Source organism: Gossypium arboreum, chromosome 12, assembly GCF_025698485.1.
Source record: "Gossypium arboreum isolate Shixiya-1 chromosome 12, ASM2569848v2, whole genome shotgun sequence".
In the NCBI taxonomy this organism is placed as follows: Eukaryota; Viridiplantae; Streptophyta; class Magnoliopsida; order Malvales; family Malvaceae; genus Gossypium; species Gossypium arboreum.
The window spans coordinates 95,138,644-95,210,732 of NC_069081.1; the positions used below are offsets into that span (position 1 = coordinate 95,138,644).

At 34.5% G+C, this 72,089-nt stretch overlaps 1 long non-coding RNA gene and 1 other non-coding gene across 2 annotated transcripts; both read right to left on the minus strand.

Annotated features, from left to right (window-relative positions):
• Positions 1–16,627: 16,627 nt before the first annotated feature.
• On the minus strand, positions 16,628–16,734 carry LOC128286065 (small nucleolar RNA R71). The gene has a single exon (XR_008276610.1). It is a non-coding gene; the product is annotated as a small nucleolar RNA R71 (small nucleolar RNA).
• Positions 16,735–36,606: 19,872 nt separating this feature from the next.
• Positions 36,607–37,630, minus strand: LOC128285294 (uncharacterized). Its single transcript, XR_008275769.1, has 2 exons — positions 37,461–37,630; positions 36,607–36,806 (listed from the first exon to the last, which is right to left on the minus strand). It is a non-coding gene; the product is annotated as an uncharacterized LOC128285294 (long non-coding RNA).
• Between the last annotated feature and the right edge of the window lie 34,459 nt (positions 37,631–72,089).

Here is a 72,089-nt window from a genome sequence, read left to right on the forward strand (position 1 = left end):
ACTAAAATTGTCGAGTTCTATCTTAAGCTTGGCTTTCTAGAGGCCCACTAACATAATTAAACCTATGCCAACATTCACAGGATTCCCGAAAATTGGGGCGTTACAACTCTACCCTCCTTAAAGAAATTTTGTCCTCGAAATTTACCTAATCCAAACAGATGAGGGTATTGCTGTTGCATCGTCTCTTCTGGCTCCCAAACTCAGAAGTTTCCCCTTCCTTAACTTGTTGAAAACGAGCGACCAAAGACTCAATGTTCAACTGTTTTCCTTAATCGATCCACCCAGGTTGGCCTCACTTGCAACTCACCAGCAGACTTCCATCATCATCTGAGACTCGAGACGAGCAAACATTGCTCTCGGATCGATAAAGCTCTCGACTTAGAGCATCGGCTACCACATTAGCCTTGCTTGGGTGATACTCGATCGAACAGTCATAATCCTTAAGCAACTCAATCCATCTCCTTTGCCTAAGGTTCAGCTCCTTCTGAGTCAACAAATACTTAAGACTTTTATGGTCAGTGTATATAATACACCTTTCTCCGTACAAGTAATGTCTCCAAATCTTAAGTGCAAATATCACTGCTGCCAACTCTAAATCATGAGTCAAATAGTTTCCCTCATGAGGCTTAAGCTATCGTGATGCATATGCAACCACCTTACCCTCTTGCATTAACACGCAGTCCAAACCCACGTGTGATGCGTCACTGTACACAGTAAAATCCTTCCCAGACTCCGACTGAATTAACACAAGTGCTTCAGTCAGAACTTTCTTCAACTTCTCAAAAGCTTCCTGCTGCTTCTCAGTCTATACAAACGGTACTCCTTTCCTTATGAGTTTTGTCAGAGGTGCTGCCATCATAGAAAAACCTTCCACAAACCTTCTGTAGTATCCTGCCAACCCTAGGAAACTTCAAATTTTCGACACCGTCCTAGGTGGCTTCCACTCTAAAATCGCTTCAATTTTCTGAGGGTTTACCTTAATCCCCTCAGCAGAGACCACATGTCCTAAGAAGGTTACCTCCCTCAACCAGAATTCACACTTCTTGAACTTCGCAAAGAGTTCCTTATCCCTTAACACTTGCAAGCACTATACGGAGATGCTCATCATGTTTCGCTTCAATTTGAATATACGGGATATCGTCAATAAAGACGACTACTGACTGATCCAAACATGGTTGGAACACACGATTCATCATATCCATAAACGCTACAGGAGCATTCGCCATTCCAAATGGCATAACCAGAAACTCGTAATGACCATACCGAGTCCTGAATGTCGTCTTATGGATATCGCCTCCTTGACCCTTAGCGATGATATCCGGATCGAGGTCGATCTTGGAAAATATAGAAGCTCCTCTAAGCTGGTCGAACAGATCGTCAATCCTTGGCAGTGGATACTTATTCTTAATCGTCAGATTGTTCAACTGGAGATAATCAATGCACATCCGCATCGTACCATCCTTCTTTTTCACGAATAGCACCGGTGCTCCCCATGGAGACACGCTTGGCCTAATGAAGCCCCTATCCAACAACTCTTGAATTTGAGCCTTTAACTCCACTTACTCCTTCGGTGCCATCCTATACGGTGCGATGGACACGGGCGCCGTTCCAGGCAACAAATCTATTCCAAACTCAACTTCTCAATTCGGAGGCAATCTTGGAAGCTCCTCCAGAAAAACATCTTAGAACTCCCTTACGGTCCTAACTTTATCCACTGTCAGTCCCTCCTCTTCCGACTGACTTATAAATGCCAAATAGGCCTCACAACCTTTCCAAATCCACTTCTCGGCTCTTAATGCCGATACCATATTGGACAAATAATCCCTTCGCTCACCTATCACCATAACCTCCTCATCCTTTGTGGTCCTTAACACCATTCGTTTATCAGCACAATCCAGAGTCGCTTTATGCTTAACAAGCCAGTCCATTCCCAAAATGAGATCAAACTCTCCGAACGGTAACTCCATCAGATCTCCAAGGAAAATCTTACCTTGAGTTTCTAAGGGTACATCCCTATACAGTTTGTCTACCCTAACCGAGTGACTCAAATGACTTAGTACAGATACCCCACTCAAAATCTCCTCGGAAGCGGTCCAAGTTGTCCATAATGCTTACGTGGCCTCTAACCAATATTCCGCCACATTCGGGGCTATATCGACGCACTTAAAGATCTCCGCTCCGTTGGCGGAGTCGTTCGAAATCAATCCTCGAATTTCGTTGCCGAACTTGTCCCGCAACCTTTCCGAACACGAAGCATTGCACGTGAGGGCATCATCCTCGGCACCGCATGATCATGAGACTCTACCTCTGTTGTCGGTGGTACGGTGCATCCACCGCGCATATGTCTCAAGACGAAGATCTCGCTCGAGCACTTCCTCGGCTCGTCCACGCCTCTTGTACTCATATCGTATTATCTTGATTACGAATTTTTATGCATCAATTAATATTCCGGTGTTTATTACGGATGTTTTATGAATCGAATGATGAGTTGATTTTGTTTTCGCAGAATCGAAGTCTAGCTTCTGATTTGATCTCTTATCAGATTTTCCTATGGTTTCAGTATCATCCTATCTAGAGTATCCTAATAGGGTTTCAGTATAGACAGATAATTCAGGAAAATATTCAGAAAAGTTCAGAGTAATACATACAGGCTTGGGCCGGAGATTCGGAATGCCACCTTCTAAAGATCTAAATATTGAAAATTGAGTTTTTCGCATTCTTTATAAAATTTTCGCTTTCGAAAATCTTTGTTTTTGTAAACCCATTCCACAGCCGAGTTGTTGCAACCTAGGCTCTGATACCACTAAATGTAGCACCCCAAACCCGGCCTAGAAATTATGGCCGGATCCGGCATGCCACATCAAAAACGTAAAAAAAAATTCCATTCTAAGTCCAAAAAATCATACTTGATGTTCAAAAGATTAATTCATTAAGGATTAAAGTGAATGGAAGCTGTGCACCAGGTAGGAAACCGGAAAATAGGTGGTGAGTCCATCGGACTGCTTAAGTACCAAGCTCCCTTCGGATCCAATCCTAGACATGCATACCACCATTGCCACACCTTAACGCCATAGATATTTCTAGGAAACCGATTTGATTAAGTCATTTTTAGGAAAAGTGATTAATTTTGGAAAATACTTTCATTGCGGAAGCTTTGCTTGTTGTCGTGTTATATTGAAATCAATTGTTGTTTTTGAAAACGCGCCCTAAAGCTATCCAACTTCAACAGTTAAAATAAGTAATACCTATCTTAGTAATACATATTAAAACCATCAAAAATAATTAAGCGGCCTTATTACATTTAGAAACCCAAAACCTCAAACGTAATTAAAAGGATGTCCAGTTCACCAGAAGAAAATCAAACTTTGAGCGGGTGGCCACTCAAATTCCCTCACGACTCCAAGCCTACTATGGTTGGGGATTACTGCGTGGATAAAATAAAAGGGTGAGTTTGGGGAAACTCGGTGTGTAAAGAAAACCCATTCAAAGCCCAAGTCACTCAAGCCCATTGGGCCTAAGCCCATTCAGTAACAGATGGTGCTGAGCGAGCCCTTTTGATTACAATAAACGGGCCTTAGCCCTTATTCAGATAATGATATGGCCCATAGGCCCATTTCAAAATACATGCAACATCGATAAACATATGCAAGCCCATTTGGGAGACTACTCAACCCACCAACCACTACACTCCACCGTACCAGCCATACACTCCATGTCGGGAATAGCTCAACCCACCCAAATTAACACTCCACGATTGCGACCTTGCTGCTCGATTATCGATAAATTGAGGCAAAGCCTCCAAGATCGTGGACAAGTCACTTTCAGTACTTCCTCGTCAATATCCGGTCCCATGCATCGATAATAACAACATGGCATGCGATAAATAACAACGATCAAACATGCATTTAGGTCAATTTAACCTAGGGGTATTTTGGTAATTTATCTACTAGGGGTAAAGCGTAAATTTTCCACTTTTAAAGGTATTTTAGTAATTTATCTATTTTAGGGTTTTTCATGCATATTCCTACCTTTCACGTACTAACGAATCACGCATCGAGGGTTCTTACGAATTGGGCCGTTGGCCCATCATTTCAATTTTGGCCCATTAAGCCCAAAAATATCGAGGGCATAGAAATCATGCACTTTGCGTCCAAATTTTGCAACTTACCAAAAACATTAATCGATTTACCTCACGAGCATTCGCTTTTCATAAATCTACAAAATACCGGTTTTCGGCATTTCGACTTTTCGGCTTTTGCCGATCTAGACTAAGAAAGAGGGTGTTAGTTACACACCTATTTGCGACGATATGCTGACGAGATCCACACACGAACTGCCTACAATTGGATTACTAACACGTTAATGTAACTATTCAAATACGAACTACGTATTAACCCCTTACAATATTCGGCCAACCACACCTACAGATCATAGTAAGCTTATAAGAAATCAATAAGCAACTCATTAACAAGTTTTTGTCAATGTTTACCACATAATCATAATTTCACTGCAAGCTATCTCCCTGAGCAACAGTTACTAAATCATTTATAACTGGAGTTACGAAACTCCAAATCAAGTGTCGTTAATTTTCCCTGAAAATAGACTCATATATCTTCTATCCATAAAATTTTCAGAATTTTTGGTTTAGCCAATCAATACCAGATTTTTCTTAAAGTTTCCCATGTTTCACTGTTTGACTAATCTGACCACTCTTCATTACGAATCAAATTTATCATTGTACAGAATTCAAAATATGTTCTTGTTTATTTCAATAGAAACTAGACTCAATAAGCTTTAATTACATAATTTATTCAGCTTCTAATTCTTCTCCCAAAATTTATGGTGATTTTCCAAAGTCACGTTACTGCTGCTGTCCCAAGTAGATTTATTACCAAATCACTCTTTCACACATACCTTCCATGCATGTTATTTAAACATGTATATCACCAATCAATCATCACATATCTATGATTTTACTTAAGTATAATCTCCATTTCATCATTTCAAAGCACAACATGTTAGCTGATTTTTCCCTTTAACATCTAAGGCACATGCATGCTCATTTGTTTGGCTCAACTTCACCTATCTTCCATTTTTCATCAAAAGAACATGAAACAACGACCATTTCCTTCATTTTAATTCATGACTAAATGCTCACAACACAACTAAAAATCAAAATATACTTCAAGAGTTAAGGTAGAATCAAGAAGAACTCATGAACCTCAAAATAGAAGCAAGGTACCAAGAACTTACCTTCAATTTTCCTCCCCCTAATGACTGAATACTCAAAAGCTTTCTCCTCTCCTTTCTCTTCTCTAACTTTCAGCTATGATGAACAAAGATGGACAAAACTTTGTTCTTTTCACCCCTTTTTCTTTTAATAAAACTTCATATTTCATCCATTTAATTCTTTAATATAAAAGACATGAAATTCTTATCATGAAACATTTACCTAACCCATTATCATGAAACATTTACCTAACCCATCATGGAACATTTACCTAACCTATTATCATGGAACATTTACCTAACCTATTATCAATTTGTATCAATTTGTACCATAAATTATGGATATTAAGTGTACATTTTGTCTACAACAACATGATGACTAGCCACTACATGTAAAATGGGAGGTTTGTCATGCAAATCCTCCTATTTTGCACTCCTATTTATTTGGCCACTTCAATTTAGCCTATAGCATTTTCAAATATTTTCACATAGGTTCTATTTCATAATTTCACCCCCTTTTTGTTATGGAACAAAAAAATTAACTAAAATTGTCGAGTTCTATCTTAAGCTTGGCTTTCTAGAGGCCCACTAACATAATTAAACCTATGCCAACATTCACAGGATTCCCGAAAATTGGGGCGTTACAGTGCGGGTCAATATAGTGTAAATTATATCAATGTAGGGATTGTAGTAAACCTATTCTAATGGAATTTTTTTTGTGTATGTGATTGCTCTAGTGGCTGTGGTAGCACCCTGTAAGTCTGGCCCGGCGATCAGACTGGGTAAGGGGTGTTACATGTGGCATTAATAACGAAAAAGTTCAATATCATTCATGAATTTGTTTTTTCCTTGTTGGAAAGATGGAAGTTGGAAACACATACATTTCATTTTTCATGCAGGGAAACAAATATTGCACTAGAAGAGGTTGTTTTTATTAATAGACCTTTCAATAGACAAAGAGACAACAATTTAACTTAGTAACTTTGATGTAGAGTACGAGTGTCATCGATTCTTAGTGTCGTGTCGTCAAAGGAAAACCATAGAAAGGTTTATGGTAGAACCTGATGTACAATGGAGATGGATCAATATGCTATCTCTGAATATAGTGCACATAGTTGGAAAAGCTTGTCACATTCCGCTCAATGCATACAACTACTGAGGAGATGGATCAATATATTATAAAAGTAGCATTAAGTGAGAATTGTGCATAATGAATTCCTTAGTAAAGTAAAATAAGGAATATAGTTGTTAAAAAATGAGGTTTATGAATGCCAAAGAAAGTTTAATTAAGAAGTGTGTTCTGATATATTAATAAAGTAGGGACTAAATTGTAGAGAAGTGAAAAGTTTTGTGACAAGTGTAAATATTCAAAATTTGAAGTGTTGAAATGTAAATATGAGAATTTGATAGACAAAAAGTGAAAATAACCCAATTTCTTGTAACAAAAATGTTAATCATGGACCAAATTGAATAAGTGGAGAAATGTGAGGGACTAAATCACAATTTTACCAAAAGTGAATAGTGATTCAAGGATGGAATTGTAGAGAATCATGAAGGACAAAATGGTTATTTCTCAAATTAGAAAATTATCAAGTGTAATAATTATGGATGAAAAGTGTTGAGAAATGATTAGTTAGATTATAAATAATATTATTTTAGTATTATATTATATTATATTATATTATTTAAATGAATAGATATTTTAGAAGAACCTTGTAGAGAATTCTTCATTCTCTTTTTCTCCATCTCGTGTCCACCTTGGATGAATGAAAGAAAGAAAGTTTGATTTCTTTGGAATTTGGTCCTTTCTATCAAAATTCATCATTTTCACCGAGAAATTAAAAGAATTTCCATAGCCATCAAGATGAAAAAAATGATAAGAAGAATATGGTGAATATAAATATCAACTTGGATTAAAGAAAAATAGAAGTTTTAGGAGAGAGGATCAAGTTAAGGTTTAAAATCAAGAGAACAATGTATGAATATCAATGTTTTATTATGTTTTCATGTTTAATCTTGTTAGATAAGTATGGAAGTGATGATAAAGTATAGATTTCTCATGAAAAGTTTAATGTTTTTGACATGATATTGAAAAGAGAGATAGAGGAAATGATTCATGTAACGACTTGAAAGTCAATAGAGTCGAAAAATGTGGTTTAGAAGATCATTTTCGTAAATCGGGTCCTTGAATATTAAATTAAAATATTTGAAAATTTTTTAGAAAAGAATATTAAAGTTTGTTAATTCAATTTTTCTATTAATTGCTTAATTAAGGTTCAAGGATTAAATTGTAAAGTACAATCGCTATAGATTTTGAATTAGAAAATGTATTGAAGACTTAAATTGCAATTAACCAAAGGTCTAAAATTGCAATTAGACCATTCCAATATATGTGTTGATGGACGGTTTAATTAAGGGACATCAAATTAATTAAATTAAGTTTAATTAGGTAATTAAGGTTAAAATTAAAAGTATATGTGGCTTATAAGTGGAAAATGAGAGAATGTTAACACTTTTTCATCTTCTGAACACCAAAACACCATAGGAATAAAGGAGAAAAACCATTTTTGGAAGTTACACATTTGACCCTTAATCAAGTGAGATTCCTAAGTCCTTTTCTTGTAATTTTATGTTTTTTAGGTTGTGGGAGATTGATTTAGCTAGCCCTTGTATCAATTTATAAAAATTTTAAAGTTTTTTAAACTTTCCATTGTTTATTTCTTGAATAAATTGGTGTTAAATTGATAGGTTTTAAGCTTAGATGTAAAAATGGGCTAGATTGTAAATTTTAATTTTTAGTTTTCTTCATAAGAACTAAATTGAATAAAATGTAAAATTGACAGTAGTAATAATAAATAGGAGGTCTCTAATGGGTATTAATGACATCATATTTCAATTTGGAGCTTTAAATTGAAAATTAGGTTAGTCCCCATTTTAAGGACTAAATTGAATAAATTAAAAAATATGTGTGTAACACCCCTCACCCGTATCCAGCGTCAAGACAGGGTTTGAGGCGTTACGGGACTTAAACATTCACAACATGCAAAACTGGGCCACAAAATTTTACCAAAAATTAAAACATCTCGAACACATGCATATCGTCCCTTATATAGGTCTTCGAAACCTATAACATACATTGGGGTGGTTCGGGACTAAATCAAGAACTTTGAAAATATTTGGACAAAAGAACTTTGAAAATATTTGGACAACTTAACTAATTTTCTTGCTTCAGAGAGTCACACGCCCGTGTGGATTGGGCCGTGTGGTCAATTTCAAGGCTATTTTCCAAGCCAATTGTCACCCTTAATTACCTACATACACTTATACATTTTCATAGCAATTGACATGGCATATTTGAGTAATTGTATATTCACAATCAAGACACAAGCATGGTATTCTTACAACAACACATAACATATTACCAACCATGCATGGCAAACAAGCATATGCACTCACCAATATCAGACATAACATGAATAACTAGATTTATAAGTCAGAATCATTAGCTCACTAAAGACCAATATATTTGGCCAAATTATAATAACACATGTTATAAAAATAGGTCCCTATACATGCCACTCACTTCATAATTCTAGCATATGTGTTATACTGTCAAGGTGTTGGCTTGATAGTGTGATGCTGCCTCCGATGATCTCCAACCCCGAGTTAACCTGACAACACTAAAAGAAATGGAAAGGAGGGGGTAAGCTTTACGCTTAGTAAGCTCACATGAAAATAATAAGCAATTTAGTAACATGCTTTCCATAGTAAAACTATCTCAATTGTACATTTACACATGTTCTGGTTAAGCTATTTTCTTGAGTCACAGTCACTAAATCATTTATATCTGGAGATGAAGAACTCTAAATTAAGATCTGTAAATTTTTCCAAAAACTAGACTCATATATCTTTCCACCATAAGTTTTTCAGAATTTTTTGTCCAGCCAATAAGTACAGTTTATTATTTAAACTCTCCCCTGTTTTTCTGTTTGACAGCTTCGACCACTCTTCACTAAAATTTAATTATCTTTTGTTACCAAATTCAAATGAGGTTTTAGTTTCTTTCTTCTAAAAAAAAATTCAATAAGGAATCCAACCATATAAATTATGTTCCTTAAATATTTTTTTAAAATTTTTAATGATTTTTACAATTCAGAATAGGGGATCACAAAATCAGTTTGAACCAGTCTTACAAAAATATAAATATCTCAAAATAAAGAATTCCTTTGTTTTCTCTGTTTCTTTTATATGAAAATATATTCAATAATCTTTAATTACATATCTCATTCCACTTCTAGTTAAACTTATACTATTTTTTGTGATTTTTCAAAATCACTCCCTTGCTGCTGTTTTAGACTGTTTATCCCAAATTTCATTCCTTCACTAAAATTTCTTATTATCAACTTTCAAGATAATACTTGTCCATATTCATCTTATAAAAAATTCAATCACATATCTAACTCATAATTTAAAACTCATATATTTATATTCCGGTATTATCCCACACTTTTTTTCACGTTAAATTTCATTTAGCAAACTTGTTTCTCCCGGTGAACACTTCAAACCGGTAGTTTTAGCTCATAGCTCCACACTATTGGGCTAACATGTGATTGTGGCATACGCACTTAGCGCCACTTTTTAAATTAACATGTATAACTGTGGCATATCTACTTAGCACCATGTTACATGTTTAACCGTGGTATATCCACTTAGCACCACGTTAATGAATCAATATATGTAACTGTGGCATCCACTTAGCACCACGTTACATGTATCAATATGTGTAATCGTGGTATATCCACTTAGCACCACGTTACACGTATAACCGTGGTATATCCACTTAGCACCAAGTTTTTCATTCCGAAGGTTCAACCGAGATTTCCTCATTTAATCTCAATTCATCAACCACAAATCACCGTTTGTGTCCATCAATTGAACAATACTAAAACTTATTTCATTTGCACTCTCTTCACAAGTCCATTTCATTTCACATGTCAACACATGTACTCATGAGTTTCGAGTACGTACTTGTGCTATCTCTTAGCACAACCACTCATGCAAACAAGACAATCATATGCAAGATCTCATATTCTCGGTAATCACCCATTTCTTTTAAATATCATATTCCATCAAATTTCTATTAACATCAAATTCAATACAATTATAACAATTTATATTTCATGTATATCAATAATAATATGAATAATAGGCTTATTAAATCACGCGAACTTACCTCGGATCCAGAAATGGCAATTTACCATTCTAGTCCACAACCTTGTATTTTCCTGATTTAAGCCCAAATCTCGATTTCCTTGATCTATAATATCACATTTAGCCTACTAATTACTCACACTATTCATATGGGTCTAAAAATCATATTTTTACAAATTTGCATTTTGACCCCTAAAATTTTGCATATTTTCACTTTTTCCCCAAGGTTTGGAAATTAAAATTCTTCCTATTTTCTTATGTTTTATGACATTCTAATCGTTTTTCCCTTCTATAGCAACATCAAATTCTCACTCTAACATGTACTTATGAACATTAGGTATTTTTACCAATTATGTCGTTTTACTCGTTTTCATGTAAAATTGCTTAGCAAAAGTTGTTTAACACAATTTTAAGCTTCATATTCTACCATTAAACATCAAAATACATGCATATCATTCATGGGTAAATTTTTAAACATAAATCCTAGCTCAAAATAATGGTAGAAATGAGCGAGATCATGTTACCGAGTTTCAAAATAAATAGAACATTAAAAGCAGACTCGAAATCACTTACTATTAAGCTTGGAAGCTTGGCCAAACCCTAACCATGGCTGCTCTTGGTACATTCTGCTGTAGCAAGAAGAAAGGGACACAATTGGGGTTTAAAATTTGTCTTTTAATTCATTTTACCCCTAAATGACCAAAATGCCCTTTTTACTATTCTTTCAAATTTTACCCAACCAAGGCCATTTTTTTCCAACAAGTTATACAATGGTTTAATTATCATTTGAGGACCTCCCATTTAAAATTTTATGACAATTAGACACCTCTAACATGTAAAACTCAACTTTTGTACTTTTTACAATTTAGTCCTTTTTACTAATTGAGTGCCCAAACGTCAAAATTTTCGAACAAAATTTTCATGAAATCATTCTGTGAAATCGTAGATGATAAAAATATAATAAAAATGAAAATTTTCTCATCGGATTTGTGGTCTCGAAACCACTGTTTCGACTAAGCCCAAAATCGGGATGTTACAATGTGTGACTTTGTAATTGTTTGTGATTTGAGCTGCAATTTAATATTATGCATTGTCTATAATAGCCTAAAATTTTAGTGGTGTCAAAACAGTGATTCGAGATCACTAAATTCGACGACTGGGATTAGGAAATTAAAATAAAATAATATTTAGAAGTGAGAGAGATGTTAGAAATATTTTAAATATGTGAAATTAAAATTTAAAGAGAAATTATTAAATAAATTAAGTTAAAAACGAGGTATCGACACCTCAATCTCGTAAAACCGAGCTGAAAATATTTTTATAAATATTTATGGAGTGTTAGTAATATGATGTTAAAATTTTGTTAGAAAATTTTATCGTTTGGGTGGTTAATTAAATATAAAGGACTAAATTGTAAAGGTGTAAAACTTGTGAAAGTGATTAAATAGCTTAAGTGTCTAATGAGGAAGGGCATAAAGATAAAATTTTCCTAAAGAAGATATTTTGGACGAAAATAGCTGAGAAAAAGTCAGGAAATTAGTGAAATAAGGGCAAAATTGGAATATTGCCAAGATTAACTAAATAAAGTTAGGACTAAATTGGAATTATCTAGGTTTTTCTTCATTTTTCTTCTTTCTCATCAGATAAAAACGCCATAGGAGGCCTGGAACAAGCTGGTTTTTCATATTTTGCATCATGTGAATTTAATTCTTGCTTTCTCTTTGTAATTTGTGTTTTTAAGACTTTTACAACTAGGTCCTACTATTAAATTCATTTGTTTTTTATTCTATGAGTGAAATTGAAAGTTTCCATGAATAATTTATGAAATTTTATGATGATTTAGCATGGATTTGAAGTTTTAATCTTATTATATAATGATTTTATTAAGCAATTTTAGTGGAAAATGATTTTTACGACCTAATTGTGAAAAATTTTGGAATTAAGGTCTAATGCTGAAATTTTGATTTAAAAAGGTTATGAAGTAGTTTAAAGTAATAGAATAAAGTGTTAATTGAGAAACATTAGTTCAATTGGAGGGTTAATTGAGTAGGGACTAAATTGTAAAAATTGTAAAATTTAGGGTAAAAGTGAAATTTTGAAAATTAAAGTGCATAAGCTGTAAATTAGAGTATAATTTGAATAAATATTAATGAATAAATGGAAAAATTTTATATTATAGATCAAGAAATCGAGGATAAACGAGGAAAGAAAAATTTTAATAGTTAGGAAATATCTCTGACTCTCGCAAATTGTTCCGGGTGAGTTTGTACGGTTAAATTATTAAATTTCAATATTATTTTATGAATGGTTATTAATATTTGTGTATGGTAATTGTTGAAAATAAGTAAATTATGTACAAAAGTTACGAAATTGAATTGAGTATTTCGAAGGAACGGAACACAAAAAATGAGTACGATCGTTCAGTGAAAAAGATGAATTGACGGTAAATTACCCAAGTAAATCGAGATTCATCATTTGTTGTGAATTCTCGTGTTTGGTTTTCGTTTAGCTCTTACGAGCTTCCGTTAACTCATATGAGTTTTGAATTTCAGTTAACCCTTTTGGGGTTTCAATTCAGCTCTGATGAGCTTCAGTTAGCCTTCGGGCTTCCATTTAGCACTTGTGTGCTTCAGTTAGCCTTCGGGCTTTTGTTTAACACTTGTGTGCTTCAGTTAGCCTTTGGGTTCTATTTAGCACTTATGTGCTTCAGCTAGACTTCGGGCTTCAAATCACGATGTACTCAAATCTGTAAGCCGTTCCTCGAATGGACAAGTTGGTAAGTCGGTAAATGTAATGTGTGGAAAAATAAATGTAAGTAATGTTATTATCATTATTATTGAGCTCAATTAAGTAAATTTTTTTAAAATTAGATTATGACTTACAGGATGAAAGTAACTTACTTGAAATGTCCATATGATTTGAATTTTGGAAAACTAATATTTGGTAAGATTTATAGTTAAAGCCGACGAACTTACTAAGCTATAGTCAGCTTACTTGTAATGTTTATTGCTCTTTGTAGATTAACGGGAGGGTCAGAGAATTGGATCATCACACTCAAGTCACACAATCTCGATTTTCCTGTAGATTTTGTTATAAATATTTTAAATGGTTTATATGGCATGTATTGGAGCTTATATGACTATATTTTGTATTAAATCATGAATATATTAGTGAAGTTAATATAAGTTGATATATGATATGAATGGAAATTAACTAAGATGTTTAAATACTACTTGAAAGTATGAATGGATATAATGTTAGATAAAATAAGACTAGTGATATTGTTATGAAACGAATGTGATTTGGATGAAGATTGTATTTATTGAGTTGTTGTTTGTGTTGAATTGGTTGTAAATTTGTAATTGCAGGAAGGTTAGATGTTTATAAAGGGGTTATATTGAGTTTTTTTTTAAATAATAATAATAAAATAAATAAACAAAAAAAAGTAATTATATAACAAAAAAGAAATTCCGAAGTACTTGAATAAGTCCTTATTCATTTATAATACATGATTTAGGCTTTAAGGGTTCATAAAAGAGACTTAATGATTTAATTTTAATATGTTTGTTGTTTATTCATGAATTGTCTGTAAATTAATCAATATGTTCGATAATGCCTCGTAACCCTATTCCGGCGATGATTTGGGGTTAGGGGGTGTTACATTGTCAAATTATTATTAGTAGCTAAAAACAATGCAGAACCATCAAAAGGGAAATGAAAGGCGAAAGCTAACGACGAGTGACGCGAGCTTTCGATTTGTATTTCTATTACCCTCTTCAATTTAATTATTGCTTATTCATGTTAAATTACATGATTTAGTTATGAGGTAAGTATATAATGTTTGTATGAGTTAAGATGAGATGTTTGATATGGTATATCGAGATAGAGGACTAAATTGAATAGAATAGAAAGTTGCATGACTTATCTAATATATGAAGTTGATATAAAATTTGGTTGAGATATGTTATATACATTAGTGGAATAGGGAACTGATGATGAATTGAGATTGACAAAATGTGAATTGAACGTATAATGAAATTGGAATTTGGTTGCCTATTAAATATACAGGTCATATTTCGGTTCATTCGATGATGCATTGTGTGTGCCAATATAATTGTTTTGGCTTGTTGATAAGTCATAATTTATACATATTTTTATTCCATGCTTAGCATATTTTTGGATGAATTATCATCAGATTTGTGGAATTCGATGCTCCTAATCCTTTAATTTCATGTTTTATACTTAGGTGAGCATAGGAGAGTAAAAAGAGCGAGAAACGGGCCAAAAATGGAGAAAATGGGTCAACGTGGGAAATCAACACGGCTTGGACTTCTTCACACGGGTAGACCACACATCCATGTCTATTTAACAGATTATAACACGGCCTAAGCCACACCACATGGCTGTGTCACACGGGCGTGTCCCTGTCGAGCCAAAGTCTAGTCCTATTCGGAAAAAGTCACTCTTGAGGGTTTTGAAGCATTCTAAAGCCTATATAAACACCCCAAGAGGTACCTAAAAAAGACACACAGAGTAGGAGGCATGGAATTACTCGAAGAAAGCCGATTGATCCATCTCAGAAGCCGGATTCTCCTTCAAGATTGAAGATCTCCCTTCAATTTCCTTCAGGGGTTTTTGGGTTTTCTTTATGTCTTGTTATCATTATTCTTCTGAGATGTTCTCTTTTACACATATGAACTAAATCCCCAAAATACCTAAGGGGGATGAAACCTAAGACGGATCTTGTTAATTTCTGAATTATATGATAAATACTTGATTTGTTCTTAATTATGTGTTCTTAATTCTTGCTTTAATATTTCAGGATATTGATTCAAGTATCGATGTGCTTATTCAGAGGAGCAAAAGTCCCTGTCTAAGAGTAGATCTAGCATAATTAAGCGGAGTTGATTGCACCCCTAGACATAGGGCGACATAAATCTACCAGATTAGGGTCAAACCTAATAAGGGAATCCATAGATCGAATTAATGCAACACTAGGGGTTTTAATTAGAAAGAGATTTCAATTAATCAACCTAGGGTTAGACGTTGTTAGTCTCGAGAGAGATAATAATATAAATTAGGGATTTCTACGGATCAAGTCAAGTGAATAAATCGTCTAATTCAGAGTCAAATAACAAGTGAAGTCTAGGTGGATTCTTCCTTGGGTATTGTCTAAATCAATTAGTTTTCCCAAAAGTATTTCCCCAATTTACTTCCTGTGCATTCTTAGTTTAGTTAATTAGTTTAGATAAAGCAAATCCCCTTATTTTTAGGCTAGATAATAAAAAGAAGGTTAATACTAGTACTTTTAGTTCCTGTGAGTTCGACATTCCGGTCTTGCTATAAGCTATACTATTGTTCGATAGGTGCGCTTGCCTTTATCGTGATAATAGTTAGTTTTCAAGTACGATCAATCATAAATATAAAACTTATCACTCATACACCAAGTTTTTGGCGCCGTTGCCGGGGAACTAAGATATTGGGAACGCTTAATTTTTATTACTTTAGCCATTTATTTTATTGTAATTTAATTTTTATTTTTATTTTTATTTTGTTTATATTACTAAATTTTCTTTTATTTACTTCTGGTAGGTTTTTATAGTTTATGACTAGAAGAAACTTGTCAGGACCATTACTTTTTGATAGTGAGATCGAAAGCATAGCTTGCAGAAATAGAAAAGAAGTAAGGCGAAGCCTACAATACATAGAGAAAGGGCAGGAGGACGATAGTCAAACCACAACCGAGGGGATTGCTGAAAATCATAATAATCAGCTACCTCATGTGGTTGCCACAGATCCAATAAATCAGAATCTTGCTCCTCATACTATGTATGATTATGCTAAACCTAATTTAACAGGAGCTGAATCGAGTATAGTTAGGCCTGCTATTGCTGCAAATAATTTTGAACTGAAACTTAACAAGATTCAAATGATACAACAGTTTGTTCAGTTTGATGGTTTGCAGGATAATGATCCAAACACTCATTTAGCGAATATTCTGGAGTTCTGCGACACTTTTAAAATCAATGGCGTTTTTTATGATGCCATTCACCTTCGGTTATTTCCCTTTTCATTAAGGAATAAGGCTAAACAGTGGTTGAACTCATTACCACGAGGGTCAATCACTACTTGGAAACAAATGACCAAAAATTTTTTACTTAAATATTTTTCGCCGGCTAAAACTGCTAAATTGAGGAATGATATCTCTTCTTTTGTGCAGATGGATCTAGAAACACTCTATGATGCATGGGAGAGATACAATGATCTATTGAGAATTTTCCTTCACCATGGGTTACCTCTATGGTTGCAGGTTCAGACTTTTTACAACGGTGTGAACCCCTCAACATGGCAACTTATTGACGCAGCCGCCGGTGGTACCTTAAACAACAAAACACCTGAAGAGGCTCACGAATTTATTGAAGAGATGTCACCAAATAACTATCAGTGGCAAGTCATGAGAACAAAGCCGGCAAAAGCAGTCGGTGTTTTCAACCTCGACGCAGTCACTATGCTATCTAACCAGATAGAACTTTTAAATAAAAAGATTGAGGGTTTATATGGTTCTATTCAGGTACATCCAGTGATGTGGTACGATGCAAATGAAAGAGGAGTGCACACAGAATATCAATCTTTCAACCCTAGCATCGAGGAGGAACAAGTTCAATATATGGGTAATAATAATTCTAGACCTCAAAATAACCCATACAGTAACAATTATAATGTAGGTTGGAGGAACCATCCCAATTTCTCGTGGGATGGTCAAGGAAATCAAAGGCCACAACATCCCCCAGGTTTTCAACAACCACTTTACCAGCAGGAAAAGAAGCTGAACCTTGAAGAGATGCTAACAAAATTTATCTCGATGTCAGAAACTCATTTTGAGAATACCGAGATAGCACTTAAAAATCAACAAGTGTCGATCCAAGGGCTCGAAACCCAGATAGGCCAACTTGCCAAACTAATCTCTGAACGGCCACAAGGTAGCTTGCCGAGTAATACTGAATCAAACCCAAGGGACTAACTCAATGCGATTACCGTTTGAGATAAGGAAGGGTTAGTTGAACCTAAACCAGAACCGAGGCAAGAAATTGTGGTAAGTAAAGGTAAAGGTAAGGTGGACCACAATGAGCAAAAATTGGTAAGTAGAGAGTACAAACCTCGTGTGCCATACCCCAGTGCGACAAGGAAAGACCACACGGATGAACAATTTGGTAAATTCCTTAAATTATTAAAGAAATTACATATTAATTTACCGTTTATTGAAGCTCTTTCGCAGATGTCGAATGCAGTTAAATTTTTAAAGGAGCTTTCAGCGAATAAGAGGAAGTTGGATGAGGCACCGCATGTAGAGTTGAACGCAGTTTGCTTAGCCATTCTACAAAATAAGCTACCCAACAAGTTGAAAGATCTAAGGAGTTTTACGATTCCTTGTTTAATTGGTAGTTTAAATGTTAACAATGCTTTGGCTGATTTAGGGGCTAGTATTAATGTCATGCCCTATAAAATGTTTAAACAACTAAGTCTTGGGAAACCCAAACAAACTAGGATGAGCATTCAATTGGCTGATAAAATCATTAGATTTCCTAGGGGTATCATTGAAGATGTTCTTGTTAAAATCGATAAATTTATATACCCAGTAGACTTTGTTGTTCTAGATATGGAAGAGGATAGTAACATACCTTTGATTTTAGGACGACCCTTTTTAGCAACTGCTAGAACTATTATTGACGTTGGTACAGGAGAATTGACACTTCATGTAGGCGATGACACGATCACTCTCCAAGCTCGTGATTCTGCTAAAATATCTAGCAATTGAGATGATTCTTTAAGCTTGGTAAATTTAAATAACGTTACAACTCAAACTTCTTTGCAGGAGCCCCTTAGGAAGAACGTGATGGAGCCTAATCTATGCCACGAAAACAGGCCGACTCATTAAGAACGAAGACTTCAGATGAATGGCGAACACCTGTCAAGGAGAAACCAAAAGCACACAAAAAATCGAAGCGACACCACGATGAGTATAGGGATGAAACAAAGCAAATTAAAGTTGGAGACAAAGTATTGTTACATGAAAATGAGCCCCGAATTGCTACTTTAGAGCATAATACGAATAGAGTGACTCCCTTCACGGTAATGAACATCTTCTCACATGTTATAGTCGAGGTAACACATACTGTATTCGAAACTTTTAAGGTAATTAATACTCGACTCAAACCTTATTTTGATAAAATTGATAGCAGAGGTGAGGAGTTTCAACTCCTCAATCCACTGTAATCACACGAAAGTGAGGTAAGTCAAGCTTAGACTATAAATAATTACTTCTCGAGAGGCAACCCGAGCACTAACAGTGTTGATTTTGTTAAAATTTTAGTTTTTTAACATCTAAATTATTAACTGAGTCCTTGAACGTAACAGCTCGATTTAGGGCCTAGTCGGAACAATGGTCTTGAGGCTACAAATTCGAGGATAGAAGAATTATTTTTATTATTTTTATAAGGTTATAGTACGATTATATTAGTGCATGAAAAATTTGGTGAGTTAATTTTAATATTTTCAAGCCCGATTGCGAAAAAGGACTAAATCGCATAAAAGACAAAAGTTACATTTTAGTACCCAAAGGTGCCAAGTAGATAGAAAATTAAAATTAGGAGTATTTAAAGGGCATTTAGACCCTATTGGAATAGGTTGGCCGGCCATAAGACAAGAAAATAGATGGTCAACATGTTAGGTATTTTGATGACCTCATATGTAATAAATTAATGCCTAGAAGCCTAGTTTTTATTTTTCCCTCACTCATTCTTCCTTGTTGACCGAAAATATCATCAAATATTGAGGTTTGAAAGTTCAAAAATTTTCAGCAACTTAAAGCACTCATAAGTAAGTGATTTTAATTAGTTTTCTTCAAATTTTTTACACTTTTGAGACCCTTGAAGCATGAGCTTTCAAATGAGGGTGATATCTTACAAAATGGTCAAGAGTTTAAGATTTTACCATGGATTTATTTGTGGTATATTCTGAGTTTTTATGGAGGAATATGAGTCCTAGTTGTGTTATAAACAACTTTTATGAAGGGTGTTAGCATGAAAACACCTAAAAGAACTATTTTGCATAAGTCGCAAATTAAGTAATAAGTGTGTGAAATAGTGAGAATTTAGGGTTGCTCTAGTAGTAAAAAGAGTTTATCTAGGCTTTAAATACAAAGAAATTCGATAAAAATCAAATTTTGAGCATGGGGGTAAAATTGTCATTTTGCTAAAGTCTAGGGGCAAAATGGTCATTTCACCAAAGATGTAAATTTTAGATAGCCTAATTGTGTTTAATGACTGAATGAGTGCATTTTGTTATTATAGATCAAGATTTCCCAAAACTGAGCCTAGACTAGGGCCAAGCCAAGCAATCTGATTAAGCCGACTAGTCAAGTACTTTTTGTAAGCCGAGGTAAGTTGTATGTAAATAATACAACTATATCGTTAAATGCATGTATTCGATTGTTATTGATTTGATATAGCATGAGTTTCTAGAATTTGAACTAAGTATATGTATTTATGATCGAGAAAGTCGAAAGATCCAATAAGAACCCCAGGAAACAAACCAGATATTCATGCCATGACATTGGGTTATGTGAGAACCAGTATAAGACCATGTCTGGGACATGGAACCGGCATTGAGACTAGGGCTAGTGTAAGACGTGTCTGGGACATGCATCAGCCACATTATGATAGCCAGTGTAAGACCATGTTTGGGACATGGCATCGGCGTAGAGATGAATGCTAGTGTAAGACATGTCTGGGACATGCATCAGCCTCGATGATGATAGCCAGTGTAAGACGTGTCTGGGACATGCATCGGCTAAGTTTCGTGCTAGTGTAAGACATGTTTGGGATATACATCAGCACATATACACGAGAACTAGTGTAAGACCATGTCTGGGACATGGCATTGGCCTCGATGGAGATAGCCAGCGTAAGACCATGTCTGGGACATGGCAGCGGCAACTTAACCCATGTTTGAGGCTTATAGAATATCTAGTAGTATTCCAAAAGGTTCAAATTTAAGAGTTAAGAAAGAGATTTAATAAGGAAAGTATGATAATGTTGTAAGTGTTACAAGTACCTATTTGGTAGGCATGGGTAATGTGCTCGATTAGAAAATATGATTGAGTTAATGGTAATGAGTAAGTCCAGTTTATACTTACCTTTGAGCTATGAGCATAATTGATAAATGGTGAAGTTGTTGTTGTGTATATATTTATATGCAACTTACTAAGCTTTATGCTTACTCTTTTTCCTTCCCTTTTCTTTCAGTACTGCCATTTTTCTCAAGGATCCCTTGAAGTCAGAGATATCGATCACACTATCAGCTGTAATACTCAGTATAGTTGGATTTATATTTTTGATTATGGCATGTATAAGGTTAGACTAAGGAGTTCCATTATTGAGAATTGTTTATGTATATTGGCTTAAGATAAAAGCCCTTCATTTTGTATTAAGCCTAGATAATGGCTATTATTCATTTTGGAAAATGTATATGATGTTCTTTCTATGGATGAATTGATGTTTTTTGGGATGGAATTAGCATATTGAAAAGATCTTGTGTAGGTTGTGCAAATTGGGTAACAAAATGGCTTGGAAGATAGCTTTGTTTGTCCACACGGGCAAGACACACGGGCGTGTGATTAGACCGTGTGTGACACACGGCTCACACCCATAGGTGTGTGTTATGGCCGTGTGTCTCCCTGCACTTAAACTTTTAAATCAGTATTGTCCACAGTTAGGCTACACGGGCGTGTGCCATAGCCGTGTCTATAAGTCAGTATTGCCTACGGGTAGGCCACAAGGGCGTGTGTCATGGCCATGCCCTAAAGTCAATGTCAGACATAGGCTGAGGACGTGGGCGCGTCCCGAGTCACACAGGCGTGTGGAACCCTAAAGCATGAATTTCACCAAGTTTTTCTTAAATTCTTAGTTAAGTCTAAATCGTCTCGAATGTATGTTTTGGGCCTCATAAGCCTATTCAAGGAACTAATTGCTTATGAAAGTAAAAGTTTTAAAATTTATCAAAATTTTACCGCTCGATTTTGTATAGTTGATTGAGTTAAGTCAGGTAACACCTCGAACCATGTCTCGACGTCAGATATGGGCGAGGGGTGTTACATTGAACACAGGTTTTCCAAATCCACACGGCCAAGCACAAAGGCGTGCTTTAGGCCGTGCTCATACCACGGGCGGTGACACTACCATGCTATACGACCTTGTGAAAACAGAGTAAAATTTTTCCCCAAAATGGAATTGATACGTTGCCACGATCGGGTGACATGGCCGTGGGCAATCCTGCCAAATCAACACGGGCGTGTGACACGATCGTGTCTATAAGCCGTGGTATAAACTGAAAAATTAACACGGGCACACGACACGCCCTTGCCCAACACCCGTGATGAAAATTGTCAACATAACACGGGCGTGCACATATATACACGGGCGTGGGAGAAGCGAACAAAGCAGGACGTGTGCCGTGCGACACGGTCGTGTGCACCAATACGCCCAAGGAACACGGGCGTTTGCGGAATTCTAGACATGCCTAAATTTGAAAATCACGAAACACACGGGCTAAAATAAGGGCACATGGGCATGCCCCACGACCGTGTGCCCCAAAATTTATATAAACCCCCACTATTCATCATCCTCTTTCCCCAAAAACCCTAACCCTAGCTGCCGCAATCTTTCCCCCCATCGACTGGCCACCCCTAACTCTCTTTTCTTCTGCCATTTTCTCCCTTCTCTTGCCTCTCTTTCCCCTCTTCTCACCCTTGCGCTCCATCACTGTGAATCACACGGCTTCACTACCCATGCTCGTAGCCGTCGCACCTGCACCACCACCGCTGCCATCCACCGCTCATTGATGCTGCACTCTTCTTCTGTCAAGCACCACCGTCGTTCATTAGTCTTATACCATGTTAAATCCATATGGTAAGAAAACTGCCATCCTCACCTCGAAGAAGCGAAAAGGAGCAGCATCCTCCTCGGGTCCTACCATCGAGATTCGACACCCATTCCTCCAATTTCCACCAGGACCACAAGAGGAACTCTTTCAGATACTACGGGTCTGACCCCTAGGTGTGGGCCGTTGCATTGATTGGACCATCCTAGAGCAGATCCAACTCGTTGACGCAGTCCGAGCTCTCCTAAATACTGACCTGTGGGGGCTCTTCTTCGAGATCATCGAGCCGACGTGCCTCGAGCTCACACTCGAACTTTGTTTGACCTTTCACCTTCAAGTCGTTATAACAGAATTTGATGATCCTGGAACGGTCTAGTTCCGTCTCGGCAGTTTAGTTTGCCAGTTGAGCCTGCCTGAGTTCGGTGTCGCCTTAGAACTATATACGGAGGAGTTCATGGACGACTACGACTTCGACTGCTTCCATCGCCACATCCACTATTCGTCTTCAAATTGCTGGAAGGCCCTAGTCCCTGCTTCGGCCACTTATGACCCTAGCCACTGCAAGGCAGCAACTCTGGCCCCATCCTTGAGATACTTACACGCCATCCTAGCCCACACCCTGACAGGACGGCGAGAGAGCACCGGCGTTGTCAACACTAATGACGTATTTTTTTATGAAGCATGGCACATGGGCACGTATTCTGTAACGGCCTAATTTTCAGTGGTGTCGGAAATGGTGATTTGAGATCACTAAATTCGACAAATAAGATTGAACAAGATAGTAATTTAATATTTATGAGTCAAGTAAGAATTTAGAAGAATTTGTGAAATGGTGAAATTAGTGAATTAAAAGAATTTATTAGGTCAAACGGGTCAAAAATGAGGTATTGAGACCTCAAAGTTGAAAATCGAGCTATAAATATTTTTATAAATATTTATGGAGTGTCATTGAGTTAGTATTAAAGTTTCGTTAGAAAATTTTAACGTTTGGATGGCTAATTAATTGAAAAGGATTAAATTGAAAATAGCACAAAATTTGTTAAATTGTGAGTAAATAGCTTAAGTATTTAAAAAGATGGATTTAAAGAGCAATTAGACCCAAAGGTTAATGGCTGGACGGTTTGGGTATGAAATAAGCAAGAAAATAATGTGAACAAGGGCAAAATTGGAAATAGATAAAAGTTAATAGTTAAATAATGATGTAATTGAAAAATCTAGACATTTTCTTCATAATTTCTCAGCCAAAACGCCATAGAAGGTCTGGAGAAAGCTGGTTTTTCATATTTTTACATCATGTGAGTCTAATTCTTGCTTTTTCTTGATAATTTTATGTTTTTATGACTTTTACAATTAGGTCCACTTGTAGAATTCATTAGTTTTTGATTTTATGGGTGAAATTGGAAGTTACCCTGGATGGATAAGGAATTTTATGATGAATTATTATGAAATTTAAGTTCTAATTTCATATTAAGGTGGTTTTATTAAGTGATTTTGATAGGAAATGATATTTAGGACCTAATTGTGAAAAAGTTGTGAATTGAAGGTTGCTGTTGAAATTAAGAATATAAAAGGTTTTGAAATAGTTTATAATGATAAAATAAAGTGTTAATTGAGAAAAATTAGTTCAATTGATGGGTGAATTGAGTAGGGACTAAATTGTGAAAACTATAAATTTTGGGGTAAAAGTGCAATTTCGAAATTTGAACAGCATAAATTGTGAAGTGAAATAGAAATCAAATAAATGCTAATGAGTAGAAATATTTTATATTATAGATCAAGAATCCAAAGAAGAACGAGGAAAAGAAAAAGTTGCGGAATAGTCCCAAAATTTCAATATCTTCTACAAATTAGCGGGTAAGTTCATATGGTTGAAATTAGATGTTTATTTGTGAATGATTGAAGTATATAATGTGTTATTATATACTAATTTGTTGTGGGATTGTGTAGATTTTGTTAATGAAAGAATAAATGTGGAAATGCAAATTAGGAAAAACGCAGGATTGAGTACGTTCAGTATCGTGACGTGTGATGAATTGATGGATAAGACCATGGTTGTTCCATGGCAAAGTGTGAAATGTAGGTATGGTATCATCCATCTGAGTTGTGAAATGTAGGTATGGTATTATCCATCTTGAAATCATGAAATGTAGGTATGGTATTATCAAATCCATCTGAGTTAAGAAATGTAGGTATGGCATTTCCCATACCGAGTTAAAAAATGTAGGTATGGTATTTCAATGAGGAAAACCATACTGAGTTGTGAATCGTGGCATTGAGCAACGACGTACTCAATTTCGTAAGCCGTTTCCTAATTTGATTATAAGAAATAAAGAGAAGTGATCCAAATGAAAGAGATTGAGTAGTTATTCTTGTTGAGCTCAACTATGTGAATTATTATAACAATGGTTGTGAATCGCAGGAAACTTTAGTAAATGTTTTGGTATTGTTTGGAAATATTATGTTTGGTAAGCATTACTTTTAACCTATGAACTTACTAAGCTTCAATAAGCTTACTTGTGTGTGTTTAATATTTTTATGTAGATTGACTTGAAGTGAAGTGGGTAGATCGGATCAACACAACAAAGCACACTATCCAGATCAATTCGGTAGCTTTTGTTTTATGTTTGAAGATTTATATGGCATGTATAGAGTTTGAATGAATTGAAGTAAAGATGTTATAAACTAGTTAACAATATTTGTACTAAAATAGTTTTCGGTAAGTAGCAGTAGTTTGACTTTGAAAAATCACTAAAAATAGTAGAAATGGAATTAAATAATGAATAAATTATGGAATCGAATCTCGATGAGTCTATTTTCATACGGAAGAAGCAAAACAGGTATATGAGCTATATTTTATGAGATGTTTAAATTTTTGTGAAACAGGGCCAGAGCAATTTCTGGATCCCCTGTTCTGACTTTGGAAATTCACCATAAATTTTACAAAGATAATTAGAAGTCATACTTTATATGTACAGATTCCTTATTGAGTTTAGTTTTATTAGAGACAAACAGCATAGTCATTGAACCTCTGTACAGAGAGATATCTGATTCGTAATACACAAAGGTCAGAGTAGTCAAACCCTGAAACAGGGGAGATTTTAAATAATAAACTGTACTAATTGGCTTGACCAAAAATTCTAGAAAAAAATTGGTAAGTAGATATATGAGTATAAATTCAGAGAAAATTTACGGATTTGGATTTCGAGTTTTATAACTCGAGATATGAATTATTTAGCAACTATGACACAGTTGGACAGCTTGTCTGGAAAGTGTGATATAAATTGTTTGAATTTGTTTAAGTGCTCAAATAAGTTTAGTAATGCCTCGTGCTCGACTCCGGCGACGGTCTCGGGTAAAGGGGGCGTTACATATTCGACCTTGCTTATTTCATCGCCTTCACCATTCGACATCAGGCAGAACGGCATAGGAAGGGAGTCATTTCCATCGGCCCTTATGTGACTCGCTTGGCGCAGTACTTCGGTCTCCTCAACACAGCGACGCAAGCATCCTCCCTCACACTCATCGGTCAGATGTGCCACCACCTCACGAGGATCCACCCTCTTAGCCACCACCTATTCATTTCCCAGTTCATGCGGCTGCTTCACTCTCTGACATCTCTGAGCATCTCACACGATTCGAGCAGCAATGTTTTCAACGATTTGATCACATTAATGCAACCTTACATCAGATTTGTGAGCACCTTCACATCTTCACTCTCTGACATCTCTGAGCGTCTCACACGATTCGAGCAGCAATGTTTTCAATGATTTGATCACATTAATGCAACCTTACATCAGATTTGTGAGCACCTTCACATCTTCACTCTCTGACATCTCTGAGCGTCTCACACGATTCGAGCAGCAATGTTTTCAACGATTTGATCACATTAATGCAACCTTACATCAGATTTGTGAGCACCTTCACATCTCATCGCCACGCCCACCTCGCGAACCATCTGGCGATGAGGATTTTTGAAGATATTTTTATTTTTATCATTATCTTTTTAATTTACTTTTTATTTTATCTTTAATACTATTTTTACTTTATTTTTAGGTTTTATAATTTATATTATGTAATTTATATTTTCGGCCATTTCTTTATGAGTAATCATGCTACTTTATATTTCCTAAAGAGTTAATGATTCTATCGCAGTTATAAAGAGCTCCAAAGCTCACTATTACTTAGGAAGTTGCACCTCCACTAGAAAAGGTCCTCCACGACTGCCATGCCCTGCTCGACCACGACCATAGCTACCACCAGTTATAATATTCTTTTGGCGCAGGACTTGTGGACTAATAACCTCTACCACCACCGGAGTATCCTCCTCCAAATCTCACCCTTGCCTTAGCCGATTATTTTCCAATTCAAGGACTCCATTTAACATTTAGGAAATTTCACTTCTCTCCCTATCTTATGATCTTATATCTATATTTTTCAGTAAACCTATCTTTGTACATTGAGGACAATGTACATCGTAAGTGTGAGGGGGTTATTTATATCATTGTCAGAAAAATCCCTGAATTTTGTCTCACTCATATCACTATTAGAATAAATTTTGATTAATTTGTGATTTTTATTGATATGTCTTGAATTAAAACATAGGCATTTATGCGTTGATTATTTAAAATTTAAGGAATTAAAGAATCAAGCATGATAAGTTAATTTTTGAGAATTAAAATTTTTTAGGTTGTTTCCCTAAGTTTAGGTATTATCTTGAGTTGAAATTTACAGGTTTAACATCAAAAAGCCATAATTTTTGTGAGATTTTGAGCCTTTAGAGCATATATTATTTCTTTCATGCTCACTCTTATTGTTGCTATGAGTGCGTCAATATTGATTTGTTATTCTAGAACTTGCTTCGATTATGCATGTCAAAACCACACCATTTGATTTGATATGTCGAGATGATAAAGGCACTTAGGTTTAACCCACTTACTCCGTAAAAGTCTACCCTCATAATTATCCCTTAGTGAACCCCCTTGAGCCTAACAAGCCATGCATTGATTTACCCTCAATATTAACCCATAACCCATTATTGTTGAATTGTAACACCCCCCAACCCCAAGTCGTCACCGGAATAGGGCTACGAGGCATTATCGGACTTATACACTAACTTTTTTACAAAATCGAGTCATAAACTTTACATTATAGATCAATTCTTATCAAATTTCATCTTAAATTCCTTAATATGGGCCTACGGGGCCCAATATATGTTTTAGAAGTGATTCAGAACTAAACTGACAACTTTAGAATTTTTTCCTTAAAGATAGGGGCACATGCCCGTGTGGCCTGGGACATGCCTGTGTGGCCTACCCATGGGCAGATTCTGACTTATTCACACGGCCGTGGAACTAACCTATGGCCAATTCTGACTTTTCCACACGGCCTGGGCACACGCCTATGTGACTTGGCCGTGTGAAAACATGATTTTTGACCATTTTAAAGCTATTTTCACATACTAAACACACCTAATTCATGCCCAAAACATTTTCTTATAAATCTTGATCAAATAACATTCATCAAACCTTTCAAACTTAGCAAATTCTCATTCATTCATTTCATTACCTCTTAAGGATTATGCACCACATTTACATTCAAAATATAAAACATTTACAAGTGACAAACACAAAACCTAGTACATGCAACATATCTAAAAGATAAATGCATCACCAAATTGAGCTGAGGCTGGGATTGATTCGGATGCTTGACTGAACTTCAACTTTACCTAACCTACGCACGGGAAACAACCGTACGCTGAGTATTGGAAATACTCAGTAGTATTATCATAATTCAAATTATAACAACAATAAAATATCATAACATACATATATAATTAGCAAATCATACATTTAAATTCATACCAAACTATCATATTTCCATTATATCATTTCCAATGTTAAATCCAATAAATCATCGATGAGATTTCAATTAACTCATGAACCTTTGATTCATCTCTCAACCACATATAATTATTCAATTCACATTTCAAATATAAACATTTCATAAACCTTTGGTTTATGCATTCAATCTCTTTACAAATTTAATCTTACATTTCATCTTACACTATCACTTTCTCATTTTATTCGATAGCTCGATTAATCAAATTCATTTGATTTTATTATTTCACTTATTTTCCCCTATTAACATGACTTGGACTTTGGCGGATACACGGATCTAACCAAACACACCAGAATGGCGACCAACGCCTCATCGGATAGTTCGAAGCAAATAAGTGACGACCAACGTCTCATCGGCTAAGCCGAAGCAAAGTGGCGACCAACGCCTCATCGAATCTATTCGAAGTAAATAGGACACACTAAGTGTCTCATCGACTCGAGGTCGAAGAATCCCTGAACTCTTTCAATCCTATGGCATGCCAACTACATCCACCCTAGCCCGACTAGTTAATAGGGTATCAAAATCACATATTCATATCACTTTCACTTTCAGTTGATCGTAATTATTCTAATTCAAATCCATCGCAATAACAATTCAATCACAATTTCAAATTCACCACAAATCATTATACAATTCAATTTCACACATGTATACATTCATCAATCAAATCCAATTCTCATTTAATTCAAATATCACTACTTACCTCACATTCAAATTCCATACACATATATTAAAATTAAACATTTAATAAGAAATAACTTGAATTATGATAATACAAACCGGTATTTTTCTCGAGCTATTCGTCGATCACTTTTTCCTTTCCCTTTTCATTCAACGACGGTTCCGGTGCTACGTTAGCTATGAACAATTATACAATTAAAATTTATCAATACGCTAATTCATAAATCGCATTTTCACTTTCTATCAAACTTTTACAAAAGTTCCAATTTCGTCCTTTTTCCATAACCATTTTTTCTTTAACTTAATCTTCATATTTTCATTTAATCATCTCATTAATAAATTCTAGCTCATAAAATTCATCATAAAACATAACTTTTGAGCTCATTTCAATTTAGTCCCTACTTAAACCTAACTTAAAATTCTTTTAGCAATTCACTCATTTTTCACTTCTAACTTAAATTTCTATCAAATTAACCCATAAATCCTCAAATTATTCATCTAAATAAACATCTAAAAATTCATTATTTTTTTTTCATATTAACCTCATACATGTAGAACTTTGAATTAGGATTCCATACACATAAAAATCACAAGAAAAAGAACTAAATCAAGTTACCAATCAAGCTTTAAGCCCTTAACCTTAATTTTCCCTTTTTCTTTTTCTTTTCTTCTTTCTTTCTCTCTTTCACTTTTCTTTCTCTGTAACTTTCTATTCTTTTCTTTTGTTTCTTTATTTTATTTATTCTTTATTTCATTTTATTTACTTAATTAATATTTAATTATAAAATATCTATATAATAACAAATAAAAATAATACATGTGTCTTTATACACACATGTACACATGTATTAATCCCACACCATACATTTGCCATTATCTCATTTAATAGATAAAATATAATAATAATAATAATAATAATAATAATAATAATAATAATAATAATAATAAGTAAATATATTTTACTTAATAAATAAGTAAGTATATATATAACATACATTTGTACTAATAATTTAAATACACATGTATTTATTCTCTATCTTACACATGTCACTAATTTGGTTTAATTACTAATTTAATCCTTTATCCTTTCTCTATTCTATTATTTAGCTTTTATGCTCTATTCAATTTAGTCCTTTCTACTAGTTACTTCTAATTAAAAATAAATTCACCTAATAAAAATCTAATTCAACCCATAACTAACTTTGTAAATATTTTTAATAAATATTTACGGACTCATTTTCCTAAGACGGAGGCCCTAAACTCACTTTTTCGGTGCCCGTGAAATATGGGTCATTACAGAAATCCCCTCATTTGATATCTATTTTTGTCGAGATTTGATTTGAATAAATTGTTTAGCTATGTTTTGTTTTTGATAGTTAGCAAAGTTCTATGTTATTTTGATTTATTCTTAAAATATATATATACATACATACATATTAGTAGTAATTCTTTGTTTTTGAGCTTAAGTATTTAATTCCATATTCCATGAAGAAAATCTCAATTCTAGGATCTTCTAATTAGGAATGTAATTTTTCAGTTTTAGTATTTTTCTAGTTAGGTAATTTTTCAATTTAATCTCGACTCTAACATTTTCTTTCAGCTTGTGACCACACCTCCTAACCAAAACCACGTTACAACCCTCTAAAGACCTTTTGATTGATGTATCATCTCAATATATAATGGTGGAGATTTGATTTTCACGCAAGTCTATGGTAATAACTTTTCATATTGACTGTTGAGTGCTAAATTTCTTATCCTTAAACACCTCGAGTGATTTGAGTGAATCTTTAGTGAGGATGTGACACTCTATGATATTTTGAATCAAATGTGATTATTTAGATGATGGGAGACATCTATGTTTTCGTGATAAAAAGCTCAACTTGGAATGTTTAAAACTTTGATGTTCTTCGAGTTGAATTTTCAATGTATGATTACTTATGGACTATTTTAAGATACTATTGATAAGAATTATAAGTTGAGAAGAATTTATTTTGATTGTGAGTTGAGGATTTTGCTTGAGGACAAGCAAATGCTTAAGTGTGGGGGTAATTGATAAGTCATAATTTATACATATTTTTATCCCATGCTTAGCATATTTTTGGATGAATTATCATCAGATTTTTGGAATTCGATGCTCCTAATCCTTTAATTTCATGTTTTATACTTAGGTGAGCATAGGAGAGTAAAAAGAGTGAAAAACGGGACAAAAAAGGAGAAAATGGGTCAACGTGGGAAATCAACACAGCCTAGGCTTTCTCACACGGGTAGACCACACGCCCGTGTCTATTTAACAGATTGTAACACGGCCTAAGCCACACCACACGGTCGTGTCACACAGGCATGTCCCTGTCGAGCCAAAGTCTAGTCCTATTCGGAAAAAGCCACTCTTGAGGGTTTTGAAGCATTCTAAAGCCTATATAAACACCTCAGGAGGTACCTAGAAAAGACACACGGAATAGGAGGCAAGGAATTACTCGAAGAAAGCTGATTGATCCATCTCAGAAGCCAGATTCTCCTTCAAGACTGAAGATCTCCCTTCAATTTCCTTTAGAGGTTTTTGGGTTGAGGTTTTTGGGTTTTCTTTATGTTTTGTTATCATTATTCTTCTGAAATGTTTTCTTTTACACTTATGAACTAAATCCCCTAAATACCTAAGGGGGATGAAACCTAAGACGAATCTTGTTAATTTCTGAATTATATGATAAATACTTGATTTGTTCTTAATTATGTGTTCTTAATTCTTGCTTTAATATTCCAGGATATTGATTCAAGTATTGATGTGCTTATTCAGAGGAGCAAAAATCCCTGTCTAAGAGTAGATCTAGCATAATTAAGCCGAGTTGATTACACCCCTAGACATAGGGCGACATAAATCTGCCAGATTAGGGTCAAACCTAATAAGGGAATCCATATATCGAGTTAATACAACACTAGGGGTTTTAATCAGAAAGAGATTTCAATTAATCAACCTAGGGTTAGACGTTTTTAGTCTTGAGAGAGTTAATAATATAAATTAGGGATTTCTACAGATCGAGTCAAGTGAATAAATCGTCTAATTTAGAGTCAAATAACAAGTGAAGTCTAGGTGGATTCTTCCTTAAGTATTGTCTAAATCAATCAGTTTTCCCAAAAGTATTTCCCCAATTTACTTCCTGTGCATTCTTAGTTTAGTTAATTAGTTTAGATAAAGCAAGTCCCTCTTTTTTTTAGACTAGATAATAAAAAGAAGGTTAATACTAGTACTTTTAGTTTCTGTGGGTTTGACATTCCGGTCTTGCTATAAGCTATACTAATGTTCGATAGGTGTGCTTGCCTTTATCATGATAATAGTTAGTTTTCAAGTACGATCAATCATAAATATAAAACTTATCATGCATACACCACTTTTCCGATGATGCACTACGTGTGCTGGTATACTTCTTTTGGTTTATTTGATGATGCACTACAGTGCCAGATAGGGATACATGTTGGATTAATTCATATATTCTTTTTGAAATCTGAGTCAAGTTTATAGGGATTTAAAATGTAAATTTGATATCGATATATGAATTAAATTGCTATTGATAATTGATATGAAAATGTGACAAATTAATTGATTCAATTCGGGAAATGATATTTAACATGATGTATTTTTATATTAGTTAGTTGAACAAGTATAGAATCAGTCACATGGTATAATTGGTACCATTATTGTATGAAGTTTGGTAAATGGTTGAATAGCATGTTGGTTAAGAGTTTTAATTGACTTAACTTGCTTCTATTTCCTTGAATTCTAGAAATACCATTAAATTTTATCACTCAGTGTCTGGTTTGTTTTCTGTGTGTAGGTTAGGTTCAATCCTAGGTATTAAGCATCGACTTTAGCATCTAGTCAATAATCCCAGACTTAGCAAAGTTTGTATATCCCATTTTTGCTTTAAGTTGGCATGTACCTAGTTGAGTCACTTTTGGTATACTTTATATCTATGTGAACGTTAATAAAGATTGATATATGTGAATCTAATTACTTGAGTCGTTATATGTTCATATATAAATCTTATGGTTGTGATGTGTTGATGCTGCAATGGTAAATGATTTTGATGAATTTGGTATGGTTGAAAAAAAGTATAGGTGAAGTGTATCAGATAGCCTACTTAATAGTGTTAAGGCTGAACTTATTGTTGTAATAAGATAATGTAAATCATGTTTTGGATATTTGAGGTTGGCATGTGTTAGCTGAATGTTGAGTAGTATGTATGTGTTTGGATTTGGTAAATAGCAGTTTGTTGATCTACGAAAAATGCAGAAATAGTATGTGACGTCACAACATAATTTGAATGTCATCGCAATGAGAAAAGATCTGTAATGTCACAGCAAGACAAGGAACTTGATCGTCTCGACGAGGCTAACACAATAAGTGATGTTATGACATCGAGTCGTCTGACTTGTGATGTGACAAACTATTTGGCGACATCACGAGGTGGAAACGTTGACGTCACAACATCAACCCTGTATTTTGGAACTTTTACAATTTAGTCCTTCTTTAACCTCGAATTACTATTTGAGCTTTCGTAAGCTTGTGTAAAACCCAAAAATCATTGCATAATGTTTTAAACGTATGTTTTCATAAGCATAAATGGTGTAATTTGATTGTGATTGATCATAGTTGCTTCAGAAACTAATGTGGCACTTTGTAACTTGGACTCGATGATCAGGTCGAGTATAAGGTATTACAATTGAAGTGGCAAATAAATGAGAAAAACAAGTCATTAAGGGTTGACGAGAGGTAAGTACCCTTGATTTTTCTTATTACCTAAGGACTAAAATGTAAACTTTATGAGATTTGTGGTAAATTAGTAAAATAAAGTGTAAAATAATTTTGATATGTGAAATAAAATATTACGATAGAAAACATAATTGAAGTTTAAAAAGGTAGTGAGTTAAACATAAAATGATATTAAAGTGAAATTATAATAAATATTAAAATTTTATGATGATAAGGACTAAATTGTGAAATTTGTGAAATCTATAATTGAGTTAAGAGAAGTAAAGAGTTACATGAAAATAAATTGATTTAAATTGACTAAGTAGCGAATATTAAATTTTGTAGTAAAAAGATTGAATTGGAATGTATACAAAAGTTTACGTGATATTGTTAAATAAATGAAAATGATGTAGAGAGTATGAAATGATAAACTATGGACCAAGTATTTAGTGAATAAATATCTTGTGATTGTTGTAATTGAAATTTCAATTATTCTTTAAATTGTGAAAATGATGACTAAATTGAATAAGTGCAGAAGTGTAGTTTTGTTGTGAAAAATCGTGAAATAAATACCAGTATGAATAAAGATTGTGGTTAGTCATGAAATGAAAGTGTAAATAAAATGCTCTTAAAAGTTTCAATATCGAAATTATTGTTGGGAAATGTGCCCATATTGTAGTAAACATGTAATTATTTTCTATGTATTTGAATGATGAATAAATAAATAAAGTTAGTTTTACATTTCACTATTATGTCTTTTGTGTTTCTATCTTTCATGCTTTGCATGCATAGCGAAATTGTGACAAGCAAATATTAGCTCTTTGATTGTCTAAGTTCAAATTGATAATAAGTGGTATTGTAAAAACATTTACATTGCGAGAAAGACAACTTACTTCAAAAGATAATCTAAATGAGTTTGTAATCTCGTAAAAGAATCAAAGTGAGCATTTGATTCAAATACTTAGAAAGATTATTATGTCATCTACAATTCCAATTGGGGAGATGGCTAGTCTTGGCTATCGGAGCAGTGGACTCCATGGGTAGAGACATAGATGTATTCATTGGAAGAATGATACATTGGACTGAGCCGAAAATGAATTAATTCTGAATCCGTTTGTGAATGGATTCACTTGTGACGTTCATGGTGTGATTTACCTAAATCCTAAATTAGTCACTGACCGTGCGTATGTAACTCATGTGCTTTGATATAAATGGAGGCTTATGCTCTAAAGATGATCGTGCCCAGCTAGTATGTTGGGTACATAACTTGTGTATAGCATGACGTTAATAGCAACAATGAAATTCATAGCTTCATTAAAGAGTTAATGATATCCTTTCATTGGCATTGTGTATGGAACGTGGCCACAAGTTGCTTGTCCTCGAACAAGCAATTTATCACAGTAATTTGTTGACAGTGATCATATTAATCATTAAGAATACACAATGGTGACAATGAAATAAAATAGGATTGTATTGAGTGACAGGATTCAACTAAAAGGAATTAAGGATCATATGAGGGTAACACATACATGACGAGGTCATTGAACAAAGCAGTTGGATGAATTGGTTTCATAAAGAGTATACAATAATGAGTTTTCAATCATGGTTCTTCTTGTGGGCTGCCTCTATGATTAAGCAAATTGTGAATTATCAGAACAATGTTTTTGGAAATAATGCAATAAATCGAGCCTAATTGTATATGTCTGATTGGTTCTTCTGTGAGCTCAACAAAAGCTTGGTTGTACTGCATTTGAATCAGAAGAAAATTCTACGACTTTGGAAATAATTCAATTGAGTTGATTTATTTGATGTGGAACTAAATTAGGCTGTCCTGAGAATTGTTCAACTAGAAAATTCGATTAAATAATGTTCTTGAAAAATTAATTTGGAAAATCTAATTGATTTTTGGGAACACTAATTTTGACTATGTAACACCCCCTAACCCTAAACAGTCGTCGGAACGAGGTTATGAGGCATTATCGGACATATTAGACAACTTACGAATAATTTACAATTAATATAACTTTCATACTATAATATAATAATTAAGTCCCTATATTGGACTCTTGAAGTTCAAACACGTATTAAAAGTAGAACGGGACTTGTTCGAGTATTCTAAGAATTTTTTTTTTTATAAAAAATTTCGACAGCATTTCTGCTTATTTTTACCTAAAACCCCCTGCAAATTCAAACCAAAACAACCAACACCAATGTTTCACATTCATATAACTAATATTTATATCATTAACATAATTTTTAACTTAATAACTATCATAGCATCATTCTAAATTGATAAAAAACTTCATTCATTTAACCATCTAAATCTTATAATTCATCCTTCACTACCCAAAGTAATATACATATTCAAGTGACTAAACAACACCTATGTACATGCCACCTTTACCCAAAAGAAAAATATATATCACCAAATTTGTGTTGAGTCGGGATTGTTCGGATCTTTGGCGGGACACTTGACTTCTACTAACTCTTTGTAACACCCCAAACCCAACCTAGAAGTTATGGCGGATCCGCATGCCACATCAAAACGTTAAAAAATTTCCATTCTAAGTCCGAAAATCGTACTTGATGTTCAAAAGATTAATTCATTAAGGGTTAAAGTGAATGGAAGTCATGCACCGGTAGGAAACCGGAAAGAGGTGGTGAGTCCATCGGATCGCTAAGTACCAAGCTCCTTCGGATCCAATCCTAGACATGCATACCGCCATTGCCACACTTTAACGTCATGGATATTTCTAGGAAACCGATTTGATTAAGTCATTTTTAGGAAAAGTGATTAATTTTGGAAAATACTTTCATTGCGGAAGCTTTGCTTGTTGTCGTGTTATTTTGAAATCAACTGTTTTTTTTTTTTTAAAACGCGCCCTAAAGCTATTCAATTTCAACAGTTAAAATAAGTATTACCTATCTTAGTAATACATATTAAAAACCATCAAAAATAAATAAGCGGCCTTATTACATTTAAAAGCCCAAAACCTCAAACGTAATTAAAAGGATGTCCAGTTCACCAGAAGAAAATCAAACTTTCAGAATGGGTGGCCACTCCGAATTCCCTCACAGCTCCAAGCCCACTATGGTTGGGGATTTCCTGCGTGGATGAAAATAAAAGGGGTGAGTTTGGGGAAACTCAGTGTGTAAGGAAAACCCATTCAAAGTCCAAGTCAGCTCAAGCCCATTGGGCCTAAGCCCATTCAGGTAACAGTGGTACTGGGCCAGAGCCCTTTTCAGATTATAATAAACTGGGCCTTAGCCCCTTATTCAGATAACAGTATGGCCCATAGGCCCATTTCAAAATACATGCAATATCAATAACATATGCAAGCCCATTTGGGGAGACTACTCAACCCACCAACCACTACACTCCACCCGTACCAGCCATACACTCCATGTGGGGAATAGCTCAACCCACCCAGCCCAACACTCCACAGTTGCACTTTGCTTTGCTCGATTATCAAAAATTGAGGCAAAGCCTCCAAGATCGTGGACAAGCCACTTTCAGACTTCCTCCGTCAATATCCCATCCCATGCATCGATAATAACAACATGGCATGCATAAATAACAACAATCAAACATGCATTTAGGTCAATTTAACCCTAGGGTTTTTCAAGAATTTATCTACTAGGGGTAAAACTGTAAATTTTCCACTTTTAAAGGTATTTCAGTAATTTATCTATTTTAGGGTTTTTCATGCATATTCCTACCTTTCACGTACTAACAGAATCACGTACCGAGGGTTCTTACCGAATTGGGCCCGTTGGCCCATCATTCTAATTTTGGCCCATTAAGCCCAAAAATATCGAGGGCACAGAAATCATGCACTTTGCAGTCCAAATTTTGCAGCTTACCAAAAACATTAATCGATTTACCTCACGAGCATTCGCACACTCGCAAATCTACAAAATACCGGTTTTCGGCATTTCGCTTTTCGACTTTTGCCGATCTAGACTAAGAAAGAGGGTGTTAGTTACACACTGCTTGCGACGATATATTGTCGATTTAGATCCACACACGAACCGCCTACAATTGGATTACTAACACGTTAATCTAACTATTCAAATACAAACTACATATTAACCCCTTACAATATTCGGCCAACCACACCTACAGATCATTGTAAGCTTATAAGAAAACAATAAGCAACTCATTAACAAATTTTTGTCAATGTTTACCACATAATCATAATTTCACTGCAAGTTGTCTTCCTGAGCAACAGTCACTAAATCATTTATAAATGGAGCTATGAAACTCCAAATCAAGTTCCGTTAATTTTCCTTGAAAATAGACTCATATATCTTCTATCCATAAAATTTTCAGAATTTTGGTTTAGCCAATCAATACCAGATTTTTCTCAAAGTTTCCCATGTTTCACTGTTTGACTAATCTGACCACTCTTCATTACGAATCAAATTTCTCATTGTACAGAATTCAAAATATGTTCTTGTTTATTTCATTAGAAACTAGACTCAATAAGCTTTAATTACATAATTTATTCACCTTCTAACTCATCTCCCACAATTTATGGTGATTTTCCAAAGTCACGTTACTGCTGCTGTCCCAAGCAGATTTATTACCAAATCACTCTTTCATACACCTATCTTGCATGCATGTTATTTAAACATGTATATCACCAATCAATCATCACATATCTATGATTTTTACTTAAGCATAATCTCTATTTCATCATTTCAAAGCACAACATGTTAGCCGATTTTTCCTTTAGCATCTAAGGCACATGCATGCTCATTTGTTTGGCTCAACTTCACATATCTTCCATTTTTCATCAAAAGAACATGAAACAACAACCATTTCCTTCATTTTAATTCATGACCAAATGCTCACAACACAACTAAAAATCAAAATATACTTCAAGAGTTAAGGTAGAATCAAGAAGAACTCATGAACCTCAAAATAGAAGCAAGGTACCAAGAACTTACCTTTAATTTTCCTCCTCCTAATGACCAAATACTCAAGAGCTTTCTCTCTCCTTTCTCTTCTCTAACTTTCAGCTATGATGAACAAAGATGGACAAAACTTTGTTCTTTTCACCCCTTTTCTTTTAATAAAACTTCATATTTCATCCATTTAATTCTTTAATACAAAAGACATGATATTCTTATCATGAAACATTTACCTAACCCATTATCATGAAACATTTACCTAACCCATTATCATGGAACATTTACCTAACCTATTATCATGAAACATTTACCTAACCCATTATCATGGAACATTTACCTAACCTATTATCAATTTGTATCAATTTGTACCATAAATTATGGATATCAAGTGTACATTTTGTCTACAACAACATGATGGCTAGCCACTTCATGTAAAATGGGAGGTTTGTCATGCAAATCCTTCTATTTTGCACTCCTATTTATTTGGCCACGTCAATTTAGCCTATAGCATTTTCAAACATTTTCACATAGGTCCTATTTTATAATTTCACCCCCTTTTTCTTATGGAACAAAAATTAACTAAAATTGTTGGGTTCTATCTTAAGTTTGGGCTTTCTAGAGGCCCACTAACATAATTAAACCTATGCCAACATTCACAGAATTCCCGAAAATTGGGGCGTTACAACTCTACCCTCCTTAAAGAAATTTCGTCCTCGAAATTTACCTAATCCAAACAGATGAGGGTATTGCTATTGCAACGTCTCTTCTGGCTCCCAAACTCAGAAGTTTTCTCTTCCTTAACTTGTTGAAAACGAGCGACCAAAGACTCATCGTTCAACTGTTTTTCCTTAATCTGATCCAACCAGGTTGGCCTCACTTGCAACTCAGCCAACAGACTTCCATCATAACATTGCTCTCAGATCAGATACAGCTCTACGACTTAGAGCATCGGCTACCACATTAGCCTTGCTTGGGTGATACTCGATCGAACAGTAATAATCCTTAAGCAACTTAATCCATCTCCTTTGCCTAAGGTTCAACTCCTTCTGAGTCAACAAATACTTAAGACTCTTATGGTCAGTGTATATAATACACCTTTCTCCGTACAAGTAATGTCTCCAAATCTTAAGTGCAAATATCACTGCTGCTAACTCTAAATCATGAGTCAAATAGTTTCCCTCATGAGGCTTAAGCTATCGTGATGCATATGCAACCACCTTACCCTCTTGCATTAACACGCAGCCCAAACCCACGTGTGATGCGTCATCAGTACACAGATAAAATCATTCCTGCACTCGACTAAATTAACACAAGTGCTTCAGTCAGAACTTTCTTCAACTTCTCAAAAGCTTCCTGCTGGTTCTTAGTCCATACAAATGGTACTTCTTTCCTTATCTGTTTTGTCAGAGGTGCTGCTATCACAGAAAAACCTTCCACAAACCTTCTGTAGTATCCTGTCAGTCCTAGGAAACTCCGTATTTCCGACACTGACCTAGACGGGTTCCACTCCAAAATCGCTTCAATTTTCCGAGAGTCCACCTTAATCCCCTCAGCAGAGACCACATGTCCTAAGAAGGTTACCTCCCTCAACCAAAATTCACACTTGCTGAACTTCGCAAAGAGTTCCTTCTCCTTAATACTTACAAAGACTATACGGAGATGCTCATCATGTTTCGTTTCAGTTTCAGAATATACCAGGATATCGTCAATAAAGATGACTATGAACTGATCCAAAAATGGTTGGAACACACGATTCATCAGATCCATAAACGCTACAGGAGCGTTCGTCAGTCCAAATGGCATAACCAGAAACTCGTAATAACCATACCAAGTCCTGAATATTGTCTTATGGATATCTGCCTCCTTGACCCTTAATTGATGATATCCAGATCAAAGGTCGATCTTGGAAAATACAGAAGCTCCTCTAAGCTGGTTGAACAGATCATCAATCCTTGGCAGTGGATACTTATTCTTAATCGTCAGTTTGTTCAACTGGCGATAATCAATGCATATCCGCATCATACCATCCTTCTTTTTCACGAATAGCACCGGTGCTCCCTATGGAGACACGCTTGGCCTAATGAAGCCCCTATCCAACAACTCTTGAATTTGTGCCTTTAGCTCCACCAACTCCTTCGGTGCCATTCTATACGGTGCGATAGACACTGGTGCCATTCCAGGCAATAAGTCGATTCCAAACTCCACTTCTCGGTTCGAAGGTAATCTTGGAAGCTCCTCCGGAAAAACATCTTGGAACTCATTTACAGTCCTAACCTTATCCATTGTTAGTCCTTCCTCTTCCGACTGACTTACAAATGCCAAATAGGCCTCACAACCTTTCTGAATCCACTTCTTGGCTCTTAATGCCGACACCACATTGGACAAATAATCCCTTCGCTCATCTATCACCATAACCTCCTCATCCTTTGTGGTTCTTAACACCATTCGTTTAGCAGCACAATCCAGAGTCGCCTTATGCTTAACAAGCCAATCCATTCCCAGAATGAGGTCAAACTCTCCGAACGGTAACTCCATCAAATCTCCAGGAAAAACCTTGCCTTGAGTTTCTAAGGGTACATTCCTATACAGTTTGTCTATCCTAACCGAGTGACCCAAGGGACTTAGTACAGATACCCCACTCACAATCTCCTCAGAGCAGTCTAAGTTGTCCATAATCCGTTCTGTGGCCTCCAATCAATATTCTGCCACATTGGAGGCGATACCAGACATACCCCTAAAGATCTCCGCTCCGTTAGCCTGAAGTCGTTCAGAAATAGATCCCCGAACTCCATTGCCCGTGCCTTGCCTCAGCAACCCTTTCCGAACACGAAGCATTGCTCGTGACGGGCATCATCCTCCGCGCCGATCATACGGCCCATTCTCATCCACCGGTGGTGGTCGTGCTACTCCAGCGGGTATGTGTTCAGAAGACGAAGATCCAACTTGAGTACTACCTCGGCCTCGTCCACGGCCTCTTCCACTAGCTGCTCTTGTACTCATATCGTATTATCCGATTACGAATTTTTATGCATCAATTAATATTCCAGTGTTTATTACAGATGTTTTATGAATCAGACAGTAGTTCAGAGTTTGTTTTTGCAGAATTGAAGTCGAGCTACAGTTTCAGTCTCTTATCAGATTTTCCTATGGTTTTAGTATCATCCTATCTAGAGTATCCTAGTAGGGTTTCAGTACAGACAGATAAGTCAGAAAAATATTCAGAAGAGTTCAGAGTAATACTTACAAGCTTGGGCCGGAGATTCGGAATGCCACCATCTAAATATCTAAATTTTGAAAATCGCGTTTTTCGCAATCTTTATAAAATTTTCGCTTTCAAAAATCTTTGTTTTTGTAAACCCATTCCACAGCCGAGTTGTTGCAACCTAGACTCTGATACCACTAAATGTAACACCCCAAACCCAGCCTAGAAGTTATGGCCGGATCCGGCATGCCACATCAAAAACGTTAAAAAAAATTTCCATTCTAAGTCCAGAAAATCGTACTTGATGTTCAAAAGATTAATTCATTAAGGGTTAAAGTGAATGGAAGTCATGCACCGGTAGGAAACCGGAAAAGAGGTGGTGAGTCCATCTGACCGCTAAGTACCAAGCTCCTTCGGATCCAATCCTAGACATGCATACCGCCATTGCCACACTTTAACGTTATGGATATTTCTAGAAACCGATTTGATTAAGTCATTTTAGGAAAAGTGATTAATTTTGGAAAATACTTTCATTGGGAAGCTTTGCTTATTGTCGTGTTATTTTGAAATCAACTGTTGTTTTTTTTTTAAAACGCGCCCTAAAGCTATTCAATTTCAACAGTTAAAATAAGTATTACCTATCTTAGTAATACATATTAAAAACCATCAAAAATAAATAAGCGGCCTTATTACATTTAAAAGCCCAAAACCTCAAACGTAATTAAAAGGATGTCCAGTTCACGGAAGAAAATCAAACTTTCGAACGGGTGGCCACTCCAATTCCCTCACAGCTCCAAGCCCACTATGGTTGGGGATTTCTGCGTGGATGAAAATAAAAGGGTGAGTTTGGGGAAACTCGGTGTGTGTAAGGAAAACCCATTCAAAGTCCAAGTCACTCAAGCCCATTGGGCCTAAGCCCATTCAGTAATAGCATGGTCTGGGCGAGCCCTTTTCAGATTACAATAAACCGGGCCTTAGCCCTTATTCAGATAATGATATGGCCCATAGGCCCATTTCAAAATACATGCAATATCAATAACATATGCAAGCCCATTTGGGAGACTACTCAACCCACCAACCACTACACTCCACCGTACCAGCCATACACTCCATGTAGGAATAGCTCAACCCACCCAAATTTAACACTCCACAGATTGCGACTTTGTTTGCTCGATCAAAGAAAATTGAGGCAAAGCCTCCAAGATCGTGGACAAGCCACTTTCAGTACTTCCTCCGTCAATATCCCGGTCCCATGCATCGATAATAACAACATGGCATGCAAGAAATAACAACAATCAAACATGCATTTAGGTCAATTTAACCCTAGGGGTTTTTCGAATTTATCTACTAGGGGTAAAAGCGTAAATTTTCACTTTTAAAAGTATTTCAGTAATTTATCTATTTTAGGGTTTTCATGCATATTCCTACCTTTCACGTACTAACGTAATCACGCATCGAGGGTTCTTACGAATTGGGCCGTTGGCCCATCATTCCAATTTTGGCCCATTAAGCCCAAAAATATCGAGGCACGTAAATCATGCACTTTGCAGTCCAAATTTTGCAGCTTACCAAAAACATTAATCGATTTACCTCACGAGCATTCGCACACTCGCAAATCTACAAAATACCGGTTTTCGGCATTTCGCTTTTCGACTTTTGCCGATCTAGACTAAGAAAGAGGGTGTTAGTTACACACTGCTTACACGATATCTGTGAAGAGATCCACACACGAACCGCCTACAATTGGATTACTAACACGTTAATCTAACTATTCAAATACAAACTACATATTAACCCCTTACAGTATTCGGCCAACCACACCTACAGATCATTGTAAGCTTATAAGAAAACAATAAGCAACTCATTAACAAATTTTTGTCAATGTTTACCACATAATCATAATTTCACTGCAAGCTGTCTTCCTGAGCAACAGTCACTAAATCATTTATAAATAGAGCTATGAAACTCCAAATCAAATTCCGTTAATTTTCCTTGAAAATAGACTCATATATCTTCTATCCATATAATTTTCAGAATTTTTGGTTTAGCCAATCAATACCAGATTTTTCTCAAAGTTTCCCATGTTTCACTGTTTGACTAATCTGACCACTCTTCATTACGAATCATATTTCTCATTGTACAGAATTCAAAATATGTTCTTGTTTATTTCATTAGAAACTAGACTCAATAAGCTTTAATTACATAATTTATTCACCTTCTAACTCATCTCCCACAATTTATGGTGATTTTCCAAAGTCACGTTACTGCTGCTGTCCCAAGCAGATTTATTACCAAATCACTCTTTCATACACCTATCTTGCATGCATGTTATTTAAACATGTATATCACCAATCAATCATCACATATCTATGATTTTTACTTAAGCATAATCTCTATTTCATCATTTCAAAGCACAACATGTTAGCCGATTTTTCCCTTTAGCATCTAAGGCACATGCATGCTCATTTGTTTGGTTCAACTTCACATATCTTCCATTTTTCATCAAAAGAACATGAAACAACAGCCATTTCCTTCATTTTAATTCATGACCAAATGCTCACAACACAACTAAAAATCAAAATATACTTCAAGAGTTAAGGTAGAATCAAGAAGAACTCATGAACCTCAAAATAGAAGCAAGGTGCCAAGAACTTACCTTTAATTTTCCTCCTCCTAATGACCAAATACTCAAGAGCTTTCTCCTCTCCTTTCTCTTCTCTAACTTTCAGCTATGATGAACAAAGATGGACAAAACTTTGTTCTTTTCACCCCTTTTTCTTTTAATAAAACTTCATATTTCATCCATTTAATTCTTTAATACAAAAGACATGATATTCTTATCATGAAACATTTACCTAACCCATTATCATGAAACATTTACCTAACCCATTATCATGGAACATTTACCTAACCTATTATCATGAAACATTTACCTAACCCATTATCATGGAACATTTACCTAACCTATTATCAATTTGTATCAATTTGTACCATAAATTATGGATATCAAGTGTACATTTTGTCTACAACAACATGATGGCTAGCCACTTCATGTAAAATGGGAGGTTTGTCATGCAAATCCTCCTATTTTGCACTCCTATTTATTTGGCCACGTGAATTTAGCCTATAGCATTTTCAAACATTTTCACATAGGTCCTATTTTATAATTTCACCCCCTTTTTCTTATGGATAAAAAATTAACTAAAATTGTTGGGTTCTATCTTAAGTTTGGGCTTTCTAGAGGCCCACTAACATAATTAAACCTATTCCAACATTCACGAATTCCCGAAAATTGAGGCGTTACACTGCATTTAAAACAACCGTCTGTTGAGTATGGATATACTCAATGGTATTACCATAATTCAAAATATATCATCAATAATAAAAATATAAATATTAAAATACATAACAATTAATTTCTTAAATACTAATTCATACTTTATTTTTATTTTATTTTCATCATTTCATAATAACAATTCAATTTAATTATTCGTCAATCAATGTATTTTTCACAAACTTGAATTTAAACCACTTATGAACATTTAGCTCATACTTTTCTCTTTCTATCACAATTCCAATTTCTATTCATAATTCAATTTCTTTTTTTTTTAATTTCAATGCCTTAAATTCACATTTCAATTTTTCACCCTATTAACGTAACTCGGACTTTGGCGGATACACGGATCCAACCAAACACACCAATATGGCACCCAAGGCCTCATCGGATAGTTCAAGTAATAGTTGACACCAGTGTCTCATCAGCCTAGCCAAGTAAAGTTGGTACCCAGTACCTCATCGAATCTATCCGAAGAAATTTAGTGACACCCAGTGTCTCATTGACTCGAGGTCGAAGCATCCCTGAACACTTCTAATCCTATGGCATGCCAACTATATCCGACTTAGCCCGACTAGTTAATAGGGTATTCAATTCACTTTCTCAATTCTATATCACTTTCAATTCACAATTCAAATCACCATTCATTTTTCAATCAATACACTTTTTTTAATAATCACATATTCCATAATTCACTTATTCTATTCAATTTAATTCAATTTGCATCACTTTCATTTTCACTCAATATTCATATCAATTTCACATACTTACCTCAAGTCTTACTTACCATACATAACAATTAAAAATTCAGCAATCAATAATAATTAAAATTCAAATTATAGTAATACACACCGTAATTCTCCCGTTTTAGTCCTCAATGACTTTCTCCTTTCCTTTTGATGCTGATGCTTCAGGTTCTTTGTTGGCTACGAAAATAATAGTAATTTACATTATTATTTACAGCATTAATTATAATAAATAATTAAATTTCTAAACAATTCCTACCTTATTCCCAATTTAATCCTAACTAAACTTAATTATTTTCTTAATCCAATTCACTCTCTTTTTCTATTCAAATTTTGTCTAAACTTATATTTAACTATAAAATTTCCTGCATATTTCCCTAATTTCAAAATTTCTTCAATTTAGTCCCTACAACATAAAACTTATAGCTTAGTTTACAATTTAATCCCTTAATCAATTCTAACTTATAATTCATTCAATTAAATCCCTAATTCCATAATTTGTCCAACATGAACCATATTTGGAAACATATGAACTCTTGAACTATCAACTTAATTTCATCAAAATCTTGTTTCAAAGCTTCTAAAACATCAAGATTAACTAAAAAGGACTTAATTGACTTATCAAATTAACTCCAAGCTTCAAATCCTTAGTTTTCTCTTTTATTTTTCTTTCCCTTTTTCTTTCTCTTTTTCTCCCCTGCTTCCCGTTTTCAATTCTGTTTCTACTCCTTTTTGTTTCTTTATTTCTCTTTTATATTTATTTGCTTTACTTATTTAATTAGCATATATTAAAATATATTTATTTTAAATATCTATTTTAACATCATTTACATATTTTACAACTGTACACATATTTTAACATCATTTACATATTTTATTACATTTATCATTATTTAATTTGTTTCTCAAACAAAAATCTCATAATTTAAAATTTTAATTATTTAATTAACAAATATCTTTTACTTAAATTAGAAGTAATTTAGTATTTAAATTACAAATATACCAATATAATTTTTACACATGTATATTTTATTACCATATATTTATCAAATATTTAATTTATTTAAAATATAATATTCATTAAATAATCATAATAATTATAAAACCATAATAATAATAATTTTAATATTTATAATACATACATTCAAGAAAAATCTTGATTTTTCTTCCATTTGTCATCTCAATTTATGTAAATGGCTTAATTGCCATTTTGATCCTTTTATTTTCTATTAATTTAGAATTAAAATTTTACCCTTTTTCAATTTAGTTCTTTTTGCTAATTATTCTAAATTAAGCTAATTTCACCTAATTAAATCCTAATTAGACACACCACTAGGCTCATAAATATTTTTAATAATTATTTTCAAACTTATTTCACTAAGACGGAGGCCCTATAACTCACTTTTCCGGTGCCCGTGGATTTTGGGTCATTACAGACTAAGTAAAATTAAATTAATTAAATTAATTAAAATAAATAAATGTTTTTAGAAATTAATTTTCAAGTTGTACAATTGGCCAAATGTGTAGTTGAACTTGAAAATTAGACCCAAGATCGAAAATTGGGCTCAAGAACCCAAAATCAAGACTGAAACCCAAAAACTTGTCGAATCGAGCCTGGTACATGAAATCGGAACAACGATCCAATCGGTGGCAAGATTGGACCATTAGAGCTGTCCCTGGCCCGGATCGAAACGGCAACAATCGAATTGGTTTAGGGTGCCATAAGGGTGTCGCACCTACGATGGCACCATCGAATAAGATGTTAATGGCAGCATTGCAGTGGTCGACGAGTGGTCCTCTGGCAGTTTAGCAATGGAGGAATCACACTCCTACTGGGACTTTACCAAATAATTTGATTTCAGATTAACTATTTCAAAAATAATATTATTTTAATAAATTTTATATTATATTAAATTTAATTTAATATTTATCTTAATAGTATTTTATTAATTTAATATTAAAGTGATTAAGTTTATTCATAGTTGAACTCTCTAAACTCTCCCTATATAAAAAGAGTCATGGGTCATTATTTTTCATGCACTTAAATTCAAGAGAAAGTTGTAGAGAGAAAATTCTTTGAAGAAATTATTTCAAAAAAATTCTAGAGATATTTTTCATATTTATAACTTAACCTCAAATTTTAGAGAAATTGTAAAATTACCCCACTGGTAATTTTGTGAAAAGTTTTCTGATTTGAAGCGAGCTCACACTCAGCAGACATGAGCTTGATGATAGTGGAGAAGATTACTTGGTCGGAGCATTCATCCTAGATAAATAAAAAAGGTACAACTTTCATTAAGTGTTTATTACTTTAGATATCACAATCAAGTTCTTATTTTTGGAAAAAAAATTAAAACTCTGGTTTTTCCCTTAAACTTATTTTTTATTGTGTTTTCTAAACCCTTTTTTTCAACAATTATATGTTCAGGTAATCTTAAATAGTAAATCTAAATGAAAGAAATGTGAAAGTGTAATGAAATCGTGAAAATTGTGGAATACAATATTCGTGGTTAGCTATTGTAAATTCAGTGATATTTGAGTGCCCATGTAGATCATCATTGAACTTCATGGATATAATTGGCATGCCATAGAAATTATATAGCGCGTTTCTATATTTAGAACTTAATGCTCCTGTGTTTAGCACTCTAGCGCTCTTGTAGTTAGCATTTCAATGCTCTTGAATTTAACACTTTTATGCTCATGCTTCGTGAATTACTTTGTGTATTCATCTGGTTCAAAGGTGTGCTTCACGGGCTAAGTAACCAAGGTAAGTGAATTCTGATAAATCATGAAGTGATAATATAGTATTGGAGAAATGAGGTATGGTAAGTGAATTTAAAGTATGAATAAGTGTAAACATAAATGATGACAAATGAATATCATAAGTAATCATAAGTACATAATAAATGAAAATTTAATGATTAAGTGAACTTGAAAATGAATATGAAAGTGATAAGTGTTAAGTGAAGTTAGAGGAATGGCTATAAAATAATAGGTTAGTGGACTTAAATGAAGTGTTATAGTTATAAATAATCTCTTGAAAATAGTGATATGTTTTGAAATTATATTAATAGTATTGTTACTATTAAATAAATTTTAAGAAATTGTAAGATTTAAGTTCATGGGTACTTACTAAGCTTTCACGAGCTTAATGCATTGTTTTAAATGCATAGGTAAAGATTGAGTGAAGATAACTTTTGAAGTGGCCAACCTCATCCTCATATCATCATCAAGCAAAGATTTTAAAAGTATGGAACTTAAATTTTGGAAATAGAGTGACATGTATATAGGATTTGAATCATTTGAAATTTGGTTGTAAGTAACTTAGTGGTTCTAAAACTATAGTCTTGCATGCTTCTTAACATTTTGTACTCTATGATATACTTATAAGTTACATGAAGTTTTTGAATGTTAGTTAGAACTATTTTGAGTACTAAAATCATTTAGAAATGATATGGAATGATTACTGAGAGTTTAAACTTAATTTTAAATGTTTTTAGACATGTTCCAGGTAGTCTAACCTCAATGTCGCGACATCAGAAATTAGTGTCGCGATATTGAACATGAAGTAGAGTAATTTGTCTTTGGTGTCGCAACACCAACTTTTAATGTCGTGACATCCAAAAGCCAGTGTCGTGACATTAGAGTCTAATGTTACGATTTTGAGGATATTGTTCTTAGTGTCGCAACACCCACTTCCAGTGTTGTGACATTCATCAGTGTCGTGACACCCACTTTCCAATGTTGCAATATTGACCTTGTTTATCCCGTTTTGACTTGAATAAGCCTTCAATAGGCCCCGTTTAAAACCAAACGTTAAAGAAAGCCTAAAAATGACTTAAATAATTTCAAAAGAGTCTATTTATATTGAAAAACAGTCTTGAAATCAATGTTCGTGTTAAGTGAAATTGATGTCCAAATGTAACATTCTTTGCTCGTGATGTACTAATTCATCCCAGGTAGGGGTGTTACAAATGTGCTAAAGCTTGAATGCTTTAGATAGTGGGAGGAATGTTATTGCTAGAAAAGTCTAGAAACAACTTAGCTATTTAAGATTTATAGTAGAACTAGAAGATGATTTGTTTTGGTTTACTGTGAAAAACTAACAACTTTAATAGCATATTTGTAGGCTATAAAACCAGGGTTTTAGTAGGGTTTTTAAGTGAAACTGGAGACCATGAAACTATTGAAGATAACATTTAACCCTAAATTGAACATCATAGTAAATTTTAAAAAAAATGGATAACGTAAGCTAATTAAAATTTAACAGTAATTTAAATAAACTTGACACTAATGGGAGTCAAAGTACTATAATCATATACTAAGACATAATTGCAAAAAATACTCTCAACGTTTAAGGGTTTTTGGGTTTGAGCCCTTAACTTTTTTTTATTGGCACCCTCAACATTATAATTTTTTTCAAAAATCAGCCCAATTTTAATGGTAAATGTGAGTTAACTGTTAGTCAAGCGCTGGTCAACGAAGTAAGCCTATGTGGTGTGCCACATAAGCACGATGTCATAGATAACATCATCTAAAAAAAATTGTTTAACATTGTTTTTCATTTTGTTTTCATCTTCTTTCTTCTTCTCTCTTCCCTTCCCCCTATAGCTGCTGTTACAGTAAAAGAAAAAAGAAAGAAAAAAAAACACCTGTAGGAACTCAATTTTCCCTAGCCCAAATATAAACCAAATACAAAAAAAAAAAATTAAAGGATAATAGAATCTATTAATAACCGTCCAAATTCCAAAGTCCAATCACAAAAAAAAGGCCCAAATGGCCTAAATGAAAAGAAAAACCCTAATGGCCCCAAAACCTAAACTATTTCAGAAAAAAACCCTAGCCTCTGCACGCCGCCGCCTTCACTTCGCCATGTTAGCACAAACGCCGCTCGAGGACACAAGGACAACAAATTGTAGCGAAACTCTCCCTCTACCGCCACCTACGAAAAGAGAACACAAGGACAAAGCAAGAACATGCAAAAAATAGTAGCGAAAATAGTAGCAGAAACAAAAAAAAAAAGGAAAAGAATATTGTAATCAATTGGCTATAAAAAGCCTAAATCAACAAATTGTAAAATAGGGGATTTTTTGAAATAAAAATCGAATACAGAGAAAAGCAATCAGAAATACAAAAAATCGAATACAAAAAGGTGATATTATTTATTTATGTTTTTACTTTTCGAAATAAATAGAAAATAAAAAAAGAAGTCTTTTTTACCTGTTGCGTTGTCGTCGGAGGGGTAGAAGCCAAAAGGTTTTTCTCCCTTTCGGAGATTTTTGGCAAAATTTTCAACGATTCCGACTCCATATTGGAGTTCTACACCAAAAAAGGAACTCGCTGGAACATTTTTGCGATTTTCAACCACTGGAAGTGGCAGTCTTTATCGTCAGTGATCGTTGGTCACGGTGGAGACTCGTCGACCCCGTGGCCAGATTTAGGGAGAGCCCAGAAAGAAAGGGAGGAAAGTTTTTTTTTTTTTTTGAAAACAAGGCTAAAATGATTTTTTTTAAAAAAAACAAATTGGCATATAGGCATATCAAAACGAAGTTGTTTTGGCCTGGCTTCAGAAACCCCAAAACGACGTCGTTTTGAAACTCAACCCTAAAACTGACCCATTTCCCCCTAGGATCCGCGTGTTTCTAAGGGGAGGGGATATTTTCATCTTTGGTCCTTCAGCTTTTTTTCATCTTTTTAATTTAGTCCTGTTAATTTTTATTTGTTTTAATTTTCGTCCCATAATTTAAATCCCTGTGCAATTTAGTCCCCTAACCCACTGTCAATATTAGGGAGATAATTGCCATTTGACCCCATAAAAATTTTATCTTATTTTAATTTAATCCTTTAAGTTCTTTTTTTTATAATTTAGACTGTTAGTTTTGTTATATTTTAAATTTAGTCCTTTATTCCCTTTTCTTTATTTATTTTGCTATTTATGCTTCAAGTTTCTCTTAAATTTCAATTTAATCCCTTATTTGGTTAATTTTGCCTCTTTATTTACTATATTATTTATTTTTGTATTTAAAATTTATGTTACTTATATTTTCTTTTATTTATACATTTTATTTTTATGATTATTCTTGTTATTATTATTTTATTTACTCATATTATTATTATGATAATGCTTAAGATATGATTATCACTATTATTATTATAAACCGATATTCTTATTACTATTATAGTTGCATTATTATTATTATTTATCAACATGTTTCTTTTATTTTATTTTTTATTTTTAATTTTCTCATTTATTTTATTTCATTTTTTTGCTTATTATCCTAATATCGTCATATCATTTTTGACCTACATGACTATTTCATTTTATTTTGCTATCACTATTCCATGGGTCATATTACAATATATTTATCATTTTTTACTTTGCCCAAACAAATATACTTCGTTTAAAGGTTACACTCGTTTTATCTAATGCATATAAAATATTCAAAACCGAGGCAATATTCATTATTTTTAGGATTTGAAGAAGTCGTGCTCCTAACTTACGAAGTATAGCATCTTCCTAGAACTGTAGTAATCGGAGATCCTATTGAAAATAACAAAAAAGAAAGATTTAAGTAACGATAAAAAATTATGATTATTCTTATTTTTTTTAGAATTTGAGGGATTGTGTTCTAACTTAACGGGCACGATTTTTCCTTCTCAATTAGCTCGAAATAAAACCATTTTTCCATAAAATTTAGTTGAGCAATATCTTAACCAAATATCATCATGCAAAGTAGGATCATGTTTAAATTCTCTTCAAACTTTCTATTCTCGACACTAAGATATCAATTAATCAACTAGGTACCAATTTTGGGTGTAATGAGGGTGCTAACACTTTCTCGTGCGTAACCGACTCCCGAACCCATTTCCTAGATTTTTTAAATCGAAAATCACCGTTTTAGTAAATCTAAACTTTATTAAAATAATCAAATTATGAGGTGACCCGATCATACCTAATAAAAATGATTGGTTGCGACTCCCATTTTAGCTCTTTTAAAAATAAAAAGTCGATCTCACAAGAAGGTTTCGACAGCTTGGCGACTCCACTGGGGAAAAAATAAGAGAGTCAAGCCATAAGTTGATTACTTTTTGGTTTTTTTGTCGAAAATTGATAATTTGGTTTAAATTGACGATCTCACCCTTGCATTTCATCCTTCATAATTTATTTTGGTGGTAAATCACATCTTCATCATGATATGTCTACTTTATTGGTTCAAGTTTATCTTGGTACATTTCCGCATATTGCATTGCATAATCATTCGATTTTCCCCTTCTTAAGTGGGAGTGAGAAGTTATTCCTTCGTGAGGTTCTCACCTCTATATAGGATAGTGGATCGCTTTTGGGATACATCTGTACCTATGTCTTCGTGAGATATTTATCTCCGTATAGCCATAGGTAAATGTATTCCCCTGAACTGAACTCGATCAGTATGAGCCTATAATGGGTGAGGATTGAGGAATCTACTGGTTCAGGTGCCCGTACTTTAGAACTGAATCGCATATAATAAGCCTTAAGAACCTACCCTAGATAGAACCATACCAAACCTTTAGTGGTCACCCGAATAGGTGTTCTATTTATTATTTCTTGCTTTGAATTCTAGCTTTGTATGAAATGTACTGACTTGTTTTGTTTTGTTTTGGCTGTAATTGCATTGCATTTTTATCATAGAAAAGGGTGTTGATTCACATTCAATTGCTAAATAGAGAGCTTGTCATGGAAAAGGGATTTCTTGATAAAGTGGAAGATAATACGGTTGTCTGGATACAGTCAGAGAAGATACAACAAGAGAAGGGCAACAGTCTGACAGAGGGATATGTGTCAGAATTATAATATTTCACTAGCATCAGTGTAACTCAAAATAATCTCCAAAATTTGAAAGAAATATGAGACTTATGGGATGACGAAACTAAGCAGTTATTCTACCGTGACTATGGTGATTTACCTTATTTACTAGATGTCAAAGTGGATAAGTACTTGTTTTGAGCTCTAGCCCAATATTGGAATCCCGCCTATAGCTGCTTTACTTTTGGGAAGGTAGATTTGGTGCCCACTGTAGAAGAGTACACAATTCTGCTCTATTGCCTGAGGATCCAAGTCGACAAAGCTTATTCTAGAGTCATCAGCGTCTTGGCTTTCTTAAAAAAGCTAATAAGTATAAATGGGATGAGCGAGTAATGGGCCGCGACCTGAATTAAACAGAAGGGAGATAGCAAATGTGTCCCTTAGAAAAGTTTACGGGATTAGATCTTGGCAAATCTGAATACGAAAAAAGGGGTTGACATCTTCGCCTTGAGTATTTACGGGTTGGTCATCTTCCCCAAAGCACTAGGGCAGATAGATGAGGCAATTTTAGATCTATTTGACCGGCTTGACAAAAGGGCCACGCCCACCCCAGCAATTTTGGCTAAAACTTTTAGATCTTTAAGTGCATGGCGGAGAACAGGTGAAGAAAGATTTATCGGGTGTGTGTAACTCTTGTTAGCATGGTTTCATAGCCACTTTTGGAAGGTAGAAAAGTTCTCTTATCGAGTATTCTCTGAGAACTACTTTCTTTTGAAAGAATTCGTGGCTACCCCAAGGCGAGATAACATTTCTGAAAAAAATGGATGGCAATTCTCTATAGTCTCTAAGACGAAGAAGTTGAATGGAGGGCCCCATGGATGATCACTGATAAAATTTTGTACTGATGTGTAGACTTCGATTGGGTCCCTCTACTCGAGATATGAAGAGCTATTGGATATGCCCTTCTACTTGTACTGAGGCAGTATAGGTTGAGGTAATTTATACCGGCAACGCAAGGGTTGGCTCAGTGTGAGTTTGCATACAAAGGTGATAATTACAAGAAGAAGGTTCATGAAATATCGAACGCTTGGAACCGAACTCATAAAATGAAAAGATTTTCCAAATCCCATGATGACCCTGAATATGATTGGTGGTGGGGTAAAAGAGTCAATGACAATGTCCCTGTGTCAAGTCAAGAAAACACTTGGCCAATAGAAAAACACCTACAAGTGATCCTATCTGAGCTAGAGATCGTAAAGGAAGATTTTGAAAGAGGAGTTCAGAGCTGGGGAAAATATAGAAAAGTTGGAAGAAGAAAATATGCAATTAGGGTTAAACATTGACGTTTAAAAGTTAGAGGCCGACAAAATGAGAAAAATGAAAAAATAAGGCTGAGGAAGACTTAGACAGTCTAGAAACATTTTATAAGAAGTTGTGTTTGTCAATAAGGACTGCTGGGTTGGGTAAAACATCGGAACAATGGCGACAAGAAATCAAAGAAGAAAATATTAGAGCTGATCAATGGGAAAAGAAATTCCAAGATGCTCGAGTTCGAGAAGATGCTCTAGAAAAGATTTGTTAGAAAGCTGAAATGAAAAGGTTGGATTGAGAGCCTGGTAAGCAGAATTAGAAAGGTCACTACACCAATATCATAGCCGCAACTTTGCAATTAATTTGAAAGTAAACTTAAATAAGATTGAAAAGTTGAAGGGAAAGATAGAAGAGCTTGAAATTGTACTGCAAAATTGTGAACTTCGAGTTGAGCTTCTTGAAATGAACAATGAACACTGGAAAGAGCAACTCTAATGCTCTCAAAGTCTAATTAGGGATAGAGATCACATCAAGGGTGAAGCTGTGACTCAAGTATGGGAAGTAGCCGACCATTTGCAAACTCTAGCAGTTGGAGCCGACATGTTGAGCTTAAAATACGAATCAGAATTAGATCGAAGCCGAGAATTAGCTTCGCTTCTCAGGAAAGTCAAGGCTTTGAGTATTAGAGCAAGGCTATGTATGTGAAATATATTCGTTTTATGTAAAGAGATTTGTTTTCTAGTGAAGTTGTTCTCATATAATTGAATTAGAATCAATGCCTCTTTTTGCATTCATTTCATTCGTCAGGATTACATTTTATCACATACATTAAATTTCATAAAAAGACCCTAATTAATTGAAATTATGACAGTTACCCTGGAAACTAACAAGAATCTACCAACTGAATATCATTACGGTACCTGCGGTAAAACCAAAACCATGGATCAAAGATCAGAGAGATTAGAACAAATTCAAAAAGGCATGCAAAATCAGTTGCAAGCGCAGCTGCAGGGATTGAAAAAGGGAAAAGTATTGTGGTTAACTCTAGGGGTGATAATGAAGACCCTACATATCCCCTAGGCTTTACCCCAGTGAATGTTCAAGCTCAACTAGATATATATCAGCGAAGGGTACTCGTTACCATAAAACATTAACAATATCAAGACGACACCTCAGCACCAGTAAACTACTTAATAGGTTCAGGCTCTAATCTTGGGGATAACCCGACTAACCCAGTTGTTCCCGATTTAGATAACATGGCAGAAATGGATAGAGCAATAGTAGAATTGCCAAAATAGCTAGAAGATCGGTGCAAGTGGTTGGAGGAGAAGTTCAGAGCTATAGAGAGTGTTGATTACCTTTGCGGGGTTAATGCTAAAGAGTTTAGCTTAGCCCCAGATCTAGTGCTCCCACCAAAATTCAAAACTCTAAAATTCAAAAAGTATAATTGGACTAGTTCTCCTGAAGCCTATATCACAATTTTCTTCCAAAGAATGATGGGATACGTTAATAACTACCAATTGTTAATCCACTACTTCTAGGATAGCTTGATCGGGTTGACTGCTAAGTGGTACAACTAGCTAAGCCATGCCAAAATCAACTTATGAAAAGACTTGGCACAAGCTTTCACGAAATAATACAGCTATGTGACCGACATGACACCTAATAGAATTACGTTGCAAAACATGGAGAAGAAGCAAAGTGAAAGCTTTAGACAATACACTCATAGATGAAGAGAGGTAGCAACCCAAGTTCAGTCACCTCTTCTGGAGAAGGAGACAACAATGCTTTTCATAAGCACTCTGAAAGCCCCGTTTATTAACCATATGTTGGGAAGTGCTACCAAGAGCTTACCAGATATAGTAATGTCTAGAGAAATGATTGAAAATGCAGTAAGGAGTGGGAAAATAGACGTGGGGGAAAACGTTAAAAGACCAGCCCTAAGAAAGAAGGAAAATGAAGCGAACACCGCGAGTGTGTATAATAAAAGTTATTCGAAATCGGTCACTATAGGCCAACCAAGAACTATATCAACCAGCCATCAAGACCTATCGAGGCAAGAATCTAACTTAAGGCCAAACATTAAAAAACTCCAATTCACACCCACACCGGTAACATACAGAGAGTTATATCATAATTTGTTCGACGCACATGTGGTATCCCTATTTTACTTAAAACCCATACAACCTTCGTTCCCAAAATGGTATGATGCGAATTCTCAATGCGAATACCATGCAGGGATAACAGGACACTCAATTGAGAACTGCACTATATTTAAAAAGTCGATTGAAAGGTTCATCAAGATGGGATCATAAGGTTCGATGATCTATCGGGACCTAATGTGGTAGGAAATCTGTTACCTAGTCATTCAGATCAAAGGATAAATGTGATAATTGAGAGTGGAGGAAAGATGACCAAAATCGATGTGGTAAAAGTAAAAACCCCACTAAAATGGGTTTGGCAAAAGATGACAAATGTAGGATTAATCCTTCAAGATTCAAAGGAGATGCCCAAAGGAATGAGGAGCTACTGTGAGTTCTACGCCGAAGAAGGTCATGAAATCCAAGAGTGCGCTAAGTTCAGAGCTCTAGTGCAAAATCTGATGGATAAAAGAATTGGAATTCTTTGAAGATGTTAAGGGCTTAGAAGGAGGAGATGTTTGTGCCTCAAAGGAAAGGAAAGATTGACGAAGAAGGTCTACAAGGTCAACCACCCGGCGGTGATCACAGCTGAGAAATAATGAAGCAAGAACACAAGTTGCACCGAGAGTCATAATTCAAAAACTAGTGGCTTTTCCCTATAAGGATAGCAAACAGGTTCCATGGAATTATGATTGCAATGTGATGATTCCAGGAAAGGAAAATTCGATTGGCACTTCAGAAGAGGGCCAGGATATTGGTTTCTACACACACAGTGGGAGGCACTATGACCTTGCAAATGCAAGAACTGAGCCCATTAAAGGAAAAAACCTGGTAGTTGAACATGAGAAAGAAAAGACGGGTAGACTGGAATCACCTGTTAATGAGTCGGTAACTGAGAACGAGGCTAAGGAATTCTTGAAATTCTTGAAGCATAGCGAGTATAGTATTGTAGAATAGCTACATAAACAACCAGCTCGCATATCAGTACTAGCCTTACTTTTGAGCTCAAAGACACATTGTAGCGCAATGATGAATGTGTTAAATGAAACTTATGTCGCTAATGATATGTAACAGCCAAATTTTTCAGTGGTGTCGGAAACAGTGATTCGAGATCACTAAATCCGACGAGTAAGTTTAGAAATTTTAACAAATAATAATTATAGGCCAAGCGCGAACTTAAAAGAATTATTTTTAATTAGTGAATTTTGCGATTTTAAAAGAATTAATCAGGTAAATTTGGTTGAAAAAGAGGTATCGAGACGTCGGATTTATAAACTGAGCCATAAATATTTATAAGGAGTGTTATTAAGTTAGTATTAAAGTTTCGTTAGAAAATTTTAACGTTTGGTTAGTCAATTAATTAAAAAGGACTAAATTGAAAATAGTGCGAAATATATTAAATTGTGATTAAATAGTTTAAGTGATTAAAAAGGAGGGATTTAAAATGCAATTGGACCCAAATTGTATGGGCTGGACGGTTGGGCAAGAAAATCAGCAAAAAAGACAAGGAGAAACAAGGGCAAAATGGGAAATTTTGCAAATTAAACATATAAAACAACACAAATTTGAAAAATCTAGAGATATCATCATTTTCTTCAGCAAAACGTCATGGGAGGTCTGAAAGCTGCTGGTTTTCATACTTTGACATATGTGAGTTCAATTCTTACCCTTTTCTTTGAGATTTTTATGTTTTGTGACTTTTACAATTAGGTCCAAGTGTTTAATTCATTAGTTTTGATTTTATGAACAAAATTAAAAGCTATCATTGATAAGTGTTAGCTGTTTATGATGAAATAAAATGAATTTGAAGCTTTGATTTTGTTGTTTGATGATTTTATCAAGTAAATTCAAAAGAAATTGATTTTAGGACCTAATTGTGAAAAAGTTGTGAATTAAGGTTTAGTGTTAAATTTTTGATTTTTAAAGATTGTGTAATAGTTTAGAATGATGGAATAAAATGCTAATTGAGAAAAATTAGCTTAATAGATGGGCTAATTGAGCAAGGACTGAATTGTATGACCTTTGAAATTTAGAGGAAAAATGATAATAAACATCTTGAACTAAAACAATATTGGACAGCAGAAGTAGACTAACTTTGAAAAATCACCATAAATTTTAGAAATCGAATTAGAAGATGAATAAAATATGAAATTAAAGCTTATTGAGTCTAGTTTTTCAAAGAAGAAACGATGTAAGCAATGGATTTGTAAATTATGAGATATAATGAATTTTTTGAGATAATGTTAGAATGAATTCAGGTTCCCCTGTTTTGACTTTGGAAAATCACAAAAAATTGGAGAAAATTAATTAGAGTCTCAAATTTATATGCTTAGAATCCTTAATGAGTCTATTTTCAATAGAAATCAATGGGAACATTATCTGAGTTTTGTACTGTGATATAATTAATTTTTAGTGAAGAGAGGTCAGAACTGTTGGATAGTGAAACAGGGGAAACTTAAATGAATAAACTGTACTAATTGGCTAAACCAAAAATTCTTAAAATTTTATGGTGGAATGGTATGTGAGTCTAGTTTAAGGGAAAATTTACAGATCTTAATTTTGAGCTCTGTAGCTCGAATTATAAATAATTGAGTGACTATGACTCGTGTGAACAGATTGATGTGAGCATTAATAAGTAAATTGTGAAATCGTACTTACAAGAATGTTATATACATTAAGGATGTGGAATGGAGAGGAGGAGGAGGAAAAATATATATGAATATTCAGTTAGCATGGCTAATTTGCATGTTTTAAGCTCATGGGCTAAATTGAATAAAAGTAAAACTTTAGGGGGCAATTTTGTAAAAATGTAAAAAATGACTAAATTGAAGGGAATAAATTGTTTTATTATCTAAATTAATAAATTGAATGAAATTATCAATTTAAGATTGGGTGAAATTTGGGAAAATGGTAAATCACCAATATGCCCCTAAATCTTGGTATTTCTACAATTTAGTCAGGTAGGTTCGGATACCCTGAATGAGCATGTAAATATGAAAATTTAAGTATTGTATCGTATTTTATATGATATTTTGAATTGAATATATGAAAAGGATGTTACATGAAACATGAAAATGAATACTAAATAATATAAATTAATTGAAATTATTCTAAAAATTTTGGTAATGCCTCGTATCCTATCCCGGTCTCAGGTACGGGTATGGGGTATTACATTTAATGGTATCAGAGCTAAGGTTTAGCCGGTTCTTTGACCGAACGTAGCATATGTGAAGTCTAGAAATACATGCCATTATATAACTTGTGATAAGATAATGTAATATCTTCCAACTCTGATGAGATTTATTTTACTTAAAGATAGAGATACTTTCCCAACCGAGCTAATTACGATAATGATAAAAGCGATACTCAAATATATGAGCAAAAGTAGATTATGATGAGTCGGAACTCATAAAGGTATGAATAAATGTTATATTTAAATTTATGTGTATAGTAAGTAAAATTTTAAGGTAAGTATTAATATTGAATTGAATTTGTATGGATATATGTGATTGATGTGGAAATAGAATTTTGGATATATGTTATATTTGAAAATTTTATTGATTGGGAATGTGATGAAATTGATATGAATATGTGATTAATTGAAATGTGTATTGATTGGAAACTGGAAAGTGAATTGAATACCCTATTAACTGTACCGGACTGAGTCGGATATAGTTGGCATGCCATAGGATTTTGAGAAGGGATTTGGAGATGAGATTTGGATATGCTGATGTTTATATCCTTCGGATTTATCCAAAGAGGCACTTTGTGCTATTCTGGTGTGTTTTAGATGGATTATATTATTCTGGTGTGTTTGGGAGGATTATATGAGACTGGTGTGTTTTGGAGGATTATACTGGTGTGTTTTGGTTGGACATTTGGGTGTGTTTGGATGGAATCCATGTATCCGCCAAAGTCCGAGTCTTGTTAATAGGGGTAAATATGAATATTAAGTGAAATTGAAATGAGAATTGAATTCCTTATTAACTTATCGGACTAGTCGGATATAATTGACATGCCATAGGAACTGGAAGTGTACGGGATTTGTCGGCTATACTGATCAGGCACTTTATGTGTCGTATTTCAGGCACCTCGTGTGTCATTTCAAGCACCTCGTGTGTCGTTTCAGGCACTTATGTGTCGATATCGATCAGTACTACGTATCGCTTTAGGCACAATGTGCCGATTGGTGTTTGGTTGGATCCGTATCCGCCTCGAGTCTGAAAGTTATGTTAATAGGGTTGAGTAAATGAAATGAGAAAATCGAATGAATTTGATCGAATAAACTATTGAAAGTGTGAAAAAGTGGAATTCTGAAAAGAAATGTGAATTGTGAATTGAAATAGAGATATGAGATTGAAAGCTTGAACTAAAGGTTCATGAATTGATTAAAGATAATATAGATGATATATGATGCCATTTGATGAAAGACTATTGCCGAGATATGAAATTAAAGCATAATTAACACATATGACTTATATTGTTACATGTTTGATGTCTATTATTTATTATAGTATTTATAATTTGAATTATGGTAATACCACTGAGTACAAACATGCTCAACATACGATTATATTATTATAATTCAAATTATTTATTATTATTAAGTGTTAAATCCTATCACTCCATATGGGATTCAATTCTATTATGTTTGGAAAAAGAAGTCGATGGTGAAACTTACATGAGACTATTCTTCTATCTCTTCCGGTTTTCTCTGAGAAATCATTTGGATATTTATTATTATTTTCGTATGAGTTATGTTCTCGGATTTCTGGTATGGTATCGTATTTTGGAGTTCTTTATCTCGGTTTTCCTATCACTCTTATTTCGTAAATTATCGATCATGATTTATCCTTAAAGTATGTTCTTTGGTTTATGATGACTATGTCTATTATGATAAGACTATCCGTGTCTATTTAGCATGTCTACGATGTTATTTGCCCAACATGTTTGATTAAGTAAATTTTATTCAAAACTGAATAAGTGTGTGTTTATGTACACTTGGTTGAATAAGTATGATTAGTAAGTTCATATGGCTAAATTTAATGTTGTGATATGAAAATTTCATGAATGATATAGTATATTATTGCATATGAATGTCATTAAACTGTGATAGTTGTAAAATGATATTTGAATAAAAGTACAAATTAAGTGGAACAATGGATTTGAGTTCTTTCGCTCGATGGCTAAGACGAATTGATTTTAAAAGACCATGGTTGGACCATGGCATCAATGTGATATGTGATCTGTGTAAGACCATAGCTGGGCTATGGCATCAGAGATATGTGATTACGTGCTTCCGTATAAGACCATTTCTGGGATATGGCATCAGTGTGATATGTGATTCGTGTAAGACCATGGCTGGGCTATGGCTACGGTGTGTGATATGTGACTATGTGCAAGACCATAGTTTTACTATGGCATGATGAAAACGAAGTACTCAATTCCGAAATGGTTCCCTAAATTGATTAAGAACGGTAAGTGATAAATGGACTTAAAAGATTGAAATTGATTAATTGTTGATATTGAGCTAAACTAAGTGAATTCATTGGTTGAAATTGTAGATGGCAGAAAATATTGATAGACTATATAAGTGTATAAATTTTCTTGAAGTGAATTATGTGAAAACGATGATGTTATGCATGAATGTCAAGTCATATGTGTGTAGTTATGAGAGTTAAGTTAGAGGCTTTACGACCTCACCCCCTTACTAGAGTTGTAATTATGAGGGAATAAGTGAGATTTTGATGATATGCTCCGACACTGTATGCTACAGTCTAAAGGTTATTGGGAAGAGATGTTTGAGATTAATTCGGTTGTGATTCTGAGAAATTTTGTGGAAGTTTTTCATTAGAGTTAAAAGCAACTTTTTCTGGTAAGATATTCGGGGACGAAAATCCCTAAAGGGGGGAGAGTTGTAACAGCCAAATTTTTCAGTGGTATCGGAAACAGTGATTCAAGATCACTAAATTCGACGAGTAAGTTTAGAAATTTTAACAAATAATAATTATAGGCCAAGCGAACTTAAAAGAATTATTTTAATTAGTGAATTTTGCGATTTTAAAAGAATTAATCGTAAATTTGGTTGAAAAAGAGGTATCGAGACCTCGGATTTAGAACCGAGCCATAAATATTTTTATAAATATTTATGGAGTGTTATTAAGTTAGTATTAAAGTTTCGTTAGAAAATTTTAACGTTTGGTTAGTCAATTAATTAAAAGAACTAAATTGAAAACAAAGGCAAAATTTATTAAATTGTGATTAAATAGTTTAAGTGATTAAAAAGGAGGGATTTAAAAGGCAATTGGACCCAAATTGTATGGGCTGGACGGTTGGACAAGAAAATCAGCAAAAAAGATAAAGAGAAACAAGGGCAAAATGGGAAATTTTGCAAATTAAACATATAAAACAACACAAATTTGAAAAATCTAGAGATATCATCATTTTTCTTCAGCAAAAACGTCATGGGAGGTCTGAAAGCTGCTGGTTTTTCATACTTTGACATATGTGAGTTCAATTCTTACCCTTTTCTTTGAGATTTTTATGTTTTTGTGACTTTTACAATTAGGTCCAAGTGTTTAATTCATTAGTTTTTGATTTTATGAACAAAATTAAAAGCTATCATTGATAAGTGTTAGCTGTTTATGATGAAATAAAACGAATTTGAAGCTTTGATTTTGTTTTTTGATGATTTTATCAAGTAAATTCAATAGAAATTGATTTTAGGACCTAATTGTGAAAAAGTTGTGAATTAAGGTTTAGTGTTAAAATTCTGATTTTTAAAGATTGTGTAATAGTTTAGAATGATGGAATAAAATGTTAATTGAGAAAAATTAGCTTAATAGATGGGCTAATTGAGCAAGGACTGAATTGTATGACCTTTGAAATTTAGAGGAAAAATGGTAATAAACATCTTGAACTAAAACAATATTGGACAGCAGAAGTAGACTAACTTTGAAAAATCACCATAAATTGTATAAATCGAATTAGAAGATGAATAAAATATGAAATTAAAGCTTATTGAGTCTAGTTTTTCATAGAAGAAATGGTGTAAGCAATGGATTTGTAAATTATGAGATATAATGAATTTTGTGAGATAATGTTAGAATGAATTCGGGTTCCCCTGTTTTGACTTTGGAAAATCACAAAAAATTGGAGAAAATTAATTAGAGTCTCAAATTTATATGCTTAGAATCTTTAATGAGTTTATTCAATAGAAATCAATGGGAACATTATCCAAGTTTTGTATTGTGATATAATTAATTTTTAGTGAAGAGAGGTCAGAACTGTTGGATAGTGAAACAGGGGAAACTTAAATGAATAAACTGTACTAATTGGCTAAACCAAAAATTCTTAAAATTTTATGGTGGAATGATATGTGAGTCTAGTTTTAGGGAAAATTTACGGATCTTAATTTTGAGCTCTGTAGCTCGAATTATAAATAATTGAGTGACTACGACTCGTGTGAACAGATTGATGTGAGCATTAATAAGTAAATTGTGAAATCGTACTTATAAGAATGTTATATACATTAAGGATGTGGAATGGAGAGGAGGAGGAGGAAAAATATATATGAATATTCAGTTAGCATGGCTAATTTGCATGTTTTAAGCTCATGGACTAAATTGAATAAAAGTAAAACTTTAGGGTGCAATTTTGTAAAATGTAAAAATGACTAAATTGAAGGAATAAATTGTTTTATTATCTAAATTAATAAATTGAATGAAATTATCAATTTAAGATTGGGTGAAATTTGGGAAAATGGTAAATTACCAATATGCCCCTAAATCTTGGTATTTTTGCAATTTAGTCAGGTAGGTTCGGATACCCTGAATGAGCATGTAAATATGAAAATTTAAGTATGGTATCGTATTTTATGTGATATTTTGAATTGAATATATGAAAAGGATGTTACATGAAACATGAAAATGAATACTAAATAATATAAATTAATTGAAATTATTCTGAAGATTTCGGTAATGCCTCGTATCCTATCCCGGTCTCAGGTACGGGTTTGGGGTATTACATGATATCTCTATAAACAAGCTAGACCATCTAGTTAACAATCTGAGTGTCGACAATTTCATCTTTTTCAATGATGATGAAATACCTCCAGAGGGCATGGGATCCACGAAGGCTCTACACATCACTACCCGCTGTAAGGGATATACTTACCGGGAGTATTAATCGACAATGGATCCGCACTAAATGTTTTGCCTCTATCCACACTGAATAGGTTGCCAGTGGATAGCTCTCATATGAAGACATGCGAAAATATAGTAAGAGCATTCGATGGTACAGAAAGGGGGATGATGGGAAGGATTGAAATACCTCTCTTAATTGGTCCGAACACATATGAGGTAGGCTTTTTGGTGATGGATATCAAACCCTTTTATAATTGCTTGTTGGGTAGGCCTTGGATTCACTCAGTTGGGGCAGTGTCGTCGTCACTACACCAAAAACTAAAGTTGGTAACGGAGGGTCGACTAGTGAAGATAAACGCTGAAGAGGATATTATTGCATCCGTAACTAGTAACGCATCATACATAGGAGCGGATGAAGAGGCAATAGAATATTCCTTTCGACTACTGAAATTTTCCAATGCAACTTTCATTGTTGAAGGAGACAAGATCCTAGTGCCCAAAATATCCAAAACTACAAGGATGGGCCTGCAGTTGACGGTTGGGAAATAAGCCTTGCCTAGAAGAGGACTCAAAAAATATCTTCAAGCAATAGTCGAGGCACCAATACTGGTGGACAAGCAAGACCGCTTTGGCTTAGGATACAAACTAGATGTGAGGCAAAAGAAGAAATAGCTGGATAAAAAACAAGAAAGAAAAAGAGCACGACTGAGCGGGGGAGAGGTCAAATAGGAACTGATGACCTTTCCCTATAGATCTAAAAAGTTCGTGTCAAGAGAAACCACTTACCCTGAATAAAAAATCACAGAAAAAAAAAGCCCAAAAGGAGAAACTTGAGCATCAATGCCATATCCGAAGAAAGAATTGGGGAAAACCTGTCAGGCATTCGTCCTTATATCCTTGGAGGTGTTCTGAATAATTGGACTACGAAAAAGATCCCTTTAATTTTTAGAACTAATTTAGAGTAATGTCCAAAACACATTTATTGCTTTAAGCTTGGAAGCAATAAGAATCCTTTTGTGAAAAAAGGCATATGTCTGTGTCTCATTTTGGCAAATATTCTTTTTTTTTTTTTTTACATTTCATTCATACTCATACCATACAAATAATTATTCTTAGATTCATTTTTTCTTTGGATGTTTTTTTATTCCTATAACAGGTCTCTAAATATCAATGATATGAGCGACGCTGCTACTGACTCAGAATCTACTTTTGAGCAAGATATGTATCCAAAGGAACCTCAGGACTTTAAAGATGATCGAGACTGTAACATATCTCCTGATTTGTTAAGGATGGTAGAACAAGATGAGAAAAAAATCCTATTTTACAAAGAGTTAGTAGAAGTTGTAAGCTTAGGAGACAAATATGAAAAAAAATAGGTGAAAATCGGAGCTTGCATCACTGTAGAGACAAAGCGAGACCTCATTGAGTTACACCAAGAATTCAAAGATGTATTCGTGTGGTCGTATCAAGACATGTCTGGTTTAAATACTGATATTGTGGTATACCGGCTTCTCATAAGGAAAGAATGCAAGCTAGTCCAATAGAAACTCCGAAGGATGATGCCCGACGTCCTGTTAAAAATTAAAAGACGAGGTTAAGAAGCAATTCGACGCTGGTTTCCTACAAGTCGTTAAATACTGAGAGTGGGTAGCCAATATAATCCCCATCCCTAAGAAAGGTGCGAAAGTACAAATGTGTGTAGACTACAGTGATTTAAACAAAGCCAGCCCGAAAGGCAATTTCCCATTGCCTCACATCGACACCTTAATAGACAACACAGTAGATTATTCACTATTCTCTTTCATGGATGACTTCTCTGGATATAGCTAGATAAAGATACACCCTGAAGACATGGAAAAGACCACGTTCATAACCATGTGGGGAACATTTTACTATAAAGTGATGTTATTCGGACTAAAAAATGCGGAAACGATGTATCAAAGAGCCATGGTAACTTTGTTTCATGATATGATGCACAATGAAATCGAGGTTTACACCAATGATATGATCTCAAAATCCCTAACAGAAAAAGAGCATGTCCAAGTCTTGAGGAAACTATTTTTGAGGTTGAAAAAATTCCAGCTAAAGCTTAATCCAACAAAATGTACTTTCGAGGCTAGGTCAGGAAAATTGCTAAGATTCGTAGTTAACGAAAAGGGGATTTAGATCGACCCAGATAAGGTCAAATCTATACAGGAGTTGCCTCTACCGTGCACTCAAAAGGAGGTCCGAGGTTTCTTAGTGAGATTAAATTAAATCGCCCGGTTCATTTCACAACTAACCGAGAAATGCTACCCCATATTCCGTCTCCTTAAAAAATATAATCTAGGTGTATGGGATGAGGAATGCCAAAAGACTTTCGAAAAGGTCAAACATTACTTTTGCAATGCCCCAGTGCTGATGCCACCTAGCCTAGATAAGCCGCTGATACTGTACTTGGCAGTATTGAGGAATTCCATGGGATGTGTGCTTGGCCAACATGATGAGTCAGGGAGAAAAGAAAAAGTGATATATTACCTCAGTAAGAAGTTTACTGAATGTGAGACAAGATACTCACCAATTGAAAAGTTGTGTTGCGCTTTAATCTGGACAACCCAGAGACTGAAACAGTACATGCTGTACCATACAACTTGGTTAATCTAAAAAATGAACCCTCTAAAGTAAATGATTGAGTCAACTGCTTTGAATGGAAGAGTGGCCTGATGGCAAATTCTACTTTCGAATTTTGATATAATCTATGTGAACTAGAAGACAATAAAAGGGAGTGCAATAGCAAATTTTCTAGCCAGTAGAGCTCTAAAAGACTAAGAGCCTTTGAACTTTGGTTTTCCGAATGAAGATCTGATGTATGTTGCAGCCACTGAAGAAGATGCTCAAGAAGGACATCCTTGGAAAACAAATTTTGACGGAGTATTAAATGCTATGGGTAACGAAATCGAGACGGTCCTGGTATCTTCAGGCGGAGATCATTCTCCTTTAACTGGCAAACTTGACTTTGATTGCACAAATAAAATGGCAGAGTATGAAACATGCATCATGGGTATCCGTCCAGCCATAAAATATAAGATCAAGGTACTATAGGTATATGGGGATTTTGCACTAGTGATCTATTAACTCAAAGGTGAATGAGAGTTGAGAGACCTCAAATTGATCAATTATCGAAGGCTGGTTCTTGAGTTAATAAAGAAGTTTGATTAAATCATCTTCTGCTACCTCCCGCGAGATGAAAATCAGATGGCTGACGCCCTGGCTACTTTAGCTTCCATGATTAAAGTGAACAAATAAGAGGATGTAAAACCTATCCAGATAAGTATTTACGAGGCTTCGACCCATTGTTAAACATCGAGGACAAAGAAAAGGATGATCACCCTTAGTACCACGATATATTGTTATATGTGAAGAACTATGAATGCCCCGATCAAGCAACTGAGATTGATAAAAGGACGTTGAGAAGACTGGCCAATGATTATGTCTTAGATAGAGAGATCCTATACAAAAGAAGAAAGGATTAGGTGCTACTGAGATGTGTGGATGATGTTAAGGCCAAAAAGATTTTGGAAGAAGTTCATGAGGGCGTTTGCAGAATGTATGCTAATAGTTTTACAATGGCCAAGCAAATCATGAGATTCAAATATTATTGGTCCACTATGGAAGGGGATTGCATCATTTATGCCAATAAATGTCGTAAGTTCCAAATTTATGGAGATAAAATTCATGTGTCTCATTCACCTATTCATGTTATGACTTCTCCATGGCCTTTCTCTATGTAGGGCATGGATGTCATTGGGTTGGTCTTACCAGAAGCTTCCAATGGGCATCAATTCATCTTTGTGGTCATTCATCCCAGAGAATTCCATGAGAGAGACCTGGTATTGAAAAAAAATTCTGCTTATACAAAAAACCTTCAAAGGAAACTGGATGTCAAATTGGGAAGGACCTTATGTAGTAAAGAAGGCATTTTCTGGAAAAGCGCTGATTTTGATCGAGATGGATGACAAAAACTTGCCTAACCTTGTAAATTCAAATTCAATAAAAAATACTTCACCTAAAAGAAAAAAAGGGAGAGGCCAATATGAAAACTCGCAAAAGGGCGTCTTGAGACCAAAGAGGTTTTGAGTTGAAAACCTAGGAAATGGCAGCTCAGATTCAGATTGAAGATTGAACATGTGGTAATCGTGTCTTCTTAGAAGGAGAAACGTTACATCTTGGGGCATCAACAAAGTACTCTAGATCTTCTAAACACATATTAGGCTCAAAACAGTCCTCAAGAAATTTGGGCAGAGAAGCTCATACTATGATATATGGGGCACCTATTTTTATCTTACTCATTTTGCATTTTAGCAACGTTTGCTATTTTGATTAATCTATTAATTTTGAGATTTGCTCCCAATAAATTTCGATCTTGTTTATTGTTACAACCTTTTTCAAGCATTTTTACATTGAAATAACGATTAATGAACTAACAATATTCAAGTAAAAGGACTTTTGCATATTACTCTGAAATTTTTTCTAAATGGTACAAGGACTTGAAACAGTACCACTAGTTAGAACTAACCAAATCTAAGGGTCAGAAATATCTGGGAACGAATAGTCTAAATTGTGATTACTTCTTCGAGTTTTCTATCAAAGATACCAGATCTGAACAAGAAGCCATGGTAACACATCAGTAATGGAATCTTGACGAACAATGAGCAATGTCAATCTAAGCATTAAAAAGGGGATCATTCTCAAAAAATGACATTCTGTATTCATGCAAATATTATTCACATACATATAGTTAAGAACATTTGATTCATTCTGATCATAACATCATAATCGTTTGGCACAAAAAGACCTATGAGATAGATTTCACAGGTCATGTTCCCTAGAGAACGGTGTAACAGATCAGTAAAACCACAAATTTCATATCCCTGAAGTTGCAGTGGATCAAATTAAAGCTACAAATATTATCTCCCTAAAGTTGCAGTGGAGTAGATTAAAGCCACAAATCTTATCTCTTTAAAGTTACAATGGATCAGATTGAAACAACAAATCTTATCTCCCTAAAGTTGCAGTGGAGCAGATTAAAACAACAAATCTTATCTCCTTGAAGTTGTAGTGGAACAAATTGAAAGCCACAAATCTTATCTCCCTGAAGTTGCAGTGGAACAAATTAAAGCTACAAATCTTATCTCCCTGAAGTTATAGTGGAGTAGATTGAAGATAATGAATCTTGTCTCCCTGAAGTTGTAGTGGAACAGATTGAAGCTACAAATCTTATTTCGCTGAAGTTGCAGTGGATGCATATTGAAGCGACAAATCCTATACCTCTAAAGTTACAGTAGGTTGGATTAAATCTACCATAGCGAGTCTTATTTCCTTAAAGTTGTAGTGTAACAGATTAAAGCTACAACTTACAAATCTTCTCTCTCTAAAGTTGTAGTGGAGCAGATTAAAATTGCAAGTCTTATCTCCCTGAAGTTACAATGGAGTAGATTGAAACTAAAATTCCTATAACCCTAAAGTTACAGTGGGTTAATAAGACTACTTGAAAAAGTGAAGCAACAAAGAAGTCAAGATTCGACAAAACCAGACAAAATTGGTCCTTCCTAAAGTTTTTGCTCTATTCCTGTTACATAACAATGAGCAAAGAGGGGAAAATGTAGGAGCCCAATTTTGCCTGGACCTAAACAGAAACCAAATACAAAAAAAAAAAAAAGAATAACAGAATCCATTAATAACAGTCCAAAGTCCAATTACAAAAAAAGAGAGAGGCCCAAATGGCCCAAATGAAAAAAGCCTAATGGCCCAAAAACCTAAAATTTTTCAGAAAAAAACCATAACCTCTGCGCACTGCCACCTTCACTTTGCCATGTCAGCACGAACGCCGCTCGAGGTCTTCCTCCTTTACCAAAACAGCAATGGAGCCCTTCTCCCTCCACCGCCACCTGCGAAAAGAGAACACAAGAACAAAAGAAAGAACACGCAAAAAAAAATAGCGAAAACAATAGCAGAAACAACAAAAAAAAGGAAAAAAATATTGTAATCAATTGGCTATAAAAAGCCTAAATCAACAGATTGTAAAATGAGGGGATTTTTTGAAATAGAAATTGTATACAGAGAAAAGCAATCAGAAATACAAAAAATTGAATACAAAAAGGTGATTTTATTTATTTATTTATGTTTTTACTTTTCGAAATAAATAGAAAATAAAAAAAAGTTTTTTTTATCTATTGCGCCGTTGTCAGAGGGTTAGAAGTCGAAAGGTTTTTCTCCCTTTCGAAGATTTTCGGTAAGATTTTCGGCAATTCTGACTCCAGATCGGAGTTCTACACGAAAAAATGGATTCTTTGGAAAATTTTGGAGATCTCTGGCCATTGGAGGCGGAGGTCTTAGTCGTCAATGATAGGCGGCCACTGCGGAGACTCGTCAGCCTCGTGGCCTGATTTAGGGAGAGCCCAGAGAAAAAGGGAGGAAATTTTTTTTTTAAAACAAGGCTAAAATGATTTTTTTTTTAAAAAAAATTGACTTATATAAGCATATCAAAACGACGTCATTTTGGCCTGGCTTCAGAAACCCCAAAACGACGTCGTTTTGGAACTCAACCCAAAAACCAACCTATTTCCCCTTAGGATCTGTGTGTTTTTTTAGGGGAGGGGATATTTTCATCTTTGGTCCTTCAACTTTTTTCATCTTTTTAATTTAGTCCTATTTATTTTTATTTGTTTTAATTTTCGCCCCATAATTTAAATCCCTATGTAATTTAGCCCCTTCACCCACTGTGAACCCCTTTGGGAGTGACAAATGTCAATATTAGGGGGATAATTGCCAT